This window comes from Plectropomus leopardus, chromosome 6, assembly GCF_008729295.1.
Source record: "Plectropomus leopardus isolate mb chromosome 6, YSFRI_Pleo_2.0, whole genome shotgun sequence".
Taxonomy (NCBI): domain Eukaryota; kingdom Metazoa; phylum Chordata; class Actinopteri; order Perciformes; family Serranidae; genus Plectropomus; species Plectropomus leopardus.
In genome coordinates, this window is record NC_056468.1 from 1513329 (window position 1) to 1585417 (window position 72089).

General features: G+C 40.3%; 1 protein-coding gene across 1 annotated transcript; it reads left to right on the forward strand.

Annotated features, from left to right (window-relative positions):
• Positions 1-15399: 15399 nt before the first annotated feature.
• On the forward strand, positions 15400-51628 carry LOC121944829 (protein crumbs homolog 1-like). Its single transcript, XM_042488745.1, has 13 exons — positions 15400-15473; positions 27119-27814; positions 28764-28959; positions 31670-31809; positions 34261-34446; positions 34559-34672; positions 39303-40247; positions 41512-42053; positions 44181-44346; positions 47548-48409; positions 49920-50036; positions 50190-50316; positions 51407-51628. Exons 1-13 carry the CDS (start codon positions 15404-15406, stop codon positions 51626-51628), a joined length of 4383 nt encoding a protein of 1460 aa, XP_042344679.1. The 5' UTR covers positions 15400-15403.
• The last annotated feature ends 20461 nt before the right edge of the window (positions 51629-72089 follow it).

Below are 72089 nucleotides of genomic sequence, written 5' to 3' on the forward strand. Positions count from 1 at the left end.
ATTGCATGTCTGTCCATCCTGGAAGAGGGATCCTACCATTTTTTCCCCCCATCACAGGGTTTTTTTGCGGGGAGTTTTTCCTTAGTTGATGTGAGGGTCTAAGGACAGAGCGATGTCGTATGCTGTAAAGCCCTCTGAGGCAAATTATGATTTGTGATAATGGACTTTATAAGTAAAATTGAACTTAACTGAACTGAATCTTTCTTCATTCAATGAAGTACACATGGTAAATATACAGCATAAAACATTAGTATGAAATAATTTCCCTTACAGTTGATGAGTAGAGTAGTACAGTAGTTTTTATAGCAAAAGTGCATCAGCAGTTCTTATCATAATGTTTCCTTTTTACCAGCCAGGGCCTCAAATTAATGGTATACCAACTACAGGAAGCAGGAATAACAGTTCCTTCTCATTAGAGCTGGAGTCTGCAGTTATTTGGCATCACTGAGCAAAATTCTCACAGTAACATTTAAAGTTTTTACAGGAAAAGCAGCAAACTTTTACATCTGTGAAGCTGAAAACATTAAATGTTTTTGCATGTAAAATGATTTCTAGTTCATATTCATATCTAGCTCAAGTTTCTAGTTCTCTTAGTTCATTAATTGACTAGTAGTCAATCAATTTATTCTTCACATGAAGTCATGTAAAGTCATATTTGGGTCAATAATTAATAGATTATTCAACTATCATAATTGTCTTTAGTTCCAGCTGTAAATAATAAAGCATTATTGTAAACCACACATTTTGCTTACATTTATGTCTAATTAGTTATTGTACAAACCATTTGTGATACACTTGGAGAGTAAGGAGTCACAGAGACAGGGACTCAGTTCTGTCTTTGTACTTAGTATTTTTTTGTATATTTTTATAAGCTTATTAGAGTAAACTTCTTGCTGAGGCAATGTGACTATCATGCCGTATCGTATCGTATCGTATCGTATCGTATCGTATCGTATCGTATCGTATCGTATCGTAACATAGACTGATGGACTTATGGTCTCCTACCCGCTTCCAGATATCAAAGCTACATTAGCTTTCTTTAAAAAATACCAAAACCAAACTACATTTTTAAAAAAAGTGGAAATGCCATCACATGGTTAAATACCTCCGTGCACCAGTCATGTAGCATCCATGTCTGTGAAAACATGGATGCGTCACACATGTCTTCCCCCTCAGCAGCACAGAAGATCTCTACAATCAGCTGTTTACAGATTAAAGTCAGCAATTCAGTATCTGACCAGATGTCTCTCCTTCTGTTCTGAGGTATAATGTTGAGTAGTAAAAAGAAAAGTGTTTTTGAAGAACATTATGACATCACAGTGAAGTTGACCTTTGACCTTTTGGAAATAATATGTCAGGACTTCATCATTATAGTCTATTAGACATTTGTGTGAAATTTTGTGAAATTTTAGTGTATGAATTCTTAAGTAATGGTCAAAAGCATGTTTTGTGAGGCTAATGTGAATTCTGGTACTTTAAGAAATAAATATCATACATGGGTCATAACCAGTAGAACAAAATTTATTATATCCCGTCTGGCAGCGCTGGTGCTCATTGATGATACCCACTGGGAATCAGAAATACACTGACAGTTTCCAGACTCATTCAAATTAGTCTGGTGATGGCTGGTTCATGGAATATAACTCACCTGTGAAATCATACATCAAGTCTAGCTATAATTAAAACAATATTTTCATTAGAAAGATTTAAAAAAAGGAAGCAGAGCCTGTCTGGATATGTTGAATGGAACATGCTCTACATGTGAGGAAAATAAACGAGCAGTCTGAGGCTCGCGGCAGTAAAAGCACCTCAGCTGAAACACTTAAAAGCATTCTTAGACTCCAGTTAAAACACCCTGCTATTTACAACATATAATTTAGTTCATGTTTGTCCTGTTTAGGTTGTGCTTTAGATTTTCTATAGGATCAACATACACACATATATAGTGTAGTTGGTATGTACTGTACATAAAGTCGGCCAATCATCCCTCAGCTCTCTGGGGTCTGTCAGGAGGAGGCAGTGTCTGGGACTGCACTTGTTTGTTCATGTCCTGCTTTCAGTCTGTCATGTGTGATGGAGACTGATATCTTACATGTTGATACTGGTATTTAGCACCAGCAATACTATAGGAACTGACCGCGACTGAATAAACTGGAGAATTAAGAAAAGACTAGTTTTAAAGGTCCAGAGTGGAGGATTGAGAAAGGCTTAGGAAGGCTAAATTCCAGAGCAAGATCCTGGTTAACTTCTACAGTGGAGCAATAGAAAGCATACTGACTGGAAACATCACCAACTTGCATGGTTCGTGCATGCCCCAGGATAGGAAGGCTCTAGAGCAGGTGATTAAAACTGCCCAAAACATCACTGGTTCCCATCTACAGAGCATCTGTGACCTCAGTGAAGTGAGGTGTGTGGACAGAGCCCAAAGGGTAGAAAGACAGCAGCCACCCCAGCCACAGTCTGTTCACCCTGCTGCCATCTGGAAAAAGATAGAAGTATCCACTGCAGAACCACTAGACTACAGAGCAGCTTCTTTCCCCAGGCTGTGTGACTCCTTAACTCCTCCTTCAATGCCAAAAAGATGTAGAAGGATCAAGGATAAATTTTAATTTATTTTTTAAACATAGTTTAAAAATGACAAATCTACCTTGTACCTTAAGGGGGAGATATTGGTAGAAATTGAATATAGTATAATTTGTATGTTTTCTTCATGCTGTAATCACCTGAAAATAAAAAAGGCTGTGTTCTCGTTTTTATGAAAGTGAGCCATTTAGCTCTCTACAGAGTGATTGACACTGAGTAATCCAGTGGGGCTCCACTGGTGCTGTGAGACACTTTGATAGGTTGAGTGCTTGAGTGTTGAGACAAACTGGATAAGATACCACCAGAGAAATTTCAATTAAAAAAAAGAATGTTAGGGAAAAACAATCTAACTTAAGGAATATTATGTCATTTTACTGAATTTGAATGAAAAATACTTAATACTGAAATTTGGATCGAGGGTACTCAATCAAGGGAGATTTCTGATTCTAATACCTAATTATCACAAATGTTTCCTGTATCAAATGTGCATGTCCCACTTCTGTTAACTGACATATATATGAGAAACACATGATAAAAAGTTTATGAATTTCTCTGTACCTGATTTTAAATCTTATACAGTTTCACTGGGCACTGGTGCTCTTCCTGTGCTGCTGCTCTCTGTACCTCACTGAAGCGTGTTGCACCATGTTGGCTCACTGCAGGCAAACCCTGATCAGCTGGCAGAGCCTGAACACAACACAAACTAGACACACTCACCATCGCCATCTGGTGAGCAGCTCTGTAAGTCACAGCTCTTTGAGACTGCTGTCCTGCTGTCCTGCATTATTAGCGCCCTCCAGTGGATCAGCCAGGGAGGTGAGCTGGAGTCAGCCTGTGAGCCGGATCCCTCAGTCCTCTGGCTCCCTGACAGGCTGAGAGGCGGCCCCCAGCTCTGAACTGGTGGCCGGCAACCTGTACCTGTTGGAGGGAGTGCTGAAACATCTGAAACATTCACTCAACTCACAGAGGATCACAAATCATCATCACTGTTCAAGTCAGTGTCTAAGAATGAGCATATAGATACAATCGCCTTTAATGGCTCTGTTAACAGTTAGGGTGAATTAAGGGTAACTGGGAAATACGGTCAACATGGACAGTATAACTAATGTGGTGGAAATTACAGTTTTTTCCATTCAGAGAAGTGAACAAATAAATGATAAAAAAAAAAAGCAGATGTCTTTTGTATATTTTAATGAAGTAAAGTAAATCAGGAAGGTTACCTCCGCTGAGATAAGGTGTACTGGAACAAGGAACGTTTGTCTCCTCTTTCCAGTCACAGTAAGTTTCCTCACATAGACATGAAACTTCTAAGGACAGTTGGTCAGATGATTAGCACAAGTTCATATGAGTTGACTTCAAGTCAAAGCAAAAGTTTATATAAGATGATTAAGGTTAATGTATAAGGTAAATATAAGGTGATTAATGAAATATATAAGGTAAAGGACAATTTTTGTCAGTACAAGTCCCCCTGTGGCCATACTATGGCCATAACTTATCTACAGAACTTGTCACAGTATCAGTAAGAGCACACATTTGCATGTTTAAGCAAACACTTCATGAGATGACAACTAGAAATTAGCATTAGCTGTTTTTGTAGAACATAGACATTCTGATGTGGATGAGCAAGCATGGGGAAATCATTATTTAAACTCAACCATCAAGGTCTTCATCAGTTTTTTTCATGATAGTGATAAGTGATAATAACAGTACACATTCCCCCTTTTGCACCAGATTTTGACCAGAGAGCACTTTACTGTGGAGTAGAGAGTGATTGGAGAACAGAGAGAGTTAAGAGTTTCAGTGTAAGAGTTAATTTCAATGGGTGTGTTTAGCAAGGCAACATGGAGGGAATCTTGAACCATAGACAGTAGCTGCATAAGCTGCAGCATTTCCTGTAAAAAAAAAAATTTGACTACCGAGATGGAGGCTGGAAGCTAAATGCAGCTAACAGGCCCAATGTGAGACACAACTTCAGCCTTTACTGCTGCAGCTACAGCTCAAAGACACAGAGCGAGTCCAGCTGCAACAGGACCAAAGTTAATAAAAAAATAAGCAGAGGGTCAGTCTGTGAAGAGCCTTTAAGTCAGTCGAGGCTCTGTCAGTTCGGTCAGTCCAGGTCAGTCTGTCGTGTGCACTGAGATTTAACCAGGAATTATGGAGGAGAGAGCTGCCTCTCTGTCTGACTAATTTGGAATCCATTGTTTACAGTACGATGTCATACCTTTTTTATACTTAGTAATAGGTTTTGAAATCATTTGGATGGTAGTTATGCATTTGGAAGAGATACATTTAACCTCTGCTGTGATCACATTGCCCCAAAAAGGTCACTTGTTGAATCCATTGCAATTTGCTTAAACCAGTTTTGTGACTATTGTTTGCCAAGTGTTGCAACAGTTCTAATGTATTTGTCTTACAGGCCTCTTTTTAATGGTGAACAGATCATTAAATCATAAGCATATCATTGAAGTGCACCTCCACCTGGCAAAGTTAGGCTTTTCAGGTTTCCTTTTTATCCTGTGTTTTAAATTACTGAACTTTTACAGAAAACCATAGCTAAACGGGTGAAGTATAATTTTGTTGTTGATGTTGTTTTTGAAAGAAACCATGAACCAGTACGGGGAATCTTTGTGCATGGAAATACTGAGAAACACGTTTGCCAAATCAGTGATGGAAAACTGTGTGGCTTTGGGTGGAATCACTAACAAATTGTGTATCGATTTGAAAGTATTGACACACGTGGATGGGCAGAGGCATTAACTGCCTGTAAATGCTGGACAAAACATCACTGTTTTGGCTGTCCGGTATCATGAATTTTCTTTACCAGAAAAGTGGGTGATCGCACAGGGGAGTCATGACAGGGAAGAAACGGTCAAATCAAAAATTAACATAAGATGATTAAGGTGAATATATAAGGTAAATATAAGGTGATTGATTTGAATATATAAGGTAAAGGACAATTTTTGTTTCTACAACTATATGAGGTTTATATAGGTTTATGAGGTTTTCTTAACTTTCTGAGTACTCTGTGTGTTTTACAAACCTTATCTCTAATTTATGTTATGTTGAATGTTAAATACAGCATTCATTGATGACAGGTATACATATAACAACAGTTGTTCTGTACCTGCCATAGAACAAAGAGCCATATAATACAGTAAAACTGTTGCAGCCAAACAACAAGAACGCATCTGTCTGGTCTGCCCTTTCTCCCCTGCTGTGAATTCCTGGTAGGAATGTCAGAGCTAAGCTGACAGACAGACAGACACCATCTTAAAAAGCAAAAGGAATGCAATATTTGACTCTTATATGTGCCTTCCCAATATTACTGCAGGATGTTTGCTTTGATCCCTCCAAGCTCTGTTCAAATCCCTTTCATTACTTGAGCATTTGAGCGGGCATACTTCAGACCAGGTTTGGGTGATGAAGGGTTAACGCAGGATGTTTTGGAAGGTTGTGGGGCCAACTGGGGGGCCACTGCTGGGAGCTGCTGTCCCTCTGGCTTATTAGCCCCTCATCAAGATTACTGCAGACAGGAGACTGGAGGGCAGGACAACAGATTGAGGCCTGACAATCTCTTTATACCATACAGAGAAAATATCATTAGAGCCGGGGTCAGCTGTTTGTCTGAGCGCGCACAGGCTTCACGGGGAACTCCGGGATTTAGCCTTACATCCGCAGAGTTTATTGGAAACAAAGTACAGTATGTTGCAGACAGCCGAGCATGGAAGACATCTTCATCAGAGCCAGAACAGAGCAAAGACCCTCGCACACACACAGGTAGTGAGGAAGGTCCCAGTTGGCGTGTAAATCACTTTATTGTGCTAATCAGGTATTAGAGACAGCCGGAGCAATTAGTGGAGTCACAGCAGAGATTTGTTTTGGCGAGGCCACTGTCAGGCAAGAACATTTCTCCCTCAATGAGAAACCGGAGGGATTTGGTTATGTATCTGGTGCTGCTGCTCTTTAAGATGCTTGAAGGGGTCAGAATCCTCTTACTGGGACTCCCACTACCCACACTAATTCCCAGTGGAGGAGGTGAACTGCTGTGTCGGAGTAATTGCAGCCTCTTTTCATGGCTTCAGCTGTCACTCTGCTACAGTGACACTCCATTTTATTTAACTTATGCTGTGTCGAGGCCTTTGACTAATAACATTCCCCTTGTAAGAAACATTTTCATAGTAACCTGTGGTCACAGATGTGGACTACCAAGGATATTAACCCTTAGGGACTGTTTTTGTGCATTTTACGTGCTTTTCATTCATCATTTTTTGATCATTTTGGCTGTTTTCATGCATACGGCATACATTTTGTATTGTTTGTATTATTATACTTGTATTATTTCTTTTGTATTTTTTCTCTTATTCCTTGGAATTTTTATATTTTCCACTTGATGACTATTTTTTTTTTTTTACCATATTTGGCCTTATCGTGACATTGCAGTGGAATTTTCATCTCCCTATGACACTCTAGGTAGCTTTCTTCAGCATCTTAACTTGACGCTGTCATATGGGTGTGACAGGTTCCATCCGGCCACGCTCTCAAGTGATGCTGCCCATCCGCATATCATGTGGACGCAGTAGGTGCCGACCGTTCATCTGACTGCGTATAATAACACTGCAACCAGTTTTGTCCAGCCATGTTCTCAACTGATGCAATCCAGAGGCATATCATGCAAACTAAAGAGGGGCCTTTTGGCGTGGGATCGTAAGCCAAATGTTTTTTAAACTTTTTTTTGTCTGGCAATTTTATAATTTATTTAATTAATTATAATTTATTGCTGATTTTTGGGCCATTTCTTTTAAAGTTGCTTGTCACCCTCTGATGTTTTTAAAATAAATCAAACAAATGTGCTCAGGTTTGAAAGGGTCAACCTGGTGTCACTGAGAACAACAAAACTAAATCATCAGTATTTTGTTAAAGTTTTAATGACTATTGGTGTTGTAAGCATTGCAAGCTGCAGTGGCTGATATCAGGTCTGCAGAGCTCTAGATTTTCTTGCAATGTGATATTTTTGTTTTTTAAGTTTGAGTAGCCTCAGTGGGTATTAGCATAAATGCTAAGTTGGCTATTTGTCATTTTTTAAAAGCATAATTGCATTTTTAAAAAAAAGGGTAAACCACACCAATATCTATGCACCACAGATTTTTGGGGGCTTGGAAAGACTCTATGAAGTGTTTAAAGGAGGTAACTGGGGTTTGTCATGTTTATATTTACTACAACATATCTGTGGAGCATAACAATGTTTCTGCCTCAATATATTCTGGATTCTGGTGTTCAACCGGGAAACTTTTTCAAAGTCATCAAGAGAAAAACTTGCATTTAGTTGGATCCAGAGCTGGGCTGCTGTCTATGTGTACCTAAATGTGTGTAATGGTGGATTGGTTCTTAAATGGAGTTTGAATGCCTCTCCATCTGAGCCGGAGCAGCATTCTTTGTTGGAAGAGTTTAGAAGAGGGGGAATGAGGGGTGAAGTTAAGGGTCACAAGGCAATTGGAGCTCTTTTGAGATGCCATTGTTGTGTAGGGTCAGACAGGAATGGATGTTAAGATTTGCAGGGGAGGGAAACGTGTGTGTGTGTGTGTGTGTGTGTGTGTGTGTGTGTGTGTGTGCAGGGGAGAGGGAGAGAAGGAATGAGATGGAGTACCCACAGCAAATCTCCTATCTGAAACTTTATAAGGAACCCTATAAATTATAAACAGGCCCATCCCTCTTCTCTTGAGGAAGGTGGGAAAACATTTGCTGGAATTTTCCTTGATGAAAACACAGAATAAGGCATGACACTGTTACACACTCCCTCCACAAATCAGTGTCAATCTTGATTATGTCTGACATTGCTTAAGAAGTAAAATTCACTTTCCACAGTGTCACTGGGGTTGTAGAATTACGTTGTGGTCAGAGTGTTAATGGATGCGCCGCAATGGGCAATGACTGACTGTTATAAACCTCTATTACCATTCAATAGCAGAATTAGCATTGGCTGCCCATTAGCAGCCAGCGGCTGCTGTTCCCACAACTTGTAAAATACCACCCACAGTGTTTCCTCTGTGTCTGCTCTGTACCAGAGGAAACTTGACCAGATGAAGGTACAGACACAACAGTGAGTGCATCTTTCATCTCAGAGATCATACACAGGTTAACTGAATGTGAAAATTTTACTGTAATTCAAAACACACACGGTTCATTTTCTTATTTTTCCCCTCACTGAAACAGACATCATTAAATAACAGAGCCCTGTTAGTGAAGCCTAACTGTACTTTACCTTTGGAAGAGCTTACTGGACCGTATAAAACCCCAGACGATTTGCTGGCTGTATATGACTCCAGCAAAACATTATTATAATTATATCCAACATGTTCTAATCACAAGTTGTCACATATTGCTGCTCTGTCAGCAGACTTCTGAATCTACATATTATGGCCTTGGTATACTTCTGTGTCTGCTATTTATGTTCCGGGATTGCACTACTGTGAAATCAGCACAAGCACATGGTCGAATGATGCTGCACATGGTTATGTTTCGGTGATAACAGCACATGGCAACCAACCCTGGAACGTCAACAAACAATCATGCTGACACAGATAGTTAAGTTTGGGTAATAGAGGCACATAGTATGGTGTAGACCAGAACTCCCACGTGAAAGTCCAGGGTTTGTTGGATCCATCCACCACCCTTCCTGTCTGTCCTATAAGCACCCTTGCGCTCCTTGTATTACGTTGCGACAGGTTCCATCTGGCCGTGTTCTCAGGTGACGCCACCCCTGCATGTGTCATGTGGACACAGCAGGTGCCGTCTGTCCAGCCGCCTGCGTATATCAATACCAGGGTCAGTTTTGTCTGTCCAGCATTCTTTCATGGCTCTGTCCAGTGGAGTTTCATGCTGAAGCGAAAGGTGGCTTTAGCATTATGATCTCACGCCACAAGCACTGCCAAGGCGGTGGTATTTTACGAGTTAGGAATGAGAATGGGCTGGATTGGCAGGAAAAAAGCCAAATAGCACCGGCAAGGGCCAAAGTTGCAGGACACAGCGCAGTGACCAGGGCCATGGACATTCACCAATGATTTAACATTAGGTTTGTTCGAGCCGAAAGTCCTGCACAGAATCGATCACCCACGATCGACATGCAATGCATGCCGGTTAGATTTGTGTCTGAGCTCATCCTGACTTGCTCTGACGTCATGCAAAAATGGATGGTGATAATCTTGTGACATTGAGGCAGGCGCAAATTTTGCTCTCCACCGACTGTAAAACCGAGGGCATGATGGGAAACACTGGCTCTCAGCTGATCGAACAACTGATTGGTTTAGATGTTGACTCAACACTATGTCGTTTCATATAAACATTTTATTTTTGTTAAGTTTCAGAGATTTGGATTTTATTTGTCTTATTTGAAGGTTTTTTCCTGTTAACAGAGTACATGTTGTTGCTGATGGTGACATTTTGCAGTCAGAGAGATTAAATACATTCATCATGAACCATACAGAGAATATTGTATATTAACACTGGACTGTTTAAATTATTTTAAGTGGGATCTGAGGATTCCTATCAGTAGAGATGTGAAGCCCTGACTACAGGCTGTCTGACAGACCTGCACTGAAAGCTGTTGTGCATTTGACTATTCGGCTGATATTTTCCTTTATTGATGTAGTTTGAGGGTTACAGGTTTGCTCTGTGGATTTATATCCAGCAGCAAACTGATATGATGCTGATTTACAAGAGAATATATGTAAAATCAAGACTGAATCATGAACAGAAATGACAGATTGCCTGTTTAATGAATAAATTTGAGCTAGTCCAGAACACAGCTCCCCACCTCTTCACCTGCACCAAATCTTGGCACCTCATCACCCCAGTTTATAAAAAACCTTCACTGGCTCCCAGTCTCCCACAGGATTACCTTCAAGATCCTGGTCCTCACCTTCAAAGCCCTTCACCTTCTGGCCCCCCCTTACCTCACTGCCCTCCTCTACCCTTACCAACCCTCACGGTCCCTCTGATCCGCCTCCGCAAATCTCCTCTCCACCCATAAATCTATCCTCTACAACTTTTGGGGACAGATCCTTCTCCAGGGCTGCTCATAGGCTCTGGAACTCCCTCCCCGAAGAGATCCGTGACTCTGAGTCCCTCATCGTCTTTCAGTCCCACCTCAAAACCCATCTCTTCTCCTCTGCCTATTCCTGGCCTCCACCCCCCTCTTTTTTTTCGTCTTTTTGTTTTTGTTTTTTGTTTGTAAAGTGGCCTTGAGTTTAAGAAAGGCACTATATAAATGTATTATTATAGTACAGTGTCACTTCAGTACACTACAGTTATATATTACAATGTCATCATTATAATAACTGGAGACTGTCAACAAACTGATATTAGGATCTGATAAGATTTTAATGAATTGGAATCCAATCCAACAGGATGTGGGTGCTTCTGTGACTTCCTGTACAGACTGAAGGTTGCTGTCCAGGTGAGGTGCAGTTCAGCTCGAATGAGCCTATTGGCCGATGGCCGACTGTTGGCTTGGTGTGTCAGGGCCTTTACCCCTTATGTCCGGTTTAATCTGGCACTGCTGTCATATGATATTTATTCTTGATCAGTGTTTTGAAATGTTTCCAGCAGTCACAAAATTCTTATGAGTGTTGTGGGTTCTGACCTATTTCCACTGTGGCTTATTTCCATTTCTTCATGACAGTCAAGAAACATCAGTTCATACTTCTATTCTTCAGCAGAGTGTGAGTTGTTTGTGATGTTGTGTGAATGAAAGCCTCCTGTGGCTCACTCTCTAAGTCTCTGTATTATCATACAGTGCAGGTGGAAACAAAGAGGGAGTGCTGGCATCCTGTTAGCAGCTGTAATTTTCCAGGCGTGAAGTTTATAATTGCTTGTGACTGCATTGTGTTTTGCAAACATGTGTATTAACCCACAGATCTCTTGGCTTCCAGCAGACTGCTCCGGATGGCAGCGAGGGACAGATTGGCTTGTTGTCTGTTAATCCGGAATGTAGTTGTTGAGAGATGATGACCCTCTGTCAAGGTTTGTCTGCACACTGGAAGAATCTGGATTTATCTGCTCAGCTGCTCTAAAAGGAATACATCACAGGCTGAACCATCATCCAAGTGGTCAATTATGAGAACATGCAAACCTACTTAATCCTCATGTCGCCTAAAGATCATTAGATTGTCCTTGATTAATTTGGCCGGGAGGTTGTGGGATGGGATGGGTAAAAAAAAAACATGGGAGGAAGGCAATGAGCAATGAAAGAAAGCTGATTGTGGTCTGTTCCTGGTTGTGCCGATGTTGTGATCTTGCCTTTGGACACCTGCCTATCAACATATGCATGAGACTCTTATCATCACCCTCAACATCATCATAGAGTGCAATTAATAATTTCACACCTATCGTTATTGTAATATGACATGCATCTGTTTCTATTATTGCTGTGCCTCTCTCCCCCTCTTTCCCCCCTCTCTCTTTCTCTTTCCTTTTTGCCATGATTGTATTTCATTTGTTATTTACGACATCTATTGCTTGTCTGTCCGTCCTGGAAGAGGGATCCCTCATCAACCTCTACCGCTCTTCCTGAGGTTTCTTCCTTTTTTTTCCCCTCAGGGGTTCTTTTTCGGGAGTTTTTCCTTGGGTGATGTGAGGGTCTAAGGGCAGAGGGATGTTGTACACTGTAAAGAACTCTGAGGCAAACCATGTTTTGTGATAATGGGCTCTATAAATAAAATTTACTTGACTTGACTTGACTTGACTTGACTTGACTTGAAAGAAGAAATGACCCAAAAATTTGTGAGAAATGAGTAAAAAGTACAAGAAAATTACCTGAAAATTAGTAATTTAAATGAAACAAAACAAAAAACATTTTAAAAAGAAAGGGAAAAAAAAGAAAATATATTGTTTAAGAAGGAAATGGCCTGGAAAAAGTGCTCAAACATTTATGATAATTCTGTAACATAATTATGATAATTATAAATATAATTTTTTCCTAATTTTTTCGTTTTCGTTTTCCAAGACATTTTCCCTAGCTTTCAAAAATACTTTTTTAAAATCCACTAATTTCTTGCAATTTGTGGAATATTTCTTACCAAGTTAGTCATTGCCCTTTTCCCCCAAAGCTTACGAAAAAAAAAACCCACACAAATTCAGATGCTCAGTGTTTGATAATTCATTGCACCACACTTGCAGAGCACAAAGCGTACTCTTGGCACAGATGGAGCAGCAGAACATCAGGCACAGTGAAAAAGAAAATTTAAAAAATTTTCATTTACTTGCCTCTGCAGCAGCTGCTCCCGTCCATTATTCTGATCTGATCAGCTGTGATCAGATCAGAACAAACTCAAACTCAACAAACTGCGGTCAAGGAAAAAAAAAAGAAAAAAAGAGGTGTTACACCTGTGCTGCATTCACAGACCCATACAAGTACAGATGTTGACACATTTTACTCGAAGCCTGTCTACCAAAAACTTTCTTAATATGTAATTTAGGATCTTGTATGCATAATTAAAAGAGTAAAAATGATCAGACATTAGCCTCAAACTAAATTTGAAATATTGTCATTTTAGTTTTTTCAGCTTTTCCTTGACAGGTGGAGGAAGAGATGAACTGAGATCCTGTCAGCATCCTCAGGCCTCAGACTCCATGTCAGCCTATTTCTCTATTGTGTGTCTGCTTTAATGAAAGCAGCAGCCAGTCACTGAGGAATGTAAGGCTTATGGGGCTGCACTGACTCACTACTTTACACATTTGCATGTCGCTTGTTGAAGGCTGCTGCCCCCCCTCCCCCACTCCCTCGCTGAGTGTTTAATTAAACTTTTGTGTTGTTGTGAGCGCAGCAGGTTGGAGTTAAGCCTTACACTGGGATCAGGGTTGTGAATGGGGGTGGGAGAGTGTGTAGGAGTGGGAGTGGGGGTGAGCAAGGCATTCGTCAGCCTAACATAGAGGCCTCTGGCTTACAGATAGGCGCTGGGTACGCTCCCTCTGCCCCTGCTCCCTGTGGTGGGGGTGCAAGTTGAGTGAACTCAGGAGAGCAACAACTTATTGATCTCCAACCTTCACTTAAAGGTACAATGTTACAGTACTTCATTAAAAAGGATAACACTCAGTATGTTAACATGATGTTCGAAAAAAGGCCAATTTTTGAGTTAGTCTGACTGAAACTGGACTTGTAAAATACATGTAGTCATTTTAGTTGAGTTTTTGAAATCTGACTAATACACCCAGATCATTTGATTGGAATTTGAGCTATTCCATCATGTAAACACCTCAGTTGGACTTTAACTGGACTCAATGGTCTGTGCGTGCTCCTCGTCACTGAGCTGGCCTCCTTCGGTGGTTAGGGATAGGGACTGTTCGTCACTTATGAGGGGGGGAAGGGATGCTGCAAAATGGTCAGACTTTAAAAAAATGTAAGCACTGAGGAGGGACTTGTGTTTTTAATTTTTGCTTAGCTAAGGGACATACAGCTTGATGAAAAGGATTTTTTTATTTTATATTTGTTTTGAATAAGAAAGTCACACCCCAGCCACCTCCTCCTCTGATAAATAACGTATAGTTCCACAACATCAGCACAGAAGCTAAGTGATGTCCTGCAGCAAAACATGTGTTAGCTACCTAGAAAGAAATCAGCATCAGTTTAAGTGTACACTATATTTGACTATTGTCCCCTCTTTACTTTCCACAACAGCTGATGGAGGCAGCCGTCGAGCAGCTGCTCCGCTGTTCAGTGGAGTAAAATGAATGTTTTTCTCAGTGGAATCTGGTGTTTTTGATAGAACGGTTTTAAATCCCTGTCGGTAAGGGCTGTCTTATAGCAAGGTAGAGTACTGAAAATATTCTAAATATAGCGTACACTTAAACTGATATTGATTTTGCTCTTTTATTGTAAATCTATATGGTACAAAGTAGAAGGTAGATTAAATCTAGCTTCTACCTTCAACTCAACTCAACTAAAAACTAAACAAAACAAAGCTCAGCAGCTGCTCTGCTGTTCAGCTGTTAAATTAAACTTGACTGAACTTAACCAAACAAAACTGAACTAAACTCGACTCAATTAAAAACTTTTAATTAAATTTAAATTTAACTTTTAATTAAACTTTTTCTGAAATTAAAATCCAGTCAGGGCCAATCAGGGACGGTGCTGTAGCTGATGACAGGAAATGCAGGCCACAGCTTGCAGCAAAAAAAAATGATGGCTCTCAAAGCCACAAGTGCAGCATTAGTAGAGTAAACTCAGTAATAAGTCATGTTAATTCACTGATAAAGTCATTAACAACAATTAAACAACATCAAAAGGATGCACTTACAGAGTTTCTCAATGGAAAAGACTTTTTCGCTGTTCTGGTTTCGGCAACAGCTTTGGCTTGTGTATTGAGTATATTCTGACATTTTTTACACCAAGAAAATAATCTATCTCTATGGAAAATAATCAGCTGATTAAATGACCCAGAGAAGTCTTTGCTGTAGGTAGTTGCAGGCCTAAAATCGTTCATGTGTGGGATTTTCACTCAGTCAGTGAACCTGTGTCAGGATGAGTCCAATCCAGACTCCAGCTCATGTTTTCCTCCCCTCACTTGCTGCTGGGGTGATTACTCTGCTTTACTTCAGCCTAGCTTGGTCTCCCAAGTGACTCACACACACTCCAAAACACACATCCAAACACACACACACATCACACACACACACACACTGAGAGGCAGAGTCCCAGTGGTCAGGCATGTAGGTGCTGGAGCTCAGTGTGAGCAGGCTGATGAAGCGCTGTAGCGTGCTGGATGGAGAACATGTGGACTGACAGCATTGTTTTACACTGAATGGAAACCTCAGCAGCCACTTCATCATGGAGTTTGGAAGAGTTTGGTCCAGATATCAGAGGACGGTGCTGATCACCATGATGATGTTCAAACTGGGTAAGGCTCAGAGTGCAACATGTGCTCTTTAGAAACACAGCACCTATATATCTGTGGAAAACATAGGAACTGTGGGAGAAAACAAACAATTCACACATGTATCCACAGATAAAGGTGGAGTCCTTGTTTGTGTGTGAAGTGTAAAATGTGCTTTTTCAGTATATATTCATATGCATGTCCATGTATTGATGTGTGCTTACTGATGGACCTTCTCACAGAAGTAAAGATGGTAAAGATAGTTTGATAACCCATTATTTTATTTATTTTACATGTCTATACAAATAATAAAAGTCATAATTTTAAAAACAGGGTGCATGTAAATAGTGTTCAAATATTTATTCATATTCTTCAAATTAACCCTTTAGAACCTGGACTGACACAAGTTATGTTGTGCTGCATTTAGGTGCCTTTCTCAAGCATTTAAACCACTATAACCTGAGCGCACTTGTTTGATTTTTTTTTGAAAACTTGGGAAAAAGGCTATGAGCTACTTGGCAAATTTCAAATTTCAAATTGCAAAAAAACCAACAACAACAAAAAAAAACAAACAACAAAACAACAAAAATCCAAAGTGTAAAAGGTGACAAGAAAATATCTGGAAATTTAGCTGTGGGAAGATTATTAGAATTATGTTTGATATAGATTATCAAAAAAAAAAAAAAAAAACAACTGAAAAATCTATATTTATATTTCCTATTATATATTTCTAATTATGTTACAGAAAAAATCACACCATGAGCTAATTTTCTTTCTTTTTTTTTGTTCTTTTGTTTATTTATTTGTTTGTTTTTTTGCTTATTGTCAGGTAATCCTCTTGTAACTGTTTTATTATTTAACTAATTTCTTGCTAATTTTGGGGGGCATTTCTTGTTAAGCTGCTCATTGTCTTCTCACCATGTTTCTGAAAGAAATCAAGCCAGTTTGCTGTTGCACATATGAAAATGAAAGTACATGGGTAAAAACTTAGAAATAAGCTAAAATTAAATGATGGAACGTAGATTTTACCTGTAATTAGAACTAAATAAAAAAGTTATTTTCAGGAAACTCTCTAGAAAAGTTAATAGAAATGATGGACCCATCAAATAATGCTCAATCTGTCATTTTACAGTTATTTGCAAGCAAGAAATGCATCTTTTAATACCAGTTTCAATTTTTATGTGTGGGTCAGTTGTGGAGACCACACTGGTTTCCCTGTGAGTCCCTCATGTGCGATGAATCTGCAGCTGGTCCCAGGGTGTGTGTGTGTGTGTGTGTGTGTGTGTTTTTCTGTGTGTGTGTCTGTGTTGGGGGGTTCTTGTTCGACCCCACCACTTTATAAAACCCTGTTGACCCATTTTTCCCGCGACCGTCATTTGTGTGAGGCGTCTGAAGCTCGTTTAAACAGTGGCGCACCAGCAGCAGGGATTGGCTGAGGGTGGCATTGTTGGAGATCACCATGGTAACGAGCTGAGCGTCCGGCTGCACTGCTACACAGCTTTTTTGTCTTAGCTTTGAATTGAAGGAGTGATGGGTAATAGGGAGCATGGCAAGAGACCTGGCACTCTGAGCTCTTGAGGATTTAAAGAAAAAGAGTGCAGAAGCACAGTACACAGATCTCTGTGAAGACAAGGATGCCTTTCTTTTATAATTAAAAAAAAAGTACATCATTTACCAACTAAGTAACTACGAGGAAACAGTTTCAAAAGTTGAGCAGAGTCTGGATTTGAGTGGGAAAGGTTTTCATACTGCAGGACTGTTAGTTTGAATGAAATCAAGCCGAAACAAAAACTGTTTGAGGAAAAACAAAAGACACCAGAGGAGCCATCCTTCATGAGCCTCTTAACAGATATCATATCAAGATGACACACAAAAATATGGGGGTACATGAGTCTATAGCAAATATATGCAAAAGCTGAACCCTAGTACAAATAAGTATTCCACTTTTTAAGGCAAAACATTTTAAAATCAGTGGAGAGATTCAGCTTATTGCTCATAGGAACTCCTCTGTTTTAAGAGATAGTTTGGATTTTTTCAAAGTGGCATTATGTGGGGTATTTATCCATAGTCAGTTTATTACATTGTGTAGATGTAAGTCGGCCCACCCTGAGTTTGGAGAAGCAGGCTGGAATCTGACACGGAAGCCAAGCAATGCATTGGTCTAGATGGGGATCATAACATATATAACATAACCTATTTTAGACACAAAAAAGTCCATGTAAAAAAAAAACATGTCAATTTAAGTGTATGCTATATTGAGAATATTTCCACCACATTATCTTAATGTTAGACAGCCCATTTCAATGGGGGAGCATGGCTTCAGTCCCCCATCTTTGCTTTCATAAAAGCCACCAGACATATTGAACAGTAATTACATCTTGCTGAACACAGCAGCTGCTGGTCTACTGCTGTCTCCATCAGTTAGTTTGTGTTATTATCAACTGAAAGCGTTTGTAATAACACAAATAACACAAACTAACAAACAGTTAGTTTGTGATATTGTGTGACTTTGGTGAATGTGAACTAATGCTAAAGTCACACAACAACAATATGAAGTAACTGATGGAGCAACAGGTGACCAGCAGCTCCTGTGTTCAGAGATGTAAAATCACTGTCTCAGTGGAGTTTAGTTTTGAAGAGTGACATACAGCTTAATTACTGACTTATTTTCCTGTTTACAATCACTGACATTAAAGTACAGCAGTGAAAATATTTTCAATATAGCGTACACTTAGGCCATGTTTAGACAAGAACGGCCCCACTAAAAATAGAAAAGTCTTTCCTTTGTGTTTCTAAAAAAATCTGCACTCATATGATAAAATTGTGAAAATGATCCTCATGTTCACAGATCTGTAAAAAGACATGAAAACCCTGTAGTATGCATGCCAGGCCAGTAGCTGACGGTGAAACTTTGTAATGACACACCATAGAAGAAGACCACACACTTGCACATAAAGACAGAGCAGTGAGTATAAAAAGACAAGAAGATGATGGCGAACGCACACACGTGAACCTCATTAGAGTCAGCAGCACAAACACAGCTTGGTGATCTGCCACTGCTGTTTATGTTGCCCTTCTCCTTATGCATGGCTGTATGTCTTAAATGTAATTCGCATGCATGAAGTGCAGCCATAACATCTCCATTCTCAAAGGATCTGCTTCATACTTCATTCAAGAACAGTAAACGTAAACGGCCCTTTGAATGGATTTTTACATTTTTTGGTAGAACTTTTTAGGTGGCTAAAAAAAATTCTGGGAGCTAACCCCTCCACAGCAGTACATTGCCTGCTTCTCCAACCTGGGGGACATGCTGACTGACAACTACTGTATTTAACATACTGACTATCAATAAGTATCCAATACAATTTCACATGAAAAAAATCTGTCCCTATAAGGGACTGTCCCTTTAAAGGATGCCATCTCCAGATGACACACACAGAGGAGACAAGTGCATCCTGGGCCTTTGCTTTAAAACTGAGATTAAATCGAGGAGGACTCTGAGAAATATGAGGGTACATTAATCTATGGCAAATATATGCAAAAGCTGAACCAGTTTTTAAAAGGTATTGTACTTTTTTAACATAAAAAGCTTTCAAATCACTGGAAAGAGCTAGCTGATAGCTCCTTAACTCCTCGTTACTCTTAATACCAGACAAAACACATTTGGAGTTTCCAAACTCGATAAAGCCGTTGTGTGAGAGATGAAGCAGTCTATGCAGCAGCTCACAGGAGACAAAAGGATGTGCCGCTCGGCCTGGCTCTGTGTGTAACTGTGACTGATTCGGAGAGGATTGCTGTTTTTTTTCGTATAAAGCACAGCAGCCACCTGCTGAGGAGCCTTTGGAGCACAAAGATGAATTTAGGCGGAGCTGCTCGTCTCTTGTAGTGGTTCAATAAAATTCCTCTGAGTGTGTGAGTCAGGGACTTCCCTTTCTCTGTGATTCATAGCTCTGTTGCTTCCTCTACCCTGCAGCGAGACTCTCTGTTCACTTTGTGTCACTGTTTTCATGACTTGGAGTAAACACTCTCGCTCTCCCCTCTGCCTGTAGCACCTGCCAAAAGTGAAAAAAGAACCATCTCATTTAAGAAAATCTGATTAGACATGTTCTTTTAAGACTGTTCTCAACTTTAAGAATTTGGTTCTCCCAAATTACTATTTGTTTAGGTTTTGACATATTTCAAAACAAGTCCAGAGTTATATTTTTCTTATCGTCAACAAATCCCATGGAAAGATCATAACCAAAAATGTGTTGTAGTCGTAATACTTTCTGACTTCGCTATTCTGTCTAGTGGCTCTCAGTCCCAAGCCTGTTGGTTTCTAGTGAAGACATACATCTCAAAACTTTCTCTCTCTCTCAAAACAAAATTTTTTTTCTTCTTCTTTTTGGGCTGTGGAACTGGTTCATTGACAGAAGTATTTACATAATTACTCAGCTAGTTGCTATTGGACCTTCTTTCAGTTGACCTATTACGTCACATATCAAACAAGTTAGTGAACAGCAAATGGTTTGCAAGTCAAATAGTGAAACCATGGACAACTTTTCTGTGCTGTACATTTCGTACATACTCCTCCCTTTACTTGGTACCTTCATCTTGTTTTATTTTCTTCTTCTTCTTTTGTTTCACCTGGGTTTCTTCTATGAATTTATGCTGTTCAATTTCCGGGTCAAAGCCTGGCGCAGGTACTTTGGAGCATGCATAGAACACCAAGGCTAGTTGAGGTCTGATTGAGGCATACACATAATTGACCCCCAAGGGCATTATCTGGGTGTGTTAGTCAGACTTCAAGAAATTCGACTTAGTACAATTTTAGTGGGACAAAAATGTTTACATGTATTTTAAAAGTGCAGTTTTAGTCGAACTAACACAATAATATACCTTTTTTTTTTACATCATGTAAACCTGTTGAGTGTATGTGTAATTGTGTGTTCATGGTAATGAAGGAAAATGTCAGACGGTGCTACAGTGGGCACAGTGATGTTATTTTTAATAGTTTGTGGACAGCAATGGAGCTCCAGAATATCTTCAGGTTTATTCTTCAAATGGCTGTAACGCAGCATTTGAGGTGGTTAACTTCATTTCTTACCTATCTTGCAAAAAAGGAAAATAAGGCGGTTATTTTGCCAAAGTTTAGTTTGAGGTTTTGCTCTGTTTGATCCTGCCTAACAGTTAAACAATGTTACTTCCTAAACATTGCTGCTGCAAACAGATAAAATAACCTCAGTAGGAGGCATGGGCCATTCAGATTGATGAGCAGTGAAAACTTTATCTCACAACATGAAATTTTGCCTGATGAAGGTCTAGTTACTGAAACATTGCAATAAATGCATATCTTTTGCAAGATAGAAAGTGTGCATGAGTTGGTCTGCATATAGTGTCCATAATAGGATGGTTTGACAACAATGAACTTCAGAACTGAAGCATAGAAACATCTCATTTATCACAGGGGCAACTGAATGTACACACTAATCTGTAAAACTAAACAAGTATATTTGAGTAAAAGCTGTTATTGCTTAAGTCCACATACTAAAGTTAAACATTTATGTTGTCCCTACTTTTACTAAAACTAACCCCAGAATGTTCTTTGTTACTACGAAAATCTTTTAGCATACTACTTATTGTTTGGTTATTTTCAACATAGTTTCTCGATCTGGATTGTCCTGCGCATGTTCCAGAAGTGATAAATAAGATAGTATGCCTATGTTAAACTCAGACAAAGACGTGTCATTGGTAAAATGCAGCTACTTGTAACTGCAATTTATGTATTCAGTTTTTTAAAATAAGTACTGGAAAATCCAATTTGTGTTAAAATTAAGCAATGGTTTCAATTACAGAGGAGTTTGTACAGCTTTACTGAGCTTAAAATAGTTAAGTAATTTTAAAGTGAACAATGCTTTTACGTAAAATTTAATATTTTGATTCAAAGGCGATACAATGTTTTAAATTTATACTTTTTTGTAATGGGAAAACAAATACCTAATGAATAGTGCTTCGGTGATGTTACTTTGGCTTAGAAAATTAAGTACGAGTCACTTAAAAATTTCTAGTAAAAGTTGCTTAAATAAAATTGTGTCTGTAACTTAAAAAAATTGAGTTGGTTTTACTTAAAATTTTCATTGGAATCAGTTTCAACAATTCTTAGTAGTTATTTAGTTACTTAGTTATATTAACTTATGAGGTTTTACAGTGTACAAATAAGGATTAGTGTAAATAATTCCAATGAAAATTTTAAGTAAAACCAACTCAATTTTTTTAAGTTACAGACACAATTTTATTTAAGCAACTTTTACTAGAAATTTTTATGTGACTCGTACTTATAGATTTAATATAACAAGTAAACTGCATCAAACAGGGATGAAGCAATAGGGACTAGTGGTGTGTGCATGTTAAAGCAAAGCCCTGTGAAGAGTCTGTGAGGTCTCTGGAGGGCAGTTTGATCCTGACATCATTCTACCCACCAACAGTCAGAGGTTCTGCTCAGTGTTACGGCTCAACTGAGCTGCTGGTACCAGTCAGTGTCAGGGATCTCCGCTGTCTGGCCATAACTATGATCTATGAAGTGCTCAGAGATGGGGGGAGGGGCAGGGGGGAGCTGTTATCAGCGCCCTGGAATGTGTGAAGTGTTGATTGGGTTTGGATGGAGTGAGCGGTGAAGAGTGAAGAGATCCTCACTCTTGGTCAGGATTCATGAGATTACAAGTAGCGCAGGTCAAAGTGCATGATTCTGACTGAGTTCAGCTCCTCATGCCAATCCAGGAAAAGGATTTTGGTTCTCTTAGACAGGGAGGTGAAGGAAAACAACAATGAGAAAAAGTAAAAGATGATCTCAGTACATGTAAGAGCAAACAGGGGGAGGTAAAAGAAGGAGGTGATGCAAGACTGAGGAAATGACATGTTTGAAGATGAGATAAAGAGGAAGAAAATTGCATAAACAAACCACCTTTACCATGAATCTTAGGTCAATTAACACATGTGAAAGCATCTTGCTCACTTTTTAAAAATGGTTGATCCAGGTTGCATAGAAAAAAGTCATGCTATTATTGTATAAACTCTGTTAAACACAGTTTGCAGTGTTATTATCAACATGTTCACACCTCCACACAAACTTGTGAAATTTCTCTGACGGTTCTCTGTGGAGCAGTGCCATAGGGTTTATAGTTAAATGTATAGAAACTGTGAGATGAATAATTAACAGTTAGCAAATTTTTATTTTATTTTTTTTAATCATTGACCTGTTGACAACTGAATCACATGTATCCCTCCCACCTCAATGAGTAGAGTGTCAAGTGTGCCACTGGGATATTCATAGACTGAGCCTTTTAGGCTATGTTTAGATGAGAACGACCCTACTAACAAAAATAGAAATTTATAAAAGAATGCATTCATAAAAGAAGAATGCATTCATTCGTTGATAACCTAGTGAGAACGTGCCTCGTGTACATGAATCCCCAAAACTTATTTCGCCACTGAGGGGTGGCATTTCAAGAAAATTACACTCTGAAACCTGATTTCAAAAGTTTGCAATTTCAGTCCAGGTCTTAAACAACAATTCCAATAAGAGCTCAGACATTTTTCAAAAGCCAAAAATAAACAGGAAACATTTCTTTTTCAGTCATCATAAACTTACTGGTCTGATCACTTCACCTCTTTCTAACAGTGTCAACATCAGCTTGTAAACGCTGAGTTTGGACTCATTTCCAGCATTCAAATTAAAACAGAGGAAGCACAAGCAACACAACACTTCTCTGGATTCACAGGGATGAAAAGCATCAAGCAGGTGGGAGGAGTGAGAGACTGATGAGAGGAGGTAGAGTTGGTGTTAGAGCAAAGGAAGGAAGTGATAGCAGATGCTTGTGAGAGGAACTGGGGGTGTTAAAGTGGATAGAGTGGGAAATGTAGGTGTTGCAGAGAAGATATAAACACATTGTTGCTGGGATGTTTTTGTTGATGACTTGCTGGCACAGGAACACATTGTTTGTCGATGATTTTATCTGAAGCACCCCGCAGTACCATCATCCCATTCATCTCTCCAAGGTTCGCCTCCTGTGAAGTGTGGAAGCATTCAGGAAGTGTATTGTGTGAAGTCAGAACTTTAGTCTGATGGAGATGCTAATGAAAAAGGCCATGCCAGTCGGATTTATTCTCTATGGACAGAGAATTAACCCAACAGGTTTCAATTCAACCATCAGATACCTTTAGTACACAGCTGACATTTGGATGTTGGGGCCACTCAAAAGGAAAGTTCATAGAGTTTCTAATGGTGCATTTCCACTACATGGTACCGGCTCTACTCTACTGTACTCACTTTTGGTATCAGTTACTTTTCTGGGGGTCGTTTTCCATTAGAAGATAGTACCTCCTCAGTGTAGCTGGGTTGTTATAGCAAGGGCGTGGGACACTTCAGTGACGTCAGTTTCAACATGACACACACATACGTGCAGGGTTCGAATTACACAGTGGCTGTCTCTCTCAACCTCAGACCAAAATCCAAGCAAATGGTAAAACTAGGCAGTGCTGATTGAATATTAATCAAGGTTATTTACTGCACTGCCTATTTCTCACCTCGGATGTTTTCAGAAACATATTTTATTGCCCTGTTTAGCAGTAATAGCTAGAGTTTGTAAGCCGGTAGTGGGCAGCACGTGGCTTCCTGCACAGTGAAAACTGAGGTATAAAAAACAGATATCAAACAGTAAAACTAAGCACAGATCAAATATAAACCAAGATTCTGTCACTGAGTTGCTTATTTCTCTCCTCAAATGATTTCAGACATATGTTTTAGCCTACTGTTTAATAGTTTCTTACCGGCCCGCTGCCATTGTTTTACGCATACACGTTTGCATAATGTCACCCACCCAGCAGCTTTCATTGGTCTGGTGTGGTGCAGTGCATTCTGGTACTTGTAGGTTTTCTACCTCTTTAGCAAAAGTCTCTCTTTTCTCTGGTCATGTAGGACCTTTGTCAAAGGTATTCACATCTTTTTACTGCAGAGACATCCCAGTTTCATTAAAAGCCCATCTGTCTAACAGTGAATTACTTCTTTAAACTATCTACCTCTGAACCAGTGTGTTGGACAGATGGACAGACGTCAGACTGAAATAAAGAAGCAACTATGTGGTTCATGTTTTATAGTAATGTTTTTCTAAGATAATCACTGCCTTTTCAGTAATATCACTGTTGTTCTGCACATCACAGCGAGAAGTTCTCAACTGTGTACAAGCAGCAGTGGTAGGAACTTTCATTGACAACCCTGACAGCTGCTACCTTAGTCAAGTAATAAGTTTACTTTTAACACCATCTGTTGTGACCATAAGTCCAGAGGAAAGAGGGGCTTGTCACCTTTTGCACCGCTTAAGGTCAGAGTTATAGGTAGACCACCGTATAAGCCGGGGGGTAATGCAGCTAAAGCTTACGAGGAAAGGGCAGTGTATTGTTGGAGCCAGTTGGCATGCCGTTCTTTCACTCACTTCTTACTGAAGTTCTCATTCACAGGGTGTACTTTCATGTTACATGAAATATTTGAAGATGTCCGATGACCTATATTCTTGGGGACATATTAGTTCAACTACTGGTACAACTACTTTAGTGTTTTTCAGTGATGAGAAGGTTACTTTTGACATGTAATAGGTTACAGATTACTAGTTAGCCTGTCAAAATGTAATAATATATAATGTGTTAAAATGTAATAAATAATACAGCTAGCAATCATTAATTAATCAAAGTAATGTAACTATTACTAGTAGTGTGAAAGCGCTTTGAGTGGTCAAAAGACCTGAAAAGCGCTATACAAGTACAGCCCATTTACATTTGATTACTCTTCTAACAAATGTTTTCAACTGGGCAATAAAGCTGAAAAATGTCTGGAAATAGTCTATGCCAAAAGAAGGCATTCCTGTATGATGAAAAGATGCAAAGCTACAGAGTGAATGTTTTATTCTCTCTCTCTCTCTCTCTCTCTCGTTTTATATATATATATATATATATATATATATATATATATATATACAACATATTCAGATGTAACCCCCTTTTAATCACCGGCATTAAGATTAGTAACTATAATCTGGCTACATACTTTTTCTCAGTAATTGATTACAATTCCATTTTTTTTTGTAATTTAATTATATGTACTAATCCCCAACATTGGCCACTCCTCATGCGTTAATGAAGTTCAATTTTATTTTGATGGCACTCTTGTCTTAAGCCATCGTTGGGAATGTAAACTTCTCAGACTTTTGATCATTCAAACTGAAGACCATCTTGCAACGGGACCATAGCACCATGTTAAAAGAAGGTAGTTAACACTGTACATTAGGAAAAAGGTACAGCCTGCACACTTCATGCCACACAAGTCTATTTTAGACAACATTTGATCCTGCTTGGATCTCGTCAGGTCAAAGGTTTCATCTTTGCAAACATTTTACCTGACGAAGATCCAAGCAGGACTGAAACACTGTCTGAAATAAACTTGTGAGGCATGGAGTTAGTTTGCAGGCTTTACCTTTTTTTCACCAAACCACCACCACATTAATGATTTATGATGGCTGCTTCTCTACTGTCAACAACCCTCCTACTTGTGGTGCCCTTTCTTGGAACATACCCATCTTCATACTATTTCACCTGTGTGTTTTATGACTACATCTTGCACACTTTTGATGCTACCACGTTGAAAAAATCTGTCTACAGAAAGACAGACAGACAGACAGACATAAACGTAGAAAAACACTGCAACAACTGCTGTGGTAGACTCCACTACGATTGGTTTCATCATGACGACATGATCACACACACACACACACACACACACACACACACACACAGAGAGAGAGAGAAAGAGAGAGAGACTCACAAGGTGAACACAATACCAGCCCTGGTGTTTTATTGTTAACCAGGCACAGAGATAACAGCTTGTCACACAAAATTTTCATGTACTATTCGGAAGAAAAAAAAGGTCTTTATTTCAGCCTGCATTAACTGAGTTTATTTACCATGTGGGTGCAGCACAACAAACTGTAAACATAACACTGGCATATTATCACATAAAAAAAATAATTTCACTAACATGTTATGCAACAGTTGCCTATCTACACCTCCAACAGACACAGAGTTGGGTTTCTGGCCTCTTGGCAAATGTTACTGCAATATATGGGGCGGCTGTGGCTCAGATGGCCACCCTCTAATTGGAAGGTTGGCCAACATGTTGAAGTATCCGTGGGAAAGAAACTGAATCCTAAATTGCTCCTGATGGCTGTCCATCAGTATGTGAATGTATGGAAGGTTAAAAACTGAGCAGCAGGTGGCATGTATGGTAGCCTCAGCCACCAGTGTATGAATGTGTGTGTGAATGACTGCATGTGACTCGAGTGCGAACGCACTCTGAGTGGTCTCACAACTAAAAAAGGGCTAAACAAGCGCAGATCCATTTACCATCAGCATCCATATACTCTCCTTTTAGCTCCGTTTTGGTCTCCACCAACTTGGATAAATATATCTGTTTCCATAGCTGCTATAAGACTATAGACTAAAGACAACTGCCTGAAAGTGAAGCAAACAGTAAAAAATGCACAAAAGCTCAATGAACTCAACCTTCAACATATTCTACTAAAGAAAAATGTTGCTTATTGCACCATTAATTGCATTAATGGTGCAATTATTGTCTTCTTTCCCAGGCCTCCTGTGCACAGCAGCGGCAGACAAGTGTTTGTCATCTCCCTGCAGTAATGGTGCCACATGTCTGGACCACCTGGGTGACTATGTGTGTCTATGCCCTAAAGGACCGGTGTGGTACATGGGCAAAAACTGTGATGAGCTGTATGACGCCTGTATCATGGCACCTTGCACCAACTGCACCAGCACACCAGGGACTGATGAGTACACCTGCCACTGCCCGGACGGCTTCACAGGGCTCAACTGCACAGAAGATCTAGATGAATGTCAGAGAAACCCCTGCACAGGCATCCAGTCATACTGTGTCAACAGAGTCAATAACTATTCTTGCCACTGCCCCCTGGGGTTGGGAGGGGAGGACTGCAAGGATAATGTGACCACTTGCTCAGAGGAAACATGCCATAATGGTGGCACCTGTGAGGACATCCCTGACACTGGGCACAGGTGCCAGTGTGCGGCTGGGTACCAGGGGAAGAGCTGTGAGGAAAACATTGATGAATGCCAGTCTGAACCCTGTCAAAATGGAGCCATCTGTAAAGACGGGGTTAATGCCTACCAGTGTTTCTGTGTGCCTGGATTTCAAGGCTACCACTGTGACTTGGACATCAACGAGTGTGCCTCCCGACCGTGTCAGAACAATGGCACATGTCAGGATGAAGTGGATCATTACAGCTGTGACTGCTCTCTGGGCTTCAAAGGTAAGCCACTGTGTGTAGTAAGTTAGAGTTACAACTAGGACAACGAATGATCCACACCGGGAATTTTTTTTTGTACTTTTAGTATACATAAGATGCCAGAATGCATAAAACAGCATCAAAGTTGGGCTTGTTTATAAACAAAGTGCCAGTGGAGGATCCCCACATCCACCGACAGAGGTCCTAGCTGAGGCCCTAATGTCCTAAAATCACCTAAAACCCTACAAGTTTCCTAAAATTCTGTTAATGTCCTAAATTCCAGGGAATATCCAAAAACCATAGAGATGTCTTGAAATTCAAGAAACATCATGAAATTCTAGAAACCTCCTAAAACACGAGAAACATCCTAAAATCCTAGTACCTATGTCCTATAATCCTGAAATTTCCTAAAATCCTTAAAATGTACTGAAATCTTAAAAATGTGCTAAAATCCCACTAATGTTCTATAATCCTGAAATATCCTAAAATCTTAGAAATGTCCTAAAATCTGAGAAACATCCTACAATCCAAGAAATGTCCTAAAATTACAGGAATGTCTCAATATCCTAGAAATGTCCTAAAATCCAAAAATGTCCCCAAATCTTAGAAATCTGAGAAACTCACAAATATCTGACAGATATCCTAATATTTGAAATACTTTCCAAAATCCTAGACTTGTTGTAAAATCTGAGAAAGTTCCTAAAATCCCATCCCAGAAATGTTGTGAAATTCTAGAAACTTAAAGTCATCATCAGGGTCTGGTGTTTCAATTGGTTCTGTCTGAGGAGGGACTGTATGAAAAGAGGTTGCCTGTCTGTTTTTAAGCAGCATTAGTGTGTGTTGCAGTCCTTCATCTGCAGCTGACTTCTTGGCAGCTGCACTGTTATTCTGTTGTATCTGTATGTGTGCTAAGATAATTAGGTGTGTTGCCAATCTCACTCCCTGGCCCACTGCCATCCCCGCTCCCCTGCAGGGATTAATTGTGAGGTGGAGATCGATGAGTGCGAGGTGCATCCCTGCCAGAACGGCGCCACCTGCCGAGACCACGTCGCCATGTACACGTGTGAGTGCATGGCCGGTTTCCAAGGCCAAGACTGCGAGGTCAACATAGACGAATGTGCCAGCACCCCCTGTTTGAACGAGGGCAAGTGCATAGATGGGGTCAATAGGTAGGATTACATACACATGCACCTTCACACTGTCTGCCAACACATGCAACTTTAGTTCAGTGAGAGGGATTGAGGTTTTTCTTGAATGAACAGTTACACTGGAACATACATATGGACTGGAGACTTTCCTCCTCCAAAATATGACTTCACAGGCAATTTACAAGCAGAAATTACAACTTGTATTTGCATTTTTTTTTAGCCGGTAACCTCTCATAGCAGTTTGTACAGGAGCCACAGGCAACGTGGTGTAAAGAGGCCCTAACTTTGCTTATAGTAGGTCAGGAGGTTTATGGGCCATGTAAACACAGGACTTTCACCCAGGAGAGTTGTGTTCATGCCTTGTTGTGAAACCAAAAGTCAAGGTCAGCAATGTAATTTATTTTATTTATTTTAACAATGTAAATAATGTGACATACTTTGTTACAATAAATGTCACATTTAGAAATGTTAAGCCAAATCATGATCATTTTCTTAACCTAGACAAGGAATTTTGTTGCAAATGCTTCAGCTAAATAACATTAAGCACATGAAACTGCAACGATTAATGGTCATATGCAAACTATTCTGTCCTCCACCAGAGGGGGCGCTAATTTCACTTCTTTGGGTTGTATTACAGGGTAGAAATGTATAAATTCTGTGGTTGACTGGGTTTGTGAATTTGTTGTAATATTTGTGAAATGAAGGGGCTGTTAACCTTTGAACAAGTGAAAAAGGTGAACATTTTCAGAAAAAGGGAATATGTGGTATCAGCAACATAGCGGCAATATGTATTTCATAAACTGTCCGCTGTGACCAGTCTGACTTGTTTCTTTTGTTATTTGTTACTGTGCATGTGTGATACCAAAGTAGTTTTCTCTCTGTGAATGAAATGAGTTTTCTAACGTAAAAAAGAATACAAATTACCTTGAGCTCAAACTGCTGTGAGACTGAAAAAAAAGAATGAATGATATATATATATATATATATATATATATATATATATATATATATATATATATATATATATATATATATATATGATCTCAAGATCAGATCATATCACCCTACAAAAACACAGAAACAGTGGTCATAAGCAGAAACCAAACAAATAGGAATGGCCTCTGTCATAATGTTTCTAAAGATGATTATGTTAAAAATTATGGTCCTTTATTTATTTATTTTTTTTTTTTTCAAAATGAAACATCTATTAGGCAACACTTTGTCTTTATATTAAAGTACTGTTTCTGACACAGAATGATGTCTTCAGTGAGATTTCTGACTAGGAATGATGTGAAATGTGATCAAATGCCGAATTCTAACAAGGTTACTCTCATACACTGAGTTAGACTCATGGTTGTAAGAGATTATCATCTTATCATATAGAACTAAATTACATACTTAGTGCAAATACATACATGGCTACATGACTTTCTGTCTTTGTCTGTGTTTACCCCCCCCACCCCCATGTTGAGCCTGATGAGGCTGATGCGTCATCCAGCAGCGTGTTGTGTCAACGTGACGCTGCAGCAGACATTAAAGTTGACCAGGGATAACAATTAATCCACTTACTGTCAGACATTGTGATGAGTTATTAGATGACTGGAGGTGCTGAGAATACCTGGGCAGTAACACAGGAAGAGCAGGGAGTGGGTATGATGGGCAGAATATATATTTACACTTTGGGACAAGAAGGTGACATAAAATGGTCCAGAAAACAGTGCAGGTTTGTGCAGAAGTATGAAGCTACTGGATGCCACTCTGATCAACCGATCATCAGCTGATCACCCTGAGTACCAACTACACACACATTTTATATCTATAATATAAATATTTAACATCAGCAGCTCATCTAGGTTTTTATGTCCTTCAGGCATGGTTGTAGTTTAGTTAACTGGTTGCTTACTTCAGGCTTGATTGATAGATAAAATTGTGTATCATCTGCAAAAAATGGAAGTTTATGCAGTTATTTTTCATATTGTTACCTCAGAGAAAGTGAATAGAACTGGTCCGAGCACAGGGCTCTGTGGAACCCCATAACAAACTTTATCATGCATATAGGATTCATCATTGATAATAATAAAAAAATAATAATAAATAAGGTCAACTACCATGATGAGCAAATTAAGAGTGAAGTTTTTCCTTTAATTGGATGAATCAGATGAAATATTGCTGTTTTATTTTTTTCACACTCAACTTTTGTAGAGGTTTTGTGATTTCTGGTTAATTACAGTGTTTGAAATTAGTGCGACAACATTCTATCTGTCGATTTAAAATCTCTTATTTCCAAATATTCTTTTATCTATATAAATCACTTATCAAGTGGCATCATTGATGACTTGGGAATGAGAATAGGCTTCTGAGATACAAATTTGTTGCATGATCCTTGTGGTGCCATTCCACCTGCTCTATTCAGGTCACCGCATCCTGTGGTTTCCACTTCTGTTGACAGTGACAGCTGCTCAGCAAAATTAAGTAGCATTGCAATCCATTTCTATTGGCTATAGGCCCACAGTCCTTTTTCTTTATTTTTCCTTGCTCCACTAGAATATTGATCCATTGATGTAAAAAATTACATTTAAAATGTGATTAATTTTAATAACCTTTTTCACAAAGTAATTTTTTATCAAAGATGAACCAAACACATGCGAAAAAAATACACATAATCATCTTTCTCTTCCTGTTGACATTCACAGTAAAAGACAGGCTTATTTGTCTCTTTGTGCTTTCTCAGCTATAAGTGTGACTGTGAGGGGACGGGCTTTGTAGGCGACCACTGTGAGGAGGATATTCCTGAATGTGCGTCTGATCCCTGCCAGCATGGAGCTGCCTGTTTGGAGGGGATCAACGAGTACAAGTGCCTCTGCTGGCCAGGTACGCCCTTACTCTGGGACACAAATCTACACTTTAAAACAAACTCCCAAACATTGCAGCAGTCACACATTAATCCACTGTTACTTTATATATAGGCATCACACTCAACATAATGTCAGAAATGGGTGGAGCGTAGCCAAAAAGTGATGTAAAAGTGCTGTAACTTATCAAAAACAAGAACACATACAGGAGTAAAGGTACTTATCAAAATAACTACTAGTTAAAGTATAGAAAATAGTTACTGAACAACATTACTTGAGTAACGAGTAACTTAAGAAAGAAAAAAAGGACAGAAAAACAGCACATTACCCCCCCACCTCTAGTCTTTTATTAGAACTGGATACACACACGGTCTTGTTCTGGTAATAGTGAAGAGGTGAACATACACCTGTGAATCACCTGGAAGGATTTTTTTCTAAAAATCTACACTGTATGAACGGTGCCAGAGCTTGGTCCGCATTGCCGGCAGTAAGTCAAACTCATTTCCGGTGAGGGTTGGACTCCGCTAGGGCTGCCCTTTCACCGATTCTGTTCATAACTTTTATGGACAGAATTTCCAGGTGCAGGGGTCCGGTTTGGTGACCTCAGGATTGGGTCCCTGCTTTTTGCAGGTGCTGTGGTCCTGTTGGCTTCATCAGGCCGTGACCTCCAGCTCTCACTGGATCGGTTCACAGCCGAGTGTGAAGCGGCCGGGATAAGAATCAGCACCTCCAAATCCGAGGCCATGGTTCTCAGCTGGAAAAGGGTGGAGTGCCCTCTCCAGATCGGGGATGAGATCCTGCCCCAAGTGGAGGAGTTTAAGTACCTCGGGGTTTTGTTCAGGAGTGAGGGAAGGATGGAGCGGGAGATCGACAGACAGATCGGTGCAGCGTCTGCAGTAATGTGGACTCTGCACCGATCTGTCGTGGTGAAGAGGGAGCTGAGCCGAAAGGCAAAGCTCTCAATTTACCGGTCGATCTTCGTTCCTACCCTCACCTATGGTCACGAGCTTTGGGTAGTGACCGAAAGAACAAGATCGCGGGTACAAGCGGGCGAAATGAGCTTCCTCTGTAGGGTGGCTGGGCTCTCCCTTAGAGATAGGGTGAGAAGCTCTGTCATCTGGGAGGAGCTCGGAGTAGAGCCGCTGCTCCGCCGCGTTGAGAAGAGCCAGATGAGGTGGCTTGGGCATCTAATTAGGATTCTTCCCGGACGCCTCCCTGGTGAGGTGTTGAGGGCACGTCCCACCGGTAGGAGACCTTGGGGGAGACCCAGGACACGCTGGAGAGACTATGTCTCTCGGCTGGCCTGGGAACGCCTCAGGATCCCCCAGGAAGAGCTGGACGAAGTGGCTGGGGAGAGGGAAGTCTGGGCTTCCCTTGTTAGGCTGCTGCCCCCGTGACCCAACTCCAGATAAGCGGAAGAAAATGGATGGATGGAGTATGCTGCAATAAACCTACCAAGTACTCCTTACTCAAAATGTCATTTAAAAACATGTAACAAAGTAAATGTAACTAATTACAACCCACCTCTGGATAACATAATCCCACTGTGAACAATTCATCTGTACATTGCAACAGTCACCAAGCTGCTGCTTAAACAATAAACTAAAATCATAAAGGAAAATAAATGCTGAAATTTTAAGGGGAAAAAAAGCTAAACTGTGCAGACATAAAAAGCATTGTCGGGCTGAAAGTTTCCCACACATAAATCAAACCAAACAAAAGAGTTGGATGATCTGAGCCTTGAGCTTACAGGAGCAGAGGGGACGACTGAGCAGGGCTGTGCTCTGCAACATGCAGCATTCATGGTAGAGAGCTAAAATCCACAAATCTGAATCTTTCAGGGCTGTGATGAATTATGAAAAGTGATGCATGAGCACACTGTGACAGAGAGATGCAGATGTCAGCAGTCTGTGTCAGATATTGCTGTCATAGTTTGTGGTTGTGTTTGTGTGTGTGTGTGTGTGTGTGTGTGTATGTGTGTGCACGGGTGTGTGTGCGTGTGTGTGTGTGTATGTGTGCACATCCTAAAAGTATAGTTATACATATTACATTATACATATTTCGCAGGTGGATTTTGGTTTAAAGAAGAGTGTCAGATTTTTCTTCAAATAATATCCTCACATTAAATTACTATTTGTTATTCTGTCCTCACTGGCTGTGAGCTCTGTATGGTCTGGGGACAAAATCCTCAGTCCTTTTTAGTATCACAAACTATTTTCAGGGAAAGGTGGAACTAAAGGGGGCTTGAAAATTGGCAGTATGACTTCACATCAAGTCTCCAGGAAGTGTGCCAGGCTGTGATGTACATTTTATGTACTGGCCAAAGTGGAATTACAATGACAGAATGGCACTATTTAATGAGTTTGGAGTGAGAACAGGCTGCTCTTTGAAGTTACTTGTGCATGTGAGGTTTGTGTAAAGGCAGAATTTTCATTCAGACATGTATTTGTGTGTATGTGCGTGTATCCAGGTTACGAGGGAGAGAACTGTGAGCTGGATATCGATGAATGCAAGCAGAATCCCTGTGAGAATGACGGCGAGTGTTTCCAGCGCTCAGATATTCTGAACTATGGGATGCTCCCTGAACTCAGCAAAGACATTTTCAGCTATGAAGAGGCAGCTGGTTTCATCTGCCACTGTCCACCAGGATTCACTGGTAAGCCTCTTCACAACTACACCCCTTCAGTTTCTTGACATATTGCTCCATTAACTCACAATAAAGTAATGAGGGCATGGATCTGAACCTCATGAATATGTTTCATTTGCAGGAGACAACTGCTCAGTCAATGTGGACGAGTGTGAGTCTGCTCCATGTCAGCACAGGGGAACCTGTCAGGATCTGGTCAACTCTTATCAGTGTGTGTGTCCAGATGGTTTTACAGGTAGGAGACACCTCTTATCTGCTCTGCTGCTCTTATCTGCTGACAAACTAAACCGAGCTGCTCTTCCTCCAGCGACACCCCATAGGGTAATGCCCTGTCCTTGTGACTGTTCATCCTCACTGTCTGCATGAGTCAGTACAAGGACCTGCACACCCTGACACTGTCATTATGGTAACATGATGTTAGAAAACACATCAGTCCAACTGAAATCATGCAAAGTCAAATTTCTTGGGTTCAGACTAACACACCTAGATAATGCGGGTGAGGGTTTCTTTACTCTTTCATGTATACGCCTCAATCTGACCTGGCCTAGGTGTTCTGCATATGCTTTGTAGTCAAACGGTATACATTTGTAAAAGAAAGGCAGGAAAAACTAAAAAAAAAAGAAGAAGACAGGAAGACAACAAAACAAGTAAAAGGTACCAAGTTAAGAAAAGAGTACGCATGAAATGTACATCAACAGGAGCACCAACTCACTTCATCCCCGAACCAAAAGGGTGAAGTTCACATGTAAGTCTATTTACCATTGACCATTTTGTCTAACTGAGATTGTCCTCTTTAATGGGATAGTTCCGAATTTTTGAAGTGGGGCTGTGTGAGGCACTTATCCATCCACAGTTTATTACATACAACAGATGTAGGTACGCATGCTGGAGTCCAACATGGATGCTAATCATGGACTATTTGGTTTGTGTAATTGTGTGACTTTGGCACAACAACAATCAACAATCCTTCAATTTTTAGGGAATTGCATTGTTTTATTGGCAGACTTTTTGTAGACTAAACCAGTGGTTCCCAACTGGTGGGCCGGATCTAAAAGTGGGCCATGGATCTATTCTGAATGAACCGCAAGTGATTCATGAACATTAAAGTTTGTAAAATAAACACTTTTTTTAAAGTACAAGGAATTTCTGGCACAAGACTTTTAGTTTGAGGTGCAAAATTTTCAGTTTCAGTTTATTTGTGCAATATTTGTTTCATTTGTTTTTTTGTCGGCCAAGATTTTTCTGTGTTTGATTAAACGTTCATATTTCCTTTTTTTGCTAATTATATGCTTTACCTCCTCATGCATTTCCTTGAGGGCTGCTGCTCACTTTCTGAAAACTACGCTTCATGCATTCATCCGAAATACCTATATCTGGCTTGACATAATTGTACCCCCTCATCCTGGCTTGGAAAACGTGCAACGGAATAACTCAAGAGGCACTGATGAGACTAGATCAAGCCTCACTTTTTTCAGTATTCTGGATTTCTGAATTCTGCTTTTGTGCAGTAGCCCCCAGGTCTCAGAATCTCCTTTGTCAAACAATAAAGGTTTAATCTTCCTCCTGCTGACCATTCCTCATGGCCAGCCAAGTTTATTAATTCCTCATTAAAGGAGATTTGTCACCGCATCACTCAAAAACAGGAGGAGCAGCACCAAAAGCTGACCTTCAAACGCACAATCTGGATTTACAAGTGAGGAATTCGGCCAGACGTTCTCATCAACAACACGCAAGGCTCATTGAATTTGCTAACAGAATTACGGCTGCCTGTTGTGGAGGGCACAACAGAGCGGAGGATAGGATGGGATGAGAGGGCATATGGTACGGAGGAGCAATGCAGAAAACAACAAAGCCAATAAAAGGTGCCATATGTCGGGCGTCCACCCTGGGTATTTAACGGGGGTCTCCTATGAAATTTGCCGGGGGGAGGGGAGATTACAGCAAAGCTGCTTAGGAACCTAATTAAAGCCTGATGAAAAAAAACACCATACAAAACTTTGTAAGCACAACAAGAGCCTTTTTCCAAATGATCTGCACTTCATTTCTCTGGTATGCTATACTGTAAACATGTCACTGTTGTGCAACACCCAGTAAAGAGAGAGGAAAGCTCCATGTGGCTCCAAAATATCTTATTAACTTTGTATGGCACATGCGCAAGAGGTCGACTTTCCACGAGCATGAGGTGGTCATTACAATAATTGGCTGTTTAGCCAGTGAAGATGACCCCCCCATCCCTCCCGTGCCGTCCTTGTTGTGTTTGGGCTGTGCTTAGAGAGTTGAATCTAGAAGTTTTAGACAGTGGAAGCAGAAAACGTTAGGGTAAAGCACTTCTGGGTTATTATGTAGTTATCATGTCAGCGGGAACATGTGTATGAACTTAAAGCTTGATTTTGCAATTATTATGGAGCCCCTATGTAGACATGGGGGAGATAAAAATAGATGAATGAAAAATAAGAATAATTTGCGTCTTGACGAAAATAATATTCTCTTGCAAAACATCCTCCAAAGATATACTGTGGTATGGCAGCTGCCATCTGAAGTAGTGTTATTATACCTCAAGGGCGTGAGTGAAATGTTTTGCACATTTTATATTTAGTTTTTTTTATTATTATTATTATGTTAGTATTAAAAAATTGCAGAAACAACAAGAAAGAAAACAACGTATTTATACATGTTTCAAGACTTTTGCCTTGCTCAAAGGCCATCCATCAGTAAGGACACTGAAAATAGAAATCTTGGTTCATTGGCTGAATAATTCTAACAACAGATCTAAAATTATGATCAAGTACAGTGTATACCATTGTCAGCATTACTCATAAACTGTGTCTCCAGATTTCCAACTCTTAGCTCTTTTTTATGCCCCTCAGCTGCTGATGCATGGGCCTGCAGTAGGCAAAATCCCCTTTAAAATGTCATATCAGCAGATAATGTGAAGGAATGCTGTGAATATTGCCATCATGAAAGAAGACATCTGAGATAAGTCACATGAATAAAGGCAGAACTACAGAATACACATGTGAACAGTTTGACTAGAGCAAACTGTTATTTTAATTTGAGAAAACATATAATTTAAGCAAAACACTTTCAGTGAAATCTGACAGAATGTCATAATTATATATATGGGCTTAAAATACTCGGTTTTGGGGTCAGAACCCATCAGGAAGCACAGCGATGTCGCTGCAAAAACCCAAAGATTTATCTTTGATATATATATATCAAAGTTAAATCTTTATATTGATGTATTCATTTATCATTTATTCAATGATAATAATAATCATTGTAACAAGTTGACTTTTTCTAACATCATGTAAACATACTGATTGTTGACTAATTAAATCAACCAAGGTTGAAGTTTGAAATTAATTTCTGATATTAAAATTGTTTTTCCACTGGCGCTTACCTCTTTCTTAGTCACTAGTAATACTAGAGCACACTGTAACATACTGATGTGTTGGATCTAACTGTCTTGGGATCAGTTGAGGTTGAAGTCTTTCCATAAACCATAAATCTCAAGTGATATTATCTGAGTCATTGGTGGATGAAGCCGACTAGCTGCAGATCCATCTGGGTCTCATGTGGTCACTGTGCTCAGGCCTGAAACCTTTAACCCACAGCACCTCCTGCAGGTTCACTCCAGCACTTCTTGCCGATAGTGGGCGGGGCACCAGCAGGCCGGCACATGGAGCAGGGAGGAGCAGGGAGGAGCAGGGAGGGGATGCAGCACTGCATTCCTCTCGTCAAACACTGACAGGAGCCAGCTGGACACTAGAGGCTTACTGCTCTGCCCGGGCTGGGCTGCAGACAGGAGAGGAGCAGTGGGTGTGAGGGAGGGATTCGGGGAGGGATGGAGGAGGGAGAAAGAGAGGGAGGAAAAGAAAAGGTAGGTAGGGCTGCTTTGTAATCACTTCTGCCTGTTCGCCTGGTACAGAGTGGAGGAGCTCCTGCCTTCTGAGCTGGAGAGAGCTAGACAGAGAGAGAGAGAGAAAGAGAAAACCTGGTTGTGTCACTTCTGTCATCCAGCTCTGTGAGGAGTGTGTTAGCTGTTGCCTCAGTGGATCATGGGGGGAGGCAGATTGATGCTGCTGCTGCTTCTGTACTGCTGCTGCTGCTGTGGGCCCTGGTGGCTGACAGGTACAGTATGGTACAGCACTTTATTGCTACATTAACAAAGAAGAAAGTTGCATGCTTGTGTATGAGGGTGGAGTCTTGGCACAGAGGGGACGAACAGCTTTAGGGTTCCTTGGATGAGTATTTTAAAGGACTATGTTAATGCAAGTTGACTGCTGCTGCTAGGGCTTAATGTTGAATGTGGGTTGATTGGATGGCTTTAACCATTGAAACCAGGCAGACAGACTGTGCAGGGTGTGTGTGTGTGTGTGTGTGTGTGTGTGTGTGTGTGTGTCTGTGGCACAAGTTTTTCTGACACACATGTAGTGCCTCATTTCAATGTCCAGCTAATACAATCAGGATGACAGACATTGGTTTAATTGCATTAAGGAAATCTGTGCAAATCTAATTGTCCCCTAATTATGCTGTTAATATGTATTTCTCCCACTCATTTCCTCATCTGCAAATGATACTGATGAAAAAAATCATGCCTTGCTTCAACCAGTTTTGCTTGGTCATTTGTATGGGTGCGTGCACGCTAAGCTCTGTATCTGATTAAGTAATTTACTCTAGTTTGACTTTCCAGGCTCCCAGTGCATTGCACTTGTTGTTTGATCGATTATCAGATTTATGTGGTTGAATTATTCATAGATATGACTTCCATTGTCATCCATGGTCTCTTTTGGCTCTTTAGGAGGAGTTAAATTAGTGTGGCTGAAGTAAGTTGTAGTATTAAATGTGAATGTCTCTCCATGCAGGTGTACACTGTGAGGTGGACATCAACGAATGTGACAGCAATCCCTGCCAGAATGGCGCCATGTGTGAAGACGCTGCCAACTCCTATAGGTGTCACTGCCCCATGGCAGAGCCTGGCCAGGAGCCCTGGGGTGGGCTAGACTGTGACGTCCGCCTGATCGGCTGCCAACAGCACCAGTGTCAGCATGACGCAGGTTGTGTCCCCGTGCTGACCAATGATGGAGAGCACAGCTACACCTGCCTGTGTTTGCCCGGTTGGTCTGGAGAACGCTGCAACACCTCCACCACCTTCTCCTTCAACTCCCAGGGCTATGTCCACATGCAGCTTCCTGTTTCCCAAAACAGGACGAAACGAGAGACTAATCATGGGCTCCACATGCAACTCAGATTCAAGAGCACTCTGCCAGACATGGTGCTGTACTACCGCGGCAGCAGGGACCGCTTTCTGTCCTTGGAGCTTGTTGGAGGTTCCCTTCAGGCCAGGGTCAAGTTCGGGAAGCTACTGCAGGTCATTTATCCTGGCCCAGTCAACGACGGGGGATGGCACCAGGCCACTGTGACCATGGACGAGAGACTGGTTCTGGTTGTAAAAGGACCTGGCTGTGAGGAAGAGTGCCTGGTGAAAAATGAGGGCTACAACCATCTGATCTTTCTCCAGCCCAGCTCCTTTCAACAGCTATATATTGGAGGGGCACCGAAGGAATATTTAGCCCACACATCCAGTGGAAGCGGCTTCATCGGCTGCATGGAAGACCTTCAAGTTGATCACAAGCTGCTTTTGCCTCAGGACCTCATCAGAGAGGAGAACCAGGGCTTCGAATTAGGATGCAGCAAAAAAGATTGGTGTCAAGATGACCCATGCATGGAGCGTGGGCAGTGTGTGGACATGTGGGTTCGCCCCAGCTGTCAGTGTCATCGGCCATACTATGGAGAGAACTGTGAGAAAGGTAAGTTTACTTACAGTGTACCTTTTAGGTTGGCAGGAATGCAATGTATACTGCAAAAGCACGAGCTATAGGCCACTCGATAGATTGCTAGTAGACTAAGAACAGTTGGAATGCTTCTATGTGGAAATTCTTTTTTCATATGGCCAATACCCAACACAACCTTTGGTTTTTGAATTCCACTCAAAGTCAGGGTCCTGTTTTCAGGGAAGGTATAGAATCTTCAGTGTATGAATGAAATCTAATTCCCTCCCAATGATCACTCTGCAAAGACCTTGTCTAGACAAATCTGGATATATAAAAGCCTGAGCTTCTTTATCACTTCCACTATGTAAGTTGGCTCTTGCAGCTGTTTGGGGCTACTATAATGCCAAATTACAGTTTGATGCAAAAAACAAAACATGTAAATATTAGGCTTATTAGGCAGTATGTAATATTTTATACCTTCATACATTCCAAATGTCAACAGGGTAAACAAATGGTGAGTGTGCTACTTACTTTTGGCTCTTTAGAATAGTAAATACACAATAGAAACCCACAAAACTTTAAGAAAAGTAATACTCCCTTACCTATTTTCCTTATTAAACAAAGTAATACAACTGTACACCTTTTGAATTTTAACTTTCTCTCAGTCATGGGAGACTAGTGAGGCTTAATTTCCTCATTGGCTCATCATAAAAGATTGTTACCCGAGTCAAATTATGCCATGCTCAAATCATGTCTGATCAACTACAAATGATTTACACAGGAAATCTGGATCAAATGTTAAAAAAGCACTCCAGCAGATGAGTATTGCACTGTCATGAAGCTGAAGCACCACATAAACAATTAAGAATGGTAAAGGCTAAGCAAAGTTATTTAAAGTACTTTACATGAGATATAAAAATCAAATCAATGCAGCAGAGGCCAAGATATCCTGACATTTATTTCCTACAGTAAGAACCAAGCTCTAGAAGTACTGTCTCCTGCACTCTCCATTCTGCACTCCTCTTACCTAAACTTAACCAATCCAACCAATGAGGGTAAAAAGAACTAGCCACTCACAGAGTGAGCAGGGCGGGTCATTTCTTTGCTGTCCTTGGATTCACAAATTTGCTTTCTGGCCAATGCAGGAATTTCAAAATTTCTGTTAAAAAGCTGTACTGTTCAAGCCCAAGCAGGGACACACTTCAAGACTGATTTGTCTTGAAAATGCCCCTACATAGCCTCACCAGGCATGTAAGACTAGAAGATACTGACAATTTCGTGTTTTTCTACCCATCCTCAGAGTATCCATCCTGGACCTTTGGTCATGAGAACACCACCAGCTACATCGGTTTCAACATCTCAGAAAGCCATGGAGAAAACTTCACTATCTCCTTTATGATGCGCTCTCTCAAACACAGTGGTCTGCTCCTGCAGCTCCGTCGAGAGGAAACACCCTACCTGACAATCTATCTGAAGGAGGGCACTGTTGCTATTTACAGCCCGCACACTACATTGCTGTCAGAGGCCAAGTTTGTCACTGACGGCAACAACAATTTAGTGACTGTAAAGGTTCAATATGGCCATGTGGTCTTCCCTAAAGCAGGGTATCAGCGCGCCTTAGGGAACGTGAGTGTAGAGGCAGGGGATGTGGTGTATGTGGGTGGGCTCCCTGCAGGCATGAGCTTGAATTCTTGGGGTAGACACATCAAGGGCTGCCTGCAAGACATTCGGCTGGACAACAAGCATTTGATCACTGACGATCATCCAGGCAGGGTGGAGTCTTACCAGGCAAGCACAGTGGAGAATGTGTTGCCAGGATGCCACAGTGATGACACATGCAAGGTAAAAGAGAAATGTATAGTCTGCTGTTTGATTATCACTTTAAGTACAGAATAAACAGCAATTAGACAAAATGTACGATCAGGAAATGTAAAGAAAATCTGAGTTGACATTAGGTTTTGCTATGTTGCTGATCATTTAGTATGGGACTACAATTAAGAATCTTTAAATTTGATATTATTTTTATTATTTACCACCACAGCCAAATTATTTTTATACCATGGGTCCCATGCTAAACCCAAGTAATATTTCGGTCAGGGTTTTTTTTTACCTAAACTCTATACATTTTGGCATTGTACATTTCTGCAAACTGCGCACAGGTAACATTTGTACCTTTCATCATATCAATGTTTCTAAAGCGACGTGGTTCTCATTATGTGCATTAGAGCTGACTTACTCATAGTGAGTAGGAGGAGATGGTGGATAGAGTGAGACCTAGGTGAGATGGCTGCCAAGCTACAGACCTCTCTGCAAGACCAACAAACAACAAATCCAGTTAATTTAATGAGACTTCAGCGACATTTCCAATAGTGATTGTAGCATCACAACGTCTGTAGCGTCATTTTAAGCCAAAGTATGAGCTTTTTCTAACCAAAACCAGGTGTATTTTGTGCCTTGACATAACCACACATTTACCACACTGTTGTTGAAAAGTAAAGTTTAAACAATTTCACTTCATAATAACTTTCAAATGTTACATATCCAAAGTTTGCAGAAATGTACAATTTCAACATTTATTTTGGCAATTACATTTGCTAAACTACTGCTCAACTATCACGACAACTACCTATTACATCTCTACTATTTCAGCTTGTACTGTCTACTACTACTGCTTCTGCTACCACTACCACTACTATAGGCACTGCTACTGTAAAACTAACAAAGAAAAAGTTCGCATACATTCATGTGGAATCTGCATAGTTTGTTGCATTAGAAATAATTACATTTTAGGATGAGACTTTATAGTCTCTTTACTTTATCATGATGAGTTGTTCAGTAATGTCTTGAGTCACACTCAAGCAGGCCATGTTGTTACCATAGATACAGAAACACAGATACTGCTAGTAAACAAATACATAATTCTTGATTTCACTACAAAAGTGACTGTGACTCACTTAATTCTGAACTGAATTTCATTAAATGTGTTTTGTTCTAAACACCAGAAAGAGAACATGATAGGGGTTACTTGTTTGAATTAATTTCAGTTACTGAAGATAATCAGGACATCCAACATATCACAAGGTGGGTTTAGATTAACCCTCAAATCGTGCAAATTGAAATTGTGAATATAAAATAAGCCTAATGGAAACACGTCAATCTAAAAAAAAACCCAAACATTTATCACAAAAAAGCATGAGTTGGTATTTCAGATGATTCGAAAAAAACTGAAATGGAAACACTTTTTGGCTTTTCTAGCTCACATGATGCTATGGCAATGCCCTTGTCAGTAGGAACTGGCAGCCTCGGGCATGATGCAGCAGGTTCTACAAGAGGTGTTATTGCATTACATAAGTCTTCAAAAGAGTGGATCATCCAGAAGTTTTAAATCCACCATTCCTCTGTGAAATCGTGGACTATCACCTCCCAGAAATCCCTCAAACATGGCCACTCCCATGTATAAGGGGCTTTCCTTTCCATTATCGTGCGTATAGAACGCCTGTTGCCCTGGATTGTAAATAATGATGGCTAGTGTGGTGGCTGCAGTAGAGATAAAGCTGCTAATTTTGATCATCCATCACTATGCTTCTTTGAATGTTATTGCCAGAGGAGAAGTCACATAACTCAACTCAATGGAAACGCATTCATCTCACAATTGTGGTTTTTCATCGTTTGAAAAATAGAGCTGAAGTTTTGGTTAGATCTGTAATGGAAACCTGTCTACAGACTGACGAAACTGTCAAATTAATAACTGTAACACCGACCAATGCTAATTGTGTTAGTGCCAAGCAGTGCCATCTGATAGCTGGGCTGAACTGTTTTGCCTCAACTCTATTAACATTGGTCTGGCTATGAGTCTCTCAGATCTGTAAGTTAGCGCTCAATCCTCTCTGCAGCTTTTACCTGTGCCGCCGCATCAGGTGAGAGATTTTACAAGTAATCATCTATCCATCTGTGTTTGTCTGTGTGCAGGATCAGCCCTGTTTCAATGGTGGAGAGTGTCAGATTACCTGGAATGACTTCAGGTGCGACTGTCCCGTTAACTACTCTGGCCGGCTGTGCGAGACACGTCTGTGGTGTGTCGATAATCCTTGTTTTGACAGAGTGCGATGTGTGGACCTACAGGATGGTTATGAGTGTGAGTAATCCTTTGCAGTGATTATCGCTCTCTTTATCAAGGAGGGCCAAGTCAAGTCATGTCAGGTCAAGTTTATTTGTTCAGCTCTTAATTAGACTTGCAGCCTTGAAAAGTGTCTAAAGTGCCATTTAAGGACAACCGGCAAACTTTAGACCCTCACTGACATAAATGGGAAAACTCCTTAGTACAACTACATGACCCTAAAGAGCCTGACTGCAACAGATGCTGAGCAGAAAGATTATTCTATGAACCACCGAATACAGATATGAAGTTTATGGTTGATGCATTTACCAAGTAGCTGAAATCAAATTGGGAATATGAAGCAACACAGACACAGGGGAAATATGATACTGACAACAGATTTGAAAAATGAAAATCATTTTACTTGTTGCTTATTCTAGTGATCATGATCAGTGGGGCTTTAAACTCTGTCCTTAATTGGTGGTAGTAGATTTTGGACTCATTGCGGATGTGTTGTATGCATAATTTTAAAACACTGCTATTCAAACAATTTGTCAGTGATTCATTTTGGCATTCACATAAAGTTGATAAAAACAGATTAAAAGAAGAATAGACAAAGTCAGTAGCTGATGATTGCCTGACATTTACTTCCTATGATAGATCAAATTGCTACAATGCCTGTAATGCAGGTCAATACTTATGTTAGACCTCGCCTGGTCAACGCTCATGTTTTCTCATGTCCCTATTGTGTTAATGCTTTCAATAAAAAATACTAATCCCAAAACCCAAACGGAGAAATTACCCCTCTTCCCACTGCAAAGAGTTGCCAATTCAACTCTGCATATGGACCAAGTATGTGATTGTTGTGTCTAAGGTATGAGGTATGCAAAAGTCACATTTCAACTGCAACACATTTCACATTTTAACAATTCTCGTGGATTGTGAGAATTGACAAATTAAGATATTAAAATTAAAAATGAAACTTCACATCTGGCTTGTGTATGTAATAGGAGAGGTTACAATCAGTTTGCCACACTCAAACATTGTTCCAAATTTGTCTGCACTGAGTAAAAGAGTAAATGAATAAGTAAGAGATATAAAAAGGAAATTTTTACTGGCCTTCATGCTGTTTTCTATTGTTTAATAAGTTGTTTTCCAGCCTGCCCATGCTATTGACTATTATGTCACACCAGAAAAACAATACACACAGAAAGGCGAGCTCATCTGCTGCAGAGTCATGCACACAGCTACGCTCTATTGCCAATGGGAGAGGAGCCTATAGCCTATTTTTAGCAGTTTTACCCATGTTTAAAAAAATTGCGTACATGCACTAATTATGGTGCAAAAGGGGTATCGGACTTCAGTCAAAGCAGTCAAAGAAGTCAAAGCTCCTCCAGAGCCACAAAAGATATTATATACCATTTCCACAGCCTGAGTGGTACTCACCAAGACAAGTAAACTGATTCTGTGTTTAACATTAGTGTAGTGCCCCTGCAGCCTCTGTCTCATTCCTTGTGTTGTCAGTGTCAGAAGGTTGGGGAAATAAACACAGCTTTTATTAATTCCATTTGTTGCTGCTCCATTTGGTAATCCAGATGTGTGTGTTATGAATTTTCTGCTGACAATTTTTATTATTGACTTAAGTATGATCAGCTGTGTCAGCCAACTGGCTAACACATCTTTTGAGTGAACACCTGAGTAGGCCGTCTTAAGTGAGTCTGCCAAATAAACTGCCATAAAAGCAAGACTGATACACAATAAACACTTTACTGTTTTTATACCGATATAGTATGAGAAAAAATAGTGCTAAATAGCTATAGATAATAATGGATTCACTTTGAACAGCTGTTTAAGGTTGATCTGATGCTTGGCCTACTTTTGGAAAGTATAAGAGTTATGTACAACTGTACAACTCATGATTGTACAAAGCAACTCAAATAAGCCCATGCACAATAACTACACCAGTGTTTCTTTATACGGTTCGTATGATATCCCACAAAAATGCACACAACAGTTTGTATTATATCCTTCGAATTAGTGCAGGCAGAGTTATGTAATCAAGGGGATTAGTTTTAGGTCAGTAAAGTTACTGTGAAGAGGTTTAGGAAGGTAACATGGTGAAGACTAACCTTAAAATGACTCAGAGTTTAATCAAAGTTTACAAAGCTCCGAACACCTGTCTCCAAGGAAAAGTCCAATCCAACCTACCTCATCACAGACCTCTTGTGACTGCTTCCTTTTTTTGCTCCTGCTAGTGCAGTGATCATGTAATCACAGCCTTCCAAAATCTGTGGAATATGCCAGCATCATTCCAAAGTCTTCAAATACTGCCATCAGAGTGCCTTTGGCATTGATCCAGATGACAAAAGCTACCTTTTGTGTTCACTTAATATGCTGCTGGATGGCGTCAGGCCTGTAACGTAATATAAAGAGTGCGAGGGCCCTATACAGCAGGCGGGAGGGGAGGTGAATGAATCCAACACACCTAGGACTTTCATGTGGAAGTCCGGTGTTCGCCTCCCATCTGAATGTGATGGGTTTTTTTTCACACACCTTTCCATGTGCCTCCGTACCCTAATCCTAACCATCCATGCTAGTATGTGCTTTTGTTGACATCTTGGCGGTAGTTACCATGTGCTTTTGTTGTCTAAACATAACCATGCACAATGTAATCCCACCATGTGCTTTTGCTGACATCACGGTAGCGGCATCCCAGAATGTTAACAGTGGAGACAGAAGGATACATAGAGCATAACATGTAAACACAAAAGTTCACTGCAAAGAGGCAACATGTGACAACTTGAGATGAGAACGTGTTGGTTTGACTTGCAGAATGATTTGTCGATATTATTGTAGCTGATCAGATCAGAGTGATGGATGAGAGTAACAGCCTTCTACAGAAATGTAATGACTTGGGATGAGAACGTGTTGGATATGTACTGGCTCATGATCACATGGGATATGTACGAACTTGGAATGCAATACCTTTTGTAGGACAAAGTAAGAACAGTTATGAGGCTAGCCTAAATTACACATATCTGAACCTTATACCAAAGAGTACTGTGGTGACTTTTCTTAAGGGACAGCAGATCAGCAGGAGGTTTTCTGTCAATGCATCAGTCGTGTAACATCTACAAATGACTCTTAATGTCAAAGGTTTTAAATGAGCATGTAACTTGAACACAATTCTTGGATTCAGTAACGTTTCAAAAGTGCTCACATAATCTTCTCCTCCCACAGGTTTAACTGAAGCCATTTTTCAGGACAACGCCCTCCAGTATGTTGCCAACAGCTCCATGCTGAGCCCTGTAACCAACATCACCATGGATATACGGACACGGGACAAGAACGGGATCTTGTTTCGTGCTGAAAGCAGAGCTGAAGTCTTCTGCGTGGGTCTTCTCAACTCCTCCCTGCTGGTCAAACTGGACAGCGGGGCGAGTGCAGAGCTGATGGCCTTCACCAGTGACAGGGCTGTTGCAGACGGAGGGTGGCATCACATCCAGCTCACCATGGTCGATCCCACACAGTTAGTGTCCCGCTGGCGCCTAACTGTTGATGGGCAGAGAGTTGGTGGCAGCTACAGTGTTGGTGGCAACCTTAACTTCCTCAATGAAACCAAAATCTGGCTGGCTGAGAAATACACAGGATGTTTAGGGGAGGTGAGAGTAGCTGGAGTCTACCTGCCGCTCATAAATGTGCCAGACGCCCCTCAGATGAGCCGCTTCTCCAGACTGGGTGGGCATGAGCCAATCATTGGATGCCAAGGTGCTCCTATTTGTGATTCCCAGCCCTGCCTTAACCAGGGGGTGTGTCAGGACCAGTTTAATGAGTACAACTGCAGCTGCAGTGCAGGATGGGAGGGGGAGCTGTGTGAGATGGAGATAAATGAGTGTTCTTCAGTACCCTGTGTCTATGGTACATGTAAAGACCTTCTGGCAGACTACCAGTGTGACTGTGAGCCTGGATACACAGGGAAGGACTGTCAGGACGAGGTGGACAACTGTCTGGAGTTCCCCTGTGTGAATGGAGGAACCTGTGTGGACACAGTGGAAGTTCACACATGTTCATGTCCTCCTGGTTACATTGGCAAACGCTGCCAGTGAGTACAGTCATTTCTTGTCTTTCTACAGCACATTTTAGGTCATTTAGCTATTGCTCATATACAAAAATTACAGGACACAAAATCCCCCCAGAGATACAAAACTATTACAAAAAGAAAATAAAATACCAGAAGAGACACAAAACAATCACAAAGAGACTCAAAGGTCTTCAGAGAGACTCAAAGCAATCACAAAGAGACAAAAAACCCCAAAGAGACACAAAAGGCTTTCAAAGAAACACAAAAAACCCCAAAGAGACACAAAATGCCTACAAAGAGACACAAAATGCCTACAGAGACACAAAATGCCTACTAGGAAGCATAAAATAACTTTATAGAGACACAAACCACCCACAAAGAGACACAAAATACCTTTAGGCACAAAACAACCACATTTTATGCCTTTTAGCTTTTGCATATATACATAAGAACGGCCATACATGACCTTTTACCCCCACAGTGATCATGTGATTAAGCGGAAAATGGTTTTACTCAGTGATTTATTTTTTTGTGCAGTCCATTCACCGCAGTGATAGTGATCATTCTCTTTAAGAAATTGTTAATCTGAAAACGTTGACTAGTGCAGCTTTGAGATCACAATTCTTAATCCTAATTAAGGTGTCTTACAAAAAATTGTTATTTCTACAAAAAACTGTAGTATTTTATCTCAACACAAAAGATATAATTAAGTTATACCAGTACGTACTAAGTACTCACACCAACTCAAGTTTTAATGAAGACAGAAACCCAATCATTATCATATGACTGAGAGATTACATGTGCAATGCTTAGTTGCACCTTCACATTGCTTTTATGTCATTGGCCACCCGTGCCCTTTACCTGCATATGTCACTCAAATGAAAACTAAACAACCACAAAGGGACACACAAAGACGATGAAGAGACACAAAATGACCAAAAAGTACACAAAACTGCCACAAAGCGAAACATGACAACCACAAAGAAAAACAAAGTGACTACGCGTAGTCATAAAATTAGCATGGAGAGGAACAAAATGCTTTCATGAGACACAAAACTACAACAAAGAGCCGAAACATGCCCTCTAAGAGACCCACAAATAGACACAAAATGGCTTTAAAGAGACACAAAAATACAACAGAGACAAAAAAATGCCCCCTAAAAGACGTAAGCCAACTACAAAGAGACAAAATGTTTTCAAAGACATACAAAACTACCATAAAGAGACACAAATTTACAACAAAGAGCCCTTAAAGAGTTATAAAACTACCACAAAGAAATACAAAATGCCTTCAAAGAGACACAAAACAAACAAAAAAGACACAAAAGTACCATCAACAAAACAACATGATTACAAGGAGATGTTAAACAAAAAAGAAGCAAAACCACCATAACGTCTGTCTGTCTAGTTCCCCAGTAGAAGACTTAGTGATGCTTTTTGCATGTCTGTGTCTAGAGGACCATTATCCCATAATACTCTGTGTACATACATATTAGAGTGCAATAAGTATGTGTGTGTATGTGTTCAATAGATGGCGTTTCCCTCCAGTGGCTTGCGATGAAAACACGCCATGTCTTAATGGAGGGGTTTGTATTGGAGGTGACATTGGAGGCAACTGCACCTGCAAGCCAGGATACACCGGAGCCAGGTGAGAGCAGCACGCTGCACATTCCTCACCACACACACCTGGGGCTCAGGGGAAAGTGTGTCTGGACCATATCCAAGTGTAAAGGTCAGGAGAGTGTGTGAGCCGCTGCTCTGTCAGTCAGCATTGTGTTTAAACCCTTCTGATGTGTTTCAGGTGTGAGACAGAAATAGACGAGTGTCAGTCTAACCCCTGTCTCAACGGGGCCACCTGTCTGGACAGACTCAACCACTTCCAGTGTGTGTGTGTGCTGGGATTCAGCGGCACCCTGTGTGAGAGAAACGTGAGTGACAGACACATCTTTTCACTGACACTGGCTTTGACTTCATTCATTTTTACAGCACTCGTGCTAAATGAGACCCTGAATCTGAGTGATGGAGTAAAGATTAATGGCTTTAGATTAATGAAGCCTTTCGCTGCCACAGGAGCCATCATCTGCAAACAGAAAACAACAGAGAAACTGTGCATCAAAGTACAGTTTAAAACACATGAGAACCTCCCCATATTGGTAACATTTCAGGTTTTCTAAAATAGCAAAAGGTTGTACAAATTTCAACACATAAGGGAGATTTGTACACTTAAAAATTACTAAAATGAGTTCATAGTGTTGTAAAGTAAGTATTAATGCAAATACTCACAAACTACAGTAAAGAAAATGTAATACAAATTATGGGACATTGTTATGTAAGTCTGTGAGTACATATATATGGCTAATGGCTGGCCTGATGGCTTGTTACAAAATGAGTTCACTTGTTCATCATCTAGATGTTTGTCAAGATTCTCTGCAGGAAGCTGTCATACTGGAGGAGAATAAATCATACAAACTTAATGTGTTGACTATAGCTGATCTGTAAAACATGAGCAAATGATTTATTAACCATTAAAAAACCCATAGGGCAGCATGGTTTCGTTGTGGTTAGCACTGTTGCCTCACAGCAAGAGGGTCCCTGGTTCGAAACCCGGTTGGAGTGGGGTTCAGCCCTTTTGTGCAGAGTTTGCATGTTCTCCCCATGTCTGCGTGGGTTCTCTTCGGGGTCTCCGGCTTCCTCCCACAGTCCTAAGACATGCAGCTCAGGTTGATTGGTGACTCTAAATTGCCCTTAAGTGTGACTGAAAGCTTGTACAGTTGTCTGTCTATATATATGTGTCGGCCCTGCGATAGTCTTGCGACCTGTTCGGGGTGTACCCCGCCTTCCGCCTGATGGTAGCTGGGATAGGCTCCAGCCCCCCCGCGACCCTTATGAGGACAAGCGGTTACATAAATGAATGAATGAATGAATAAAAAACCCATTAGTTAAAACTGTGCCATGTTAAACTGGTAGCAGAGACAGTATGGTCACATATTCATGAAATTATGTCCTGTGTTTGTGCAGAAAGAGGAGCAGAAGGAGCGAGTCCCCTGGCTGGTGGTGACTATCCCCCTGACCACATTGTGTGTGTTACTGGCCATCCTGGTGGTGTTTTGCCTCATCATGACAGCACGGAAGAAGCGTCAGTCAGAGGGCACGTACAGCCCCAGCTCACAGGAGGTAGCTGGGGCCCGGCTAGAGATGGGCAGTGTCCTTAAAGTGCCCCCAGAGGAGAGGCTGATCTGAGGCCTGCAACCCCGCCTCACAGCCTCACAGCCACACATCCGGTGGCAGGGCCTTCCTGCCCTTTGAGGAAGTGATGGAGGATAAATCTGACTGATCCTCCACCTGGGAAAGTTACTGATGCTGGAGTCTCACAGATGGACAGGTTAAAACTGTTTCCTGATCACTCAGTCTGTCCTGCTGAGGAGAGGGGACCTGGATGGGCCCTTGGAAAATTGAGTCTTGTGGACAGTCTCAAGCTTGATTAACATGGGACCAGAGTCATGTGAGGAACACATGTACTAAAGAAAAACCCAAACACCTGTGCATATTAAGGAATGTATTCACACTGGCTGAAAACACTGAAACTCTCTGACACCCTCCACACAGTCATGAGTAATTCAAAATTTATGGTTTAGCAAAGCAAAACATTCAGACTTTTTGCATGGCAGGAGGAAGACACGTGTAAAGGGAGAAGAAGACGTGTGAAACCAATTCTGTCAAATGACAGAGTTTAGTTTGCATGAATATAAACTGCAAAATATTATCAGGGGTGCCCTTTTTTACCAACATACTCCACTCCTTACGCCAACATACAGAGACCTCCTATCATACATATATTATGAAAAGAGGTGTCTGTTTGATGTTTTTTTTTTTTTTTAGGAGACAGGCACTTATTAAAATTCTGGCTTTATCTTGTTAGAGGTCCCTTGCTGATCCTGCATGACTTAAACTCTTCTGCCATAATGCCAAAATTTTACCACCTGATTTCTGCTTTTGTCCTCTCGTACTGCAGTAAATCTCTCTGAAAATTGGAACCAGCAGTTTCAGTAGAGGAAGGAATTCGTTTTTGATTCAAACCTCATGTTCTCCTTTGCTGAATCAGAAATTCTGAATTGATACAATCTTGCTTTGAGCCCCAATGACTTCAGGTGTTCGATGTATTTGGAATCATTCTTCCAGTACCCTTCCATCATTTGTCTGTAGGCTTATTTCAACTTTTTTAAGCTGTTGCAGTTTGTTCATGACAAGATGCAAACAGTCAAATGATGGAACATGATCCCAGAATTGAATGGCCTTCATTTATGAAACTAATATGGGACGAAAAATGGGCGCACGGTCATTTCCATGCAAAGCTTGACATTTTTCAGTTTGGATATAAGTCGAGGTTACGATTAAATCTTGTGTGAAGTCTCAGCTCGCAAGTTTGAGTCAACGCGGAGTTGCAGCACAGCAGAGGAAATCTGACAGAGTTTAAGAATTGTCATTAGACCATATTCTGACTGACATTTATGTATTTGCAGCCACAAATTAATCACTTAAAAATGACCACAGCAGTAATTTCTTTCTATACTGCATTTTTCCAACTTCCTTTAATGACACTTTTCAGGCTGCCAAACAAAACCAGTCAGTTAAATTGGACCTGGGAAGTCAGCATTTCATATCTCCATGCCATAACCTCTTGGGGCAAGGCCTCTAAACTCAGAATATGGGGGTGGGATATGTAAACAACTGTTTGCAGCTGTCACGATTCATCAGAAGGTTTCATGACTCGAACAAACCATATTGTTAGATTTCTGTGCTCAGATCTGCCTGGTTTGTATGATAGATTGATTAATGAGGGTCACTGTGTGGATGGACATTACTGCAGCCTCTGCAGAAGTCAAACACTGTTGTGTCAGTATTTGCTGTATTATATTGTCGATGTGCACTGGCTAACTGCTCTGCTCATTCTTTGTCACTGTGTAAGTATGCTGTGAGTGTTTTATCCTGGTCTTTGTTTAGAATGTGCTGCAAAAGTTGAAGTCACTGTATTTTCCTTTTTGTAATGTTTTTAAAGGCAATGGTATATTTATTGAAGGTATCCTGTCGCTGTGATCTAAGCTGTCATATTAGCATTTGTGGGTATAGACTACATTCTTCAAATGTCAGAAAAAAGAGCATTTTGCAAAGAATGTCTAATTGAATTGTAGCTCATTTAAAGGCCTGGTGTGTAGGATTTAGTGGCATCTAGCAGGGAGGCTGCGGCATGCAGTTTACTGAAACATCTTCTGTGTGCCATGCGTGTTGAAGAATTACAATAGCAAATGCCAAAATGCATATTACCCTATTTAGAGCCACCATTTGATTTGTCTGTGCTGGGCTACCCTGAAAACAATATGGTGGGCTTTGTGGATGGGGAACCACTCATTTTGTTTCAATTAATCAATCAAATTATATTTATATAGCACATTTCAAAAGCAATTAAAAGTGCTTTACAGTTTGATTGAAAAAAACAAAAACAAGAACATACGAAATGCAGAAGTAAAAAAGTGGATCTTAAAAAATAGAATTAGTATAAACCACAAAATTGTGATAGTGAGACATTTGAAAAAGCATCTCTGATATGTAGTCAGGTTCAAGGCAATGCAATGCCTTATAAAATAATAAAACAATCAATTCAATGTGAAAACTAACAGGCAGATATAAACATCTCATCCTAAACTGGCTAAAAAACTGCAACTCATATTTTGAGGTGATTATATACTGATGAAAACTTAGTTATGAATATTATACATTTCTGCCAATATATGCCCCTAAACCCTACACGCTGAGCCTTTAAAGGAATAATTCAACAAATTTAGAATTCTGTTCATTAACTTTCTTTACCAGAGTGAGATGAGAAGGGTAAAAGTACTGAATACATGCTCAGGGGAAAAAGAAGAAAAAAATATGCCTATCAACACATTTAATGTTCACTGTCATATGTAACATGCTGGAACAGCCTCTTGGCTGACAGCAGCTGGGTGCAGTGACTGTGCACAGTGCTCATGGAGGTTACCAGATTTGGTTTCTGTCACATACAGAAATACTGGCCGGGTAGATGAAGTGTTGTTGACCTTTAAATACTTCTAGCACCAAATCCAAAAGTTCTAATTTTTTTCCATTTACAGTGTGTTAATTAGTGAGCAGGTGTTTCATTGTTTCCCCTTGTGTTCAGTCTTTATGCTAAGCTAGGCTAACCCCAGCTTCCATGCATGTAGATGCGTACGATATCTGTCAGAAAGAAAGCAAATAAGTGTATTCTGAACAATTTTGTCATATTAATCAGGATCAAGTCAGTGTTTTTAATCATAAGACTGCCCTAGATGTAAAGGAGATAGTTCTTCATTTGAGTTCAGAATTCTTCAACTTAGTGGTTAAACTTTAACGTCACTGTACTCACATTTGTACTCCAGGAAGTCCAGACACCCACTCGCCTTTCACTCTGTACTCACTAGAGCTTCTAACTTTGTTAAACCTCTCAACCAGGATGACTTTACAGGTAACCAAAGGTGCCGATGTGATATAAACTCAGACTGGCACACTTTACCAGTTTCATGATGATGGAAATAGAACATTTCGTGAAAGAGAAGTGAGAAGTGAGAAGTTACAGCTCATAAGAATAAGAATGATACAGGTCATTAAATATAAAATTAAATGTAACTTTAAAGGCATAATATGTAGGCTTTTCATCATGATCTGGCGTTGTTGGCAGGATTGGTGCCAATGGCCAACAACAATTACTTTATAGATTATAAAGTTTATCTTGACTGTATTTTTTCTGATCTACTTCAACTGACCCAATATTGTGTAAATGTAGCTAGATCTGTTAATGACCAAAAGTATGTGGATACCCCTGTTTTCAGTGTTTGGTCTAGGCACCTCATTTCCAACGCAAAGGATTCTGCTACAGCGTTCTTTTTTGCCCCATTCCTGTTTAAAGATGACAGTGCCCATTTGCACAAAGCCATCTCCACCAAGAAATGGTTTTCCAACTTTGGGGTGGAAGAACTTGACTGGCCTGCAAATAGCCCTTTCCTTAACCCTTATCCAACACCTCTGGGATGAACTGAAACATCCACTGTGAGCCTGACCTGATCACCCAAGATAATCGTTGGAACTCACCCAATGTTCTTGTGGCCAAATGGGAGCAAATCCTTGCAGCCAGGAGGAAACAGGGTGGAAAGCCTGAAAGCAGAGTAGTACAGGCTGTTATAGCAGCACATTAAAGCGTAGGATTTTTGAATGAGATACTCAGCAGTTAGAAATGGGTGTAATGTTCAAATGTCCACATATTTCTGGACATGAACTGTATACATATACATAACGGGCAACCAACAATTAAGTGACAATAGAAAAAATGGATACACACAACATTCAAACGTGACCTCCCAGCATACTGCTGAGGATGCAGGGTTGTTTCCATATCTAACGACTACCTGTAGTGTTTAACAATGCTCAGAAATAACTTAGAGCTCCTTTAAAACAACTGCAGGAACATTTGGGTGTATGCAGGATGAGATGAAAGTATGTGCCTTTATGTTCTTCTGCATTCATGACACACAAGAATACCATGGTCAGTTTTTATGCTACGTATTCAGACAGCTGAAAGCTTTTGTGTCGACTGCACTTTGAAAGGGGGGGTCACTGAAAGAGAGCTCACTGAGAGAAGTGTTCAGGGACGCAGCGCTGCTCAAATATTTAAATGTCAGAAACACTATGGTTTTGTTCAGACATACAGTGTTAAAAAGCGAGATGTACATAGACAGGACGGATAAGTATCCCTGCTGTGTACAGAAGGGTAGTTACTTTACACTGGAGTTGTTTTCACTAAAGCTGTACTGTGTACAGCACACTGCAGAGCAGAACATCAGGGGTTCTTTTCCAATAAACAGGATTCAGTTTGTGGGTGATACTAATGGGTCAACCCAGGACTTGTACTGCAATTCACTCACTACATACCCCTCTTTTTAATATCTCAATTTTTAAATAAAATTCTTTATTTGTACTCAGAACACTTGTCTGTATGAGGAGGATTGTTTATAATCATTTTGAGCAGATAGGGGAAATGACGCTGTAATTGGAATCAAAGTTGGCAAATGTGTCAAACACTGTTCAAGGAAAAATAAAACATTTAGTTTTGTAAAAACTCACTGATTTTCTTATTATAATTTTGCACTTAAAAACTTAAACAAGGTACAAAATTTTATAAATTGTGCTGGTGTTCCCAGTAACCCTCTGAAAACTGAGCAAGTTGGCTTGCTTTCTTTCAAAAACATTGGAAGAAGGCAATGAGCAATTAAAGAGGAAACAACCCATAAAAAAGATTTTTTCTCTAAATAACAAGAAAATTGCCTGAAAATTGCACACACACAAAGGCAAATAAATTACCTTAGAAAAGTGCCTAAGGAGTTAGGGTTAGGGTTTATATATGTCATACTGATAACTAAAATAATAATAGGTTTTTTCCCTAGCTTTTTTAAAAAATAATGCTCTAAATTCACTTATTTCTTGCCATTTGTGGAGCATTTATGTACAAGTTGCTCATGGCCTTTTCCCCCATATTTTGAAAGAAATGGCACAAAATTCCTCAGGGTTCAAAGGTTTAAATACTTACGAAAGGGGTCGGAAAGCAGCACATGAAAAGTGGAGACTCTTCTGGTTTCAGAGGGTTATTATAATAATCAGAGATCAACTGAATGAAACAAATTCTCTTGTATCTGCAGTTTAGAATCCACCTTCCAAAAATATCTGTCATTCCCAATTTCTTGTGGTATGTGATCATGTCTATGTTCATGCATCTTCAAAATAAATAGAGTAAAAAGGCTGCAATGAAACATAATGTCTAAACTGTTGGAGAGTTATACAAAACACTGTATTTTGGCTCAATTTACCAAGGGGGGTTGATATACACAAAATGTCTAATTTGCAAATAATACTGTGTCTGATGGAGATTTCATTTTGTTTTCACTTGGGAAAACAAAACAAGTTTATCATTTATATAAAGGTCATAGATGCAACATTCTATTTAGACAAAAAAATCCTCCATCCATCAAGGGGAAATGAATATTTGTACAGCCATATCTATGGTTTTGCATGTATTTGCTTAAAGTGAAATATATTGTTTCACAAAGAGAAAGCAATATATGATTTACCAATAACAAGTACTCAAAAAAGACTGCTAAAAAAATCAGATTAATTGAATCTTTTTTTTTCACTTTTCACAGCTGCTCTCTCTCTCTCTCTCTCTCTCTCTCTCTCTCTCTCTCTCTCTCTCTCTCTCTTTGAAGCTATAATGGTGCATTCCTTTGTGTCTCTGAGCAGCTCCCTCCCAGGCCCACTGCTGACTTGGTCAGTACTTCTCCTCCCTAATGATGGCAAGTGAAGCAGGACAAGCATCCTCCTCCTCCTCCTCCTCCCTGATCCCTCAGTGTGGGGGCAGAGAAGCCAGGAATGCTTGCATGAAACCCTGAGATCATCCTACTACTCTACAGGAAGTGAGAAAAGGCTAAAGAAACACATACATTTATCAGCCTCAATGGAAACGTTCTGCCATTATTGAAATATCTGAAGCTGGGAAATGATGTAACACGAAGATCACAACCTGGACATTGTTTGTTGGAAGACAGCCAGTTGTTTTAAATGTGAGTACCACTTACTAAATTCCTATCACCTCCATTGTGTTGAGGTGGAGGAGGGATCTTAGAGACAAATATATGACATCAGCAAAAATAAAAATATCCACATGGCTATACCTTTTCCTCAACAATATGTTTTGTAATTACGGTGAACCAACCTTTCGAACCAAATTGCTGACTCACAGTCTTTGTAACTTTGTCTTTGTTGCACTTTTTAAATTCTGCCTTTTTCGACTCAGTGGGTCTACTCTAGTCCAGCTCCATCATCACTAACTGAGACACAGGAGGTGACACACTGAATGGTAATACTGAAAACTAAAAGCAAGGGTGTAAAGTAATGAAGTAATAATATTGTATGACCTACATTTACCAGACTATATTTCCCCTAAGCACTGTAGCTACTTACTACAAAATAGGGAAATGAAGGGGAGATGAAGGGATGATTTAAGGAATGGGAGAGAGGGATGTTTTATTGTTCTTAGGCCTTCCTTTATTTTATTTCTATCTGTCCATATTTTATTGTTTTTGGCATATCTGTTCTTGCTATTTGCTGTCTGTTGTGTTTGTTATTATTTATTATTTGACTGCTTGGATTATTGTGCAGTATTTGCACTTATTCAAATGTGCCTATTTTAATTTATTCTCTTGTTTTACTGTAAAGTACTTTCTGATGATGAACCACCTCCAGATGTGCTCTGGCTGATCCAATTACAATCTGATTTTAGTGTGTTCTACCTGCAGTAACACAGATCCAGATAAGATACTTTTTACTTCATTTGCATCCACTTTTTCTGTAATGAGTTTCATGCAATTAATTTTGTCATTTTTAAGTACAACGGTACTTTATACCAGTAATGCGTTGAAAGATGAGCTTTGTAGTATTCTATTTCTTTCTGTCTGTCAACAAAATCCCAAAAACAGACCAAATACAACAATAAATGCATCTACTAACTAGTATTGTGTGTGTCACAAAGCCTGACAAATATTTTCCTTTGTGCCACAGAGTTCCAGTGTTGGCCAAAAACTATTAAAAACACACCAACTGGGTGACATGTTCCTTCATGAACACACGCTGCAGTTTATTTTGATTCAGTCCCACACACACTGTCCTGCTGCCATGCATACTCACCAGAGCACCAAATGTGGATTTCTCTGCTCCTGAAAATAGTCTCTAACAAACTCACTACTAACCTGTTTGAGCAACATTTGTTAAAAACCTTTTAAGTCTGTGTAATGAGTTTGTCACACCACAGAAAATGTGGCATTAACCCCCCAGCCAAATCTAAATGATTAAAAAAATGTCAATTGTATAATAGTAGCTTTGAGAAATCATAAAAAAGAGCAATATTTTCTGCACTGAGATGCTGGGTGTGTGTCTGCTGTAGGAGCTGAAACAGAGATTAAGCCACTATGAAATGATGGCCATTAATCAGGAGATAAGGAACATACCAACATGTTCTCATCCCAACTCGTCACATGTTGCACCTGTCAGTGGATTTCCGCGTCTACATGTTACATATTAGGTTTCTTTCTGCGTGTGTTGTTAACGCTCTGGGATGCGCATGTGGTGATGTCAACAAATGCGCAACAGCACGTGGTTATGTGTAGGTAACAACAGCACAGATGGTAAGGTTTAGGGGACGGAGGCACATAGCAAGGTTTAGAAAACAACATAACATTCAAACAGGAAGTAAACACTGGACTCCCACATCTAAGAATTATAACCTGGCGCCATCCTAAAGCATTTTAAGCGCATGCGACAGGTTCCACCTGGCTTTGTTCTCAAGGGATGCTGCCTGTGCACATATTGGGTGGATGCGTTGGTGCTGTCGGTCCTCCACTAGCGTATAATAACACAGTGCCCAGTCTTGGCCAGCCATATTCCCATCTGGTGGCGTTCCATGCACTCGCAAAAGGTTTCTTCCTTTGTGTTTAACATAGGGGTCTATGGCTGCTTTAACACAGATATGGCGTTATAGGGCTGCGACAATGTTGCCCCTTTACACTGCCCCTGCACTTTTACAGAAAACCAACCCACGGCGACATCATTCTGCTCCTGTGTGTAATTACACACTGCATCACAGCATCCTGTGATCAAAGGAGGCATGGCGTTTACTACACAAGTGTCCGTCTTTAGCATAACATGTAATATATGCATTGGCAACACTTTCTAAACAATAAAAACATGTTTATCACAATCATTTAGCTTCTTAGCAGCGGATCTGGTCCTCTGCTCAAAGGGTAAAGAGCTCCTGAATCTCACTGTTTTCTCAGTTTGTGGACATTTACGGCTGCTGTTATTCTTTGAATAAGCTGCTACAGTATGTCAAAAACTGTTTTTAAAACCTCCTGCAGTGGGTTCACATACATTAACACACTGTCAAAACGTCACACTTGCTCCGCCAATGGTCACATCATTCCAGCTGTTTCTGCCACAGGTTTCTGCCTCAGAGGCGGGACCACTCCGTCCCCCCTCTCTGTAATCGGACGTTACATAGAGAAGGGTGAAGCAGCATAATGGTTTGATATTCCCACCTTGAGCAGGCAGTGTAGATGTAAAAGCAGCTTATGATTTACTCGCTGCTGGAGCCAGCTTCAAGTGGCCATCAGCCTCTGTTTGTTTGGGAGTGCACGGTGTAACTCGGGTTTAAAATCATTATTAGATCAACTTACAATTTGCTGTCACCACACGAGAATGTCAGGCCTGTCCTACACGTCCTTTGGACACTTTGACATATATTGACATTTTGCTATACAAATAAACTTCATTATAGTGTCTCCCTCCCTGGCCCTCAGAGAAGGGTGCACGGTGCACCCTCCCAGCCTGCCCCTCCACCCCCACCCTCATGCACCTCCTCCACCCATCTTCCCCTCGCTCTCCCTGACTGGATGGCTGGCTGGCAAGTGACAGGACTGACAGACGAGGCCTGTTCCTGGGTTAGTATCATGTCGGCAGGGAGCGAAGCCTCCCGGAGGTGTCAGCCATCATAGTGCCAGCTCCAGGTCTAATGAGGGAGACTGCCGCCTCGGCATTCCCTCCACGGTGTCAGGAATCGGCCGACAAATCAGCGGTGCATCACGGGCCCAGCACAAATGATATGTTGACAAATGCAGATATTTCACTTTTAATTGACACTAAGAGACAGAGATGATCCAGCTGCCAGGGCTTCTGAGGAGACAAGGACAAGACAAGATGGGAGGGAGGTATGGAGAGGGAGAAAGAGAGCAGGGATGGGGGAAAAGGGGGGGTTAAAACAGTGTTAGAGAAGAGAAGATAATGGAATGGGCCTTGGAAGATGTTTAATATTTGCGCAGGGTGTCATTTTTTCTGTGTGTTATGGTTGAGGGGGAGAATAAAGGGGGGTTGAGATTAGAGGTGTGTGTTTCTGAGACTTGTCAGTGCTGACAGCCGCTGTATTATATGGCAGCCTCACAGCCTACTGACTCCTCTAAACCCTAACAACATTGCCTATTCATTTAGCCAGGTGGGCTTTCTCTGTAAAGTCCCCTATCCCAACTCCTCCTAACAAAGGCTTGATCAGGGAACACATGATATTCTGCTGTATTCACTATTATTGTCTGCTGGCTGATTATTTTGGAGGATATGAAGGCCTCTCTTTAATAATTTACACCACTGTTCATAAAAGACAATTCGCAAACACTGAGTTCTTATTTTGAGGACTATGATGAAGTTTTTAATATGGTTTCATGCATTTAAGATAATATAAAGAGATCCATACATTTTCAAACAATACTACAAACACAGATAACTTGTTTACCCAGATTTTAGACTTTTACATGTACAGCTAAATTAATAGATTATTGGTAAAGCATATCTTATGTATTTTAAATCAAAGAAATCACAGTACAGTCTATATCTTGCACTCTTTGAGAAACACTTTGCAACAATTTCATTTAAAAATTGACACTTTTACAAACTGTGGGATTCAAGGGGATATATTGGCAGTACGGAGTATCATATATTAATTACATTTTCTTTAGAAAATAAGAATCATTGTGTTTTTGTTACCTTAGGATGAGTCAATTATATCTACATATAGGGAGCAGGTTCTACTGTATGGCCCAACACATTCTCAGCCCAGGCTGTCACATGTTGCAGCTTTGCAGTGGACTTTTGCGTTTACATAGTATGTTTTGGGTATCCCTCTGTGTCTGCTCTTTAAATTTCGAGATCTTGCTATGTGGTCATGGCTGTGCACATAAACAGCACATAAAAGCCTAAGTGAGGAAAGAGGACAAGGTGAGAGTGATTTTCAGAAAGTTTACAAAAGTCTCACCTGCAGAACAAACATGGCCAATAGTACCAGACATAACACACTGAGACTGTCAGATGGGTAATGGTAAACTTAGAAAGCCTGAAGCAATCAAAAAAAAATTCAATTAACCAAACAAATGAGCTTTACTTTTGATTAAAAGGCATCGACAGAATCAGACATCCAATATCTGCTATTGCAGAGGAAGGGGGGGCAATAGGTAAAGGCTCTGCAACCTGCTTTTTTCTTCATCACATATTGTCACTTTGCAGTGGACTTTCACATCTACATATTACGTTCCAGGTATCCTTCTGTGTTTGCTGTTGATGTTCCAAGATGCCGCTACCATGATGTCAACAAATGCACATGGTGGGATTAATCTGCATGTGGTTATGATTACCCATCAAAAGCACATGACAACCAATGACGGGACGTCAACAAACACACATGATGGCACAGATGGTAAAGGATTAGGCAAAAGAGGAACATGGTAAGGTGTAGAAAAAGAACACCATATTCAGACGGGAAGTGAACACCAGTCTTAAGCTTTAAAGTCCAGGATTCATTGGATCCATACACCACCCCACCTCTGCACCCATAGGGATCTTCATGCTCCTTATATAACTTTGTTACTGGCAGCATTTGAACCTGACGCCATCCTTTGCATTTCAAGTGCACATGACGTGTTCTGTCTGGTCATGTTCTCAACTGACGCTGCCCGTCCGCATATCATGCTGCTGTGGTAGGTGCCATCCAGCCATCTGCCACCGTACAATAAAACTGCAATAGGGTCTGTCACACTACGTTCTCATCAGATGCCGTTCAGCAGTGTATCATGTGAAAGTGAATGTGGCTTTTGGTATTGGTATCTTACACTGAAAGCACTGCAAAAGCTGCAGTATTTGATGACATGAGAACAGGCTGGGTCAGGATGTAGTGCAGGCCTTCCTCTCATTGGAAGGTTAGCGATTTGATTCCCAGCTCATCCAGTCCGCACGTTAAAGTATTTCCTGGGCAAGATACTAAACCTCAGATTGCTCCGAATGGCTGAACCATCAGTGTGTGCGTATGAATGATTAAAAAGCTGAGTAGCAGGTTTCACATACGGTGGCATCGTATACCAGTGTGTGAATGTGTGTGTCAGATGTCAGATGTCTCCCAGTCGGTCATGAAATCTCTGAACGATGTTATGCTTCAGTGATTCCTAGGAGGGAAAATAAATAAATAAATGACACATGGCAAATACGGATCGCACAGTGACTATTTTTTAGCTGGCAGCTAAGATGGCAATTTTAATCACTCTAATTGATGCTAAGTTTACACTCATCTGCAATTTCTGAATATTTCTGCTACTAATATAGGTATATTGGCCAGGTGCTTTGCTATGTTTATTTACTGAAGCTCCAACCTCTATAGCTAGCTAAATCCATTTTCCATCTCAGTATCATCATTATTATGGTATCATTTGTCATTTCAGTACTGCACCTATACACATTATCACATTATCACCTATCACATTATATGATGATATAATCAAAACTGCAAAGTTGTAAATGTGTTATGTCTTATCATGCAAGCTAGTTATCTACAGTATTTACTTATGGTCTGCTAGCAACTTATTATACTGCATATATTTATAAAGGGATTTGCAAATGAGTTACTGGAAGATTATATTGTAAAGCAGTCATTCACAAAGACTGTATAGGGACCCACTGATAGGTCGCAGGAGATGTCATTTGGGTCACCAAATCAATTTGCATTATTTCTTCCATAACTTTCAGGTAAAAAATGACAGCCTGCCATGTTAACTCATCTGTATAATTTTTTTGTGTATATTGTTTTACTGATGCAAGGAAATAAAAACAACAACAGTTATTTTCATCTGAATTACTTTATTTGTTTTCAGGAAGTATTTAATATGTGTATGTTATCAATAACATCCACAAAAAACGAAAGTGTGATTTATCAATCATAGAAAAAATAGTGAAGAATATTCATTTTGGTTATCTCATAGTTTATGGATACAGGTTATTGAAAAAAATTTGGGTAATGCTGATCTAATGTTACTTGGATCATATAATGGATGACGTTAGACAGCTAATGATCTTTGGTTGTCTATTAGCATTGTATAATTTACTTGTTGGCTAATACTTATGCTACGTGCCACATATAACAATGTATATCCATAATGTCATATCTATAACGTACCAAGTTTTCCTAAATCGAACATATGTAATCATGCATGCTAAGACACTTGGACTCTCCGCTTTAAAATAATTAAACACTGCTTTAATATTAATCTCTGCTCTCTCTAGATGTGGTTGGGGCAGAAGACAGCTCCCGGGCCAATAACTGGACAAAAGTCCAGGCTGCTACCTTGGCATGAGGCGACAGACCCTGTCAAACAGTCATTATATTTACGATAATTTCAACTTAATTGCAAGATGTTAACTTAACCTTATTAGCATGCATAATGCTACCATAGCCTGTTGGCAAAGCGTGCTGGCTGACACTATTATAGCCCGTTAGCTCATGATGCTAGAGACACAGAAATTGCGTAACTATATGCACATTTCATACAATTCTATTACTATCTGAGCAAACCTCACAACTTAGGAAAACTAAGTAAACCTGTATAATGTTTCACTTACACTTCACGCATCATCACCACCGTTCACGATGAAAGGCAGCCTGTCTGTCGCTCTGGTAGGCTTTAGTGCACTAGAACAAACAGAGTACTGACAACGGAAGTTCAAAATGCTTGGGTGTCATGTGACTCGTGGAGGCTTCCAATAGTTCCCAGAAGAGTCTGGTGGGCCATTTGAATCAGGCCCCCAGGAAGTGCACCACCCTCTGAAGCAAAATTTACATAGTGGCCGAAAGTGGAACTACAGCATCACGTGATGCGCACTGGCCCAGAATGACTTTTTCCTATTTGTTAACATTGGGAAAGAGACCTCCTTAAATCACTGGATAATTTTTTTTTGAGACATGTTGACTTTTCAGAACGCATTTTTTTATAGCCATTATAAAAAAAAAAAAAATAATAAGTCCTAAAGACGTAAAATGCACTATTTTCTGAATCAAGATTTGGAATTCGGTGTTTCTCCAGACATAAAATGAATGCGCATTGGATCCGTGGGACTCTACCGTGAGAACATGCATGTAACTCTAAGGGTTTCTGACACAGCACAGGCTTTGTACTGAACACCAGTTCCATGGTGGTGGAAAAAGGGTATGAGTGGGTTGGTAAACAATGTAAGTAGCACTAATAATAGAAGTGCCAAAAAGGCTTTACATGAAGGACCATCTGTCACAGCCCTGACATTTTCTAGTTCTTTTTTCTTTGCCTGTGTTTTTTTCCTGTCTTCTGTTCTTTCCCCTCCCGTTGTTCCCTTTACTCTATGTGTGTGTGTGTGTGTGTGTGTGTGGAGGCGTGGCCACCTTTCCCACGTTGGACCCAGAGGAGCACACCTGTTTCGCATCTCACTGCAATCAAGGCTGCTTCATATACCTGGTCTTCCCACCACTCCAGTGCCAGATTGTTCTGCTTACTAGTGGTAATCACTGGCCTCAGCTATCAGCTAACTCTCGTGTTTATGCTTGTAGTGGGTTTTGACTTTAGTGTTTTTTGCTCTTTGTGACTCTTTTCCTTCAGACTCATCATTGCTTCTCTACTTCTCCAGATTGCTCCTTGTGTGCTCCCTGCTGTTCCTCCCTCCATTCATTACCTCCACCTGTTCCTGCTGGCTCATTCCTGGACTCAAGATCCCTGTTTCCCCTCTGTGCCATTTGTGTCCACTCCACCTCATAGCTTTGTTTGTGTGGTAAATAAAGTGTTTAAACTGCTTAGACCCAGGCTTCCGGCTTTTTTGGATCCAGCTAAATCTCAAATCTGAGATGAGTTCAATTTACTATCAAAATTGGTGTCTAAATTGAAATAAACTTACAGGTTAAAGCATGACCTCCACCTAGTTAAGAAGCTCGGGCAACATGGACATTGGTGTACAGTCAGGTGATAAAGCTTAATTTTAAAATAAGAAAACATTTGGTTTCAGCCATATTTCCCATGAATCAATCATATTCAGGCCACTCTACAGATTGAAATATTTTATAGGCAAGGCATTGGTGGCCAGTGATCTGAAATTTATTAAAGCAAATATCAGGGTCTTGTTGGGATTTTTCACAGGTCGTTCTCACTCCGAACACGTCACACAGTGACGCTTGGTCAGTGATCTGCCACGTAGGAGTGTGGCACCAAAAGCCACCTTGAGCATCCACATACAATGCGCATGGATGCATCAGATGATCATGCGGCTGGATGGAACTGGTCATGTGCACCCTTTACAGCTGAAGGAAAGCGTAGCGTAATAATACTGCTGGTTACCATGTAATATATGGAGTACATATACACTTATAGGGCGTATGGGTGGGGAGGTGGATGGATCCCACAAAAAAACAACTTTAGGCAGGATTTGGTGCTTAATCCTAACCGTCCTGACAATCTAAGCATCATCACCACCATGTGCATTTGCTGAAATCACAGCAGCATAAACAGCTGACCCACAAGGATACCAAAAACATCATAAGTTGACGCGGAAAGTCACTGAGCAAGTGTCACCATGTGAAATCTTCAGAGTAAGAACATGTTGCTTTTCATTAGTAGGCTGATCTGTAGCAGCAGATGACGTATTAATTAGAACAAGATTCTTTATATTATTAGTAGTAATTAATGTTGGTGGCTGCAGTGTGGGGACACAGTTGTGGTTACCTCACATATATTGTTTTGTAGGACTTTATCGGGTGCTTTGTGGGACACTTCACTACGACCACTGATAGGGATGATGGTCAGGTTTTTGTGACATCTTCACATATTAAGGGAAAGAGCATTAATTGATAGTTTATTAATTATTCATAGGTAGGCGAGGGCGACAGTCTCAGTGTTATATACCAGTCCAAGTCTGCCAGTGTGTAGGCCTACTGTGAAGGTGTCCGATGTACGATATAAACCAAGCCAGTGGACTCCAAATCCACAGACTGCACACAAAGCAGGCTCTCTAATCACATGCGAGCTGCCAAGATGCAAGCTGTCTCTAAGATGCTTAAAACTAAAACACAGTACACTAAACTGCTTTATTCCTGTAGCTATTGAAAGGTTAAATCTCGACAAGCACACTTGCTCTTTATCTTTCGAAAAGCTGCACTTTGTTTGGCTTTATATTGAGCCAATGACTTAGCCCTCCGTTGTTACCCATGCTGGCCATGTGGGTCAATAACTTGGTCCACCACTTTGGTCCAGACTGAAATGTCCTGACAAATATTTTCTTGGAGATTATCATGAAATTCGGTTTAGGAACTTGTGGATTTTTGGACTTGTGCCCAAATACCAGGTCTGAGTCTTTTACTCAATAGACTAAGCTGGAGGTGAAAGAAGGTAGAACATCTTAGGAGTACTTATTGAAACCCACTGACAAACATCCTCTTCTGGGGCAGAATTCTTAAATTTGTGAGACTTTTTAATTTACAAATGAGGAACACAAGGTTCAGACCGACAATGAAGAAAATAATAAATCGCATATTGCACTTCCAAAGTCGGGGGACTCACTGATTTTTGGCTGCTAGAAAAAAATGGATCCTATATTTCCTATCATGCAAACAACAGCATCTCCTCATGAGACCCTCCATGCCTGATGAAGACCAACATCTTTCTAACTCCACTGAAATTCTGGGGGTATCCAGAATCTACTTAATTCTTGAATTTGTAAATGACTTAATTAACATTTATTGACAGGATTATTAACAACTGTGTGCCATTTGACAGTGATTTTTTTTGTGATAAAAAAGCAAATTAGTATACTTTCAATTTGCATTTAATTTTTGCACGTGTTTACCTCCACATGCTATGTACTACTTGTATATACAGTATATATATATGTATTGTATACATATGATATATATGTATAATATATATATATATATATATATATATATATATATATACACACACATACATACATACATATTATATATATATATATACATACATACATATTATATATATATACATATATATTTATATATATATAAATGTATATATGACATCACACCCCTGCACCTTTTTAACTTGTGTTAATTGGCTTGATTTCTTAAAAAATGCATGAAAATTAGCAAGACAGGAAAAAGACAAAACAAATGGAAAAACACACACACACACACACACACACACACACACACACACACAAACACACACACACAAACAAGGAAATTACCTAAAAAGAAAAAACAAACAAACAAAAAAAAAAAGCAATTATGTGAAGTAATTTAAAATATAGAACTATGGTAATTATAAATACAGATTAGTTTTGTTTGTTTTTTTCATTTCTAAATTACACTTTTTTTTTATTTTCAGGACACTTCATGCCAAGTTGCTCATTGCTGTTCTTCCCATATTTTCAAAATAAATAAAACCAATGTGTTTTGGGTTCAAATGTTGACATTCTTGTGAAAGGCATCTGAATGAAGTACAAGGAAAGTGATATCAATCCAAGCTTTGAAAGGTTAACTTGAGTGTCGGAAGTACCTTCAGAAATGTCTTCCTCTTGTAAAACACCAAGATTAGTGTTAGTGATAACAGGAATGTTTGATGAGGCTTTGGGTGCCTTCTTTTATCTCCTTCCGCTCTCGCACTTGTAGTCCCCTGTCTAGCAGTTCCCCTTATGACCACCAGAGAGCAGACAAAAGCCACAGCTGTGACTGAGCACTGACAGGCAGAGGAAAAACATCCAACTTTCAAAGTGTTTATTTCACATCCTTGGGCTTTGCTCATCAGATCAGTTTAAATAACTAGCCCTCCAAGCTTCCACATCTCTCTCATGAATAAAGCTGTGGCCCTTAGTGGTGCCTGCACTGTCTCTTGGCAACGCTACACTGCTCTCTGAGGCTTAATACACAGTCACTCACGCAGACACACATAAAAAACCCACAAGCGCACACACGGCACGGGTAATAGTTGCGGGTCACAACAGAAACATCATTAGATATCCAACTGTCAGCCACTTTCTTGGATTCTAAATTGGACGAGTGGGTGAGAGTGATACAGCACAGCCGAATAATGACTCAATTGCATATTGTCTGATCTGTTAAAAAAAAACTGGTGTCTTCTCACCTTTAAGTGTCTGCTGGAAGTGAAGGCAGACAGACTTAAAATACCGCAGGCATCAAGTCGACACCGGGCTGAATCGCTTGACTCAAGGGGGGGCGCTGAGGGCCCACTTTCTCACGGAAGTAAGAGTTTAAGAGAGTAAGTTTCACACGAAGGCAAGACAGAGTATTTACTCTGCTGATGAATTTGTGGTTAATTGTGAGTGTTGGTGTGTATGACTATGTGGGGGGAATGTTAATGTGTACCCTTGGGTAGGGCTGATAGAGAGGGAGACATCCCTCATTAAAGTAATTAGACCTGCAGGAGAGGATCCCCCGGCCCAGGAATAGATATGCACACGATATGCACACCACATGCACACACACACACACACACAAACACACACACACACACACACACACACACACACACACACTGTGAGGACCTCTCTCACACTGTACACACCAAGGCATGCATGCATCCACACAAAAACACCAATGCATGCATGTACCTACTAAACTACACACACACACAACCTAATCTAGTTCTAAGTTTAAAAATGTATCTCTACCTCAGACCCTCACGCAAATCATTTGATAAACATAAAAGTAGCTTTTGGAGTAAAGAATATCAAAAATTAAACACATTAAATGCAACCTGATCTCAGTTATCAAACTATTGTAATTTAATTACTATTTACGACAACTATTGCACGTCTGTCTGTCCTGGAAGAGGGATCTCTCCTAAGCCGCTCTTCCTGAGGTATCTTCCATTTTTTCCCTCCGTTGCAGGTTTTTTTTTTTTTTGAGAGTTTTTCTTTAGGTGATGAGAGAGACAGAGGGATGACTTATGCTGTTAAGCCCTCTGAGGCAAACTCTGTTTTGTGATAAAGGACTTCACTTGACAGAAATATGTAAAATGACCACAACCTCTTAACACCACATTGCATAGTGGTGCCATTTACTGTGTTAAATTTAGCACCATGGAAATAATGTCTTTGGGAAGTCTATTATAAACAGGTGCAGTTTTAATTCATCAAAGTGGATTTTTAGTTCCCAATGGAACACAAACAGTGGTCTCCTGGGTGAAAGTCCTGTGTTTGTTTGATCCATCCATCTACCTGTGACGGTGGGGTAGAGGGATGGATCAAACAATGATGACTTTGCCTATGCTGGCTTTATTATAGGCCTTGTCTCAGGAATTTGTGTGTCCACCATGAAACAGGTTCCTAATTGACTATCCATTGTTTTTTTTTTTGTTTGTTTTTGTTTTTTTTGTGGGGCCCACACCTAGTTAGAACACATTATGTATCATTATACAACATATAGGCTTCATTACATGGCAACGAACACAGGGACGTCAACAAACGAACATGCTGGCACTAATGATTAGGATTAGGCGAAGGAGGGAATTTTAATTTCAATTTCAATTTTAACAACTTTATTAATCCCACTCAGGACAATTAGTTCAGAGCAACTTGTAAACAGACAACAGTTAACTGGTGTAGAAAAAAACCCATCATATTCAAATAAGAAGAGAAAGAGAACAAGAGATGAGTCTGGGTTTGTTGAATCCATCCAACAAATTCCTCTCAGTAAACTCCACTCCTCCCAACCAACCTATAGGCACAGTTATATTATGTCATTACCAGCAGCATTTCAACCTGATGCCATCATGCCGTGTTCCATGTGCAAAATGACAGTTGAAGTTTACCTTGAGTCTGCTGGACAGAAGGATCAACAATTTTGGTTGGGGCGCAGAGGGCCAGATTCATCAGCTGTACTCCGGAGGAGATAGAGAGGTGAACATGAAATCCTGGTGTTGTTTGTCTAAACTTGAAACGGAGGAATCTGGGGAGGAAGAGAACAACAGAGCTAATTAGTCAAGAGGAGCTGACAGAGCCCAGCCAAGTGGCTCAGCAGCAGTCAGCAAGGGGTGAGGCAGTGCTGGGGGCATGGGCATCAGGGTTACACTCATTTATTGGTTTGCAGGTGCTGGACTTTCATTAAATATCCTATATTGTGCGACTGATCACCAACCACACTGCAGTTTGCATGGTTAAATATTTGCTTCTTTATTAAAACTATTATTGTTATTATTATTTGGTGGTGTTAACAGATCCCTCACAGAAAATACCTTCTATAAAATGTCATTTTTTAAATTTGTGTTTAACCACAGTTCACAATATTATATATATTGTATTTCATTTGTTATGTACGACATCTTTTGCACGTCTGTCCATCCTGGAAGAGGGATCCCTCATCATCCTCTACCGCTCTTCCTGAGGTTTCTTCCTTTTTTTTCTCCATTACAGGGGTTCTTTTTTGGGAGTTTTTCCTTGGGTGATGTGAGGGTCAAAGGGCAGAGGGATGTCGTACGCTGTAAAGCCCTCTGTGGCCAACGATGTTTTGTGATAATGGGCTCTATAAATAAAATTGACTTGACTTGACTTGACTTGACAATATGTACTGTATAATTTATTTTATAATATTCTACTGTATGAATATATTACTTTCATTGCACTCACATATAAAACCAAAATGTTCTCATCCCAAGTCGTTGCATATCGCCGCTTTGTCAGTGGACTCCCATCCCTTCATATTATACTCTAGGCATCCTTCTGTGTCTGC

Excerpts from the sequence above, each read along its gene's own strand:
- LOC121944829 (XM_042488745.1), top strand. The coding sequence starts at position 15,404 with ATGGAGTTTGGAAGAGTTTGGTCCAGATATCAGAGGACGGTGCTGATC. Across the intron at positions 28,960-31,669 it reads TGCATAGATGGGGTCAATAG|CTATAAGTGTGACTGTGAGG; the intron begins GTAGGATTACAT and ends GTGCTTTCTCAG. Across the intron at positions 50,317-51,406 it reads GCACCCTGTGTGAGAGAAAC|AAAGAGGAGCAGAAGGAGCG; the intron begins GTGAGTGACAGA and ends GTGTTTGTGCAG.